The following is a 72,089-nucleotide window of genomic DNA, read 5'->3' on the forward strand; positions in this document are numbered from 1 at the left end:
AACCACTAAACTGAAAATGTGAGCCTGAGAACCACTTTAAACTAATTCAATGTCGAGTCTCTCCAGATCCATCATGATCGGATACTAGATCTCAATAGCCGCCAACACTGGTTCGCTGGACTTCTTGCTCAACGCATCAGCTACCACATTTGCTTTTCCCGGGTGATAACTGATAGTGCAGTCAAAATCTTTAATAAGTTCCAATCTTTGCCTCATATTCAGTTCCTTTTAAGTGAAAAGTACTTTAAGCTCTTGTGGTCGGAAAAGATCTCACACCGCTCGCCATACAGGTAATGCCTCCAAATCTTCAATGCCTGTACAATTGCAGCCAATTCAAGATTATGGGTAAGGTAGTTCTTCTTATACTCCTTCAACTGTCTAAAAGCATACGCCACTACCCTATCATGCTGCATCAATACACAGGAAAGTCCCTTCAAGGATGCATCACTGTAGATAGTATAACCCTCACCCCCTGACGAGATGATCAATATTGGTGTTGTGACTAACCTCTGCTTCAGTTCTTGAAAACTCTACTCACAACTGTTCCCACTTAAATTTGACATTCTTCCTAATCAGTCATGTTTGAGGTCCTGATATTGCTGAGAATCCCTCAACGAAACGACGGTAATACCCAGCTAACCCCAAGAAACTCCTAATCTCCTAGACATTCCTCGGTCTAACCCAATTCACTACCGCTTTAATCTTACTAGGATCTACATAATTCCTTCTCTAGAAATAACATGCCCCAAAAACACGACCTTCTCAAGCTAGAAATCACATTTACTAAACTTTGCGTACAACCTCTTTTCCCATAACGTCTGCAACACCTATCTCAAGTGTGTCTCATGCTCCTTATAGTTCCTCGAATAGACCAGTACATCATCAATAAAAACAATCACAAACAGATCTAAATATTGGTGAAAGACCCTATAAATTAAATCCATAAATACCGTAGGAGCATTCGTCAGATCAAACGACATAACAAGGAACTTGTAATGCCCATACCTGGTCCTAAAAGCTGTCTTTGAGACGTCTTCTGCTTTCACTTTCACTTGATGATAACCTGATCTGAGGTCAATCTTTGAATACACCTGTGTACCCTGGAGCTAATCAAACAAATCATCTATACGGAGTAGAGAATACTTGTTCTTGATCGTCACTTTATTAATCTTCCGATAATCTATGCACATCCTCATAGACCCTTCTTTCTTTTTTACAAATAGAACTGGAGCTGCCCACGAAGATACACTAGGTCGTATAAAGCCTTTATCTAGCAAATCTTGTAGATGATTCTTTAATTCTTCTAGTTTCACTGGCGCCATTTGGTAAGGTACTTTAGAAATCGGAGTTGTACCTGGAAGTAGATCAATAGGAAAATATATCTTGCGGTCATGTGGCAAGCCTAGTAACTCATCTGGGAAAATATCTGTAAACTCTTTCACTACAGGCATACTAGCAAGTTTCAATTCATTCTCTAACATTTCCTTCACAACTGCTACAAACGCCTGACAACCACTTAGCAGTAGTCTCCTAGCCGGGATAGCTGAAACTAGCTGAGGCGGGGATTGCATTCGCAATCCTACAAACTTGAATTCCGCCTTCCCTGGAGGTATGAATATCACTTCTCGTGCATGGCAATCTATGCTGGCAAAATTAACTGCTAGCCAATTCATACCAAATATGACATCAAACACGTGCATGTCCAACATTATTAAATCAGCAGACAAAGTCTTCCCCTGGATATCAACTGGACAGTTTTGGAGCATCCTACTACACCTTACCGCTGACCCGGTCGGTGTAGATACCAACAACCCCGTATCTAATAATTGTGTTTCTGCCCCACATAATCTAATGCACTCAAAGGACACAAATGAATGTGTAGCCCCAAAATAAAATAATGCAATAACTTTAAAGGAAAACATGCTAACCATACCTATCACCACATCGCCGGCTGTCTCAGTATCATCCCGCGTCAAAGTAAAAACTCTGGCTGGAGCCGTATTCCTCTGCTGGCCCCCATGTGGTGCCTGATAGCCCCCCTTGGTGTGGTCTAGGAGCTGGAGCACCATCTGGTGGTGTAGGGAAATCATGCATCAAATGCCCCTGTCTACCGCAGCGATAGCAGACAACTCGTCCCAGTCGACACTCTCCCCAGTGCCTCCTCCCACAAGTCTGACAGACAGGAGGATTCTGCACCACCTGCACCTCATAACCCCTAACCACCTGCCTCTGTCCTCTACCATAGTTTCCTCTCCTCCACTGACCCTGCCTAGGACCCTGCTGAAAGCTTGATGACGCATATCTCTTCTTCTGTCCCTACTACTTTGCGTCCATACGCTCACTAATCTCAGCCAAAGCTGCTCTATCGACCAACTCAGCAAAGTCCTGTATCTTCAGTACTACCACTTGCTTGAATATACCTCACCTCAAACTTCTCTCAAACTATCTCGCCTTCTTAATCTCATCAGGAACAATATACAGAGCGAATCGTGAGAGTTCTATAAACCACGCTGCATATTGTTGTACCGACAGTTGTCCCTATTTCAGATTCAGGAACTCTTCTACTTTAACGTCCCTGACCGTGGTTGGAAATTATCTATTGAAGAACAATTCCTTAAACCGATCCCAAGTCATGGCTATTAGCGTCGTCCTTTGCTACTCCAAAAGCCTCACTGCAGTCCACCACCTCTCAGCCTCTCCTGTCAATCTATAAGTGGCGAAGAGGACCCTCTGTTCTTTAGTACACTGCAATACGACCAGGACCTTCTCAATCTCCTGCGTCCAGTTCTCAGCGGCTGCAAGATCGATTCCTACCAAAAAGGCTTGAGGATTCATCTTCATAAACTTCTTGATAGTGCACCCATGCCTTGCAGACGGACCTCCCTGCTCTCTAGAGCTCTTAGTGATCTCATCCATAACCTGCTGAGCCACGCTGCGTAAAACTACGTCAGAATCAGCCTCGCCTGCAATCGAGGGCCCTGCTCCATCACTAGCACTCATGTGGGCACTACCTCCTCTAGGGTCCATCGTAGAAAACAATAAATATGATTTAGATACCTATTCCCCATATTTCACTCACCCTACATAGTCATCTTAATAACCCCATCCTATTCCTAAATCCAATTCTACATTCTAGGAACACAACCCGACAATAGCTTACTATGGTTTTTCTGAAATCGCCACCTCAGGAAAAACACAGAAACTACCATGGAAGTCCTGCCTCCAGACTGTAGAATAAAACCTCAAATCTTTTTCCTATACTCTGGTATTATTTTTGCTGCATTCTAAAGTCTACAGAACCTAACAAGTTAGGTTCTGATACCAAACTGTAACGACCTGCCTATTTTATCATTATATATATATATATAATAATAAAACCCAAAATAATAAATCTTGCAGATCATATCCACCTGTACCCGTGGGTACCAGGGATATATCAAAAATATAGTACAGAAGCCTAAGTAGCAGGAAAACATAAAATCATATACATAACTTAATATCACTTAATACAATACCAAAGTTTACTATATCCATAATACATATCCCAAAATAATCAAAAACCAGCCCTAGGGTCAACACCCAAAACCACCATCGAACTCTAGCAAAGGACTTACCCTTGAGAAAGGGTAGGTCAACTATATCTACCTTAGCAGAGCTTTATCCGCTCTCCTACCCGGGGATCCTGAAAAGTTCATGAAGTTTTGGGATGAGACACCTCTTAGTAAGGGAAAATAAACTAATACGAATGTGCGACAACATGAGTATTCCGTGTTATACATAAGAGTATATATAAACATGTTTAGTAAAACTGTCAATATTATTTATGGGAAAACATGTATAATCATAGCATAATCGAACATACTGAGTTTCCATAAACATAATCCGTATTTTATAATGTTAATAATATGAAAACAATTGTGGTAGGTTAGCTGGCTAATGTCATATATTACCCCCACATGACTGGATTGTGTGGCCCGAAGGCGGGACCTGACAATGGCTGGCCGACCACTGCCAAGTCAAAATAAATGTTTGTAAGTACGATGGGTCTGCCAAACTAGTCCGTACACCAGGGCGCTGACACTTCAATAACCACATCGACTATCCATCCTCAAACTACCCCGTATGACAGCGATAACACAAATATCACAATCAACGTGACCACATAGCAACGGTACCATGTCTAGTGTAAGCCTAAACCATGCCAACCAGGTTCTGATACCATATACCATATTCCAAACCGTGATACATCATTATTCCATAGTAATAATTGTTGATTCACTATCATCATATCACATTTCATATACAAAGTGAAAAATCATCGGCCCGTATGCCGCATTACATAAAAAATAAGAGACTTAGCCCGTACGCTGGCTCAATCACCTCAATAGCTCGGCCCATACGCCGGCATATTATATCAATAGCTCGGCCCGTACGCTGTCATATCATATAAAAATATTCTCAGAAAACAGTATTTCACAATAAATCTTACTCATGCCACACACAATGGGTATTAGGTATATTTAAATACATCGCCATTTATCACAGTATTTCCCAACATAAAATATACATATATATTCATTTTCCTAAAACCAAATATTGTAAGATTATACTTACATTTTCATAAAATTTCTAGTTTAGTTTATTCCTTTACCTGATTCCTGAAAAGCCCCTAAAATAATCCGACGTGCACCCGCAGGGTTCCTCGCTCAACACCCTGAAAACAATATTTTCCAGAACTAAAATTTAGTATTTCATTGTATATAGCATTTATTACAACTATAGTAAAGCCAAATACTAAGTAGAAAGCTTTACTCTGAATTTGGGATGATTTCCAACTCAGCCCCACCGACGATCCACTCCAGCAAATTTGAAGAGAATTCTCTCAGGAGTGTCGTGGTGGCTTCAGATTGTCGATTCGGCGGAAATCTGGTCCAGAAACTAAAAGATAAGAGTGGAAAACCAAAGGGAGGAGAGAGAGAGAGAGAGAGAGAGAGAGAGAGAGAGAGAGAGAGAGAGAGAGAGAGTCTGTTCGCGTGAAATTTGCCGAAAATTGGTGTTTAGTACTATTTATACTGTGGCCTTCGTCGACGAGCCATGTCACCTCGTTGACAAGGTTATGAAGACAACTCGTTGGCGAACTCTCTCCTCGTCGACGAAACTTAGAGTCACCCAAAACCCTTTCTCGGTATTTTCTGGTCGACAAGACACGTCCTTGTCGACGAGCCCAATTATAACTTCGTCGACGAATGCGAGGCCTGCTGCCCCTTTCTTTTCCCTTCCAACTTCTATTTTCCCCCTCTTTATCATCATTTATAATACCATAACTTCTTTGGGTCATTACATAAAGTTTGTAGAGTGAGGGCAAAGGATTTTTCCATAACTTGTGTGGAGATCACAGTTTCACCCTTCACCATATTTGCATTAAAAATCTTAACAAGATTTGGATACATGCCTCTAGCTTGATATATGACAAACCTTTCACAACCTAAAGCGTTGAACAAAGGCAAAATATCTAAAAAATCTTCTCTAAAAAATTCAACGTCTAGAACCTTACCGAATATGGGTTCGGTAGTGCGAATGTGTTCTTGATAGAGTTTCTTAGCATGAGGTGTCAGCAGCCATCGCTCGATATCGTTGTTGTCATCTTTCCCAGAGGTGGAACCTCGGTTCGTAGCTAGCTTGGTTCTTGGCATATTTGTGAACAAAGTAACCGGTGGAATCCTTTAAAAAAAAGAAGTGGGAATGAAAGATTGAAGGATCTTCTGAAGTTTAATCGGTTGAATCTTCGTGAAAAGGAACTGGGAGACGAAGGAGAGAGAGTTTAGGAGAGTGGAGAAAAGGAGAAAGAGTTTAGGAGAGTGGAGAAATAGGGTCAAGAGAATAAAGAGTGAAAAGTTAGCGTTTTTACGAACAGTAAATATGTATACTACTGTGGGTCAGTCGACTACACCTTAAGGAGTCAGTCGCTTGATAAGCCTGATCCTGAAAGATAGTAAGTCAAAGAGTATTCAGTCGACTAAGGACAAGTTGTCAGTTGCTTGACCTTCAGTATTTTGACTTACTTAAGTATCTAACTTAACCACTCATTAACTTCTCTTTCTTAAATTACTTCTCTACTGTATAATAGACCTAATTCTCGTCGTATAAAGATGATCCTATCCTCAGAAAAAGGTTTTGTAAAAATATCCACCCATTGTTCATCAATATTTACAAATTCAATAATGATGTCAAAACTCCCTACATTATGACCAATGTCAACTTTGCCCTGAGTCTGTTGTTCCACCTACATCACATGCCTATACATATCGTAACAATGTTGACCCAAGACAGAACTCCTCACATTTTTGCCCTGAGTCCCTAACTCCACTTAAATAATATGATTGATACTACTACAGTTTTCTGGCATTTGTTTCTCTTCCTTTTCCTGAGTATGCTGTCCCATGGCTCTATCACTAAAAGTAATGTCCTCGATCACCCCTTTTTTTGTCATAGGATCACCCAGCTTGCACCCACCTTTCTTATACCCCAAAAAAGTGTATCGTCTGAACATAACACCAAGCCTAGATCCTTTATCACTAGAATAGTGCATTAGTGGACATCCACTCACAACCGAGTAGTCTACCACAAAACCTGCCCACAATTCACTTGCAACTTTCTCATCTAGTGATACCTTTAGTGATCGGTCACACGAGAAATGCGCCATACTCACTGATTTCACCTAGAAGTACCTTACAAGCCCTGCATATAACCAGCCCTGCTCACAAAACTTCTTAAACAAAACCAGCGTACTCAGCCAATGTTTGACTTGAGAATCTCTCTCCCAGTTTATCTACTTCTTGAAGTTCAAATCAATCAACCACGCTAACAAAGTTTTTCTCAAAACATGATCTTCCCAAAATTCAGTTTTTATATGTGAATACACGCTCAAGATCAAAATCTCTTTCTAACGATAAACAAGTAAAGAGATGAGAGATTCTTGAAAAATGATAACTTGATAGATCAAACCTTAATACTGGATCAAAGTTTAGTTGGATGAATGAATGCTCTTTTGATTTCAGTAGAGATTTTCCCAAATGAAGATGGATGAAGATTGAAGTGCAGAAAAACCGGCTCTAGGGTTCAAATCTTGCAATGAGAAGTATATCTTTCTTGGTTTGTCCTTGTGCATATGTTCTAGGGTTTAGATATTTATAATATATATTATATTACCCTTAGAATTAATCTCAGCTGTTGGATCAGTAAGATACTTCGCGTGTCTTTTTAATAAAGAGCTGATTTTTAGACTTTCCCGCGAGTTCAGGCAACCGAACTCGACTTCAGGCTCCTGAAGTGTCAACTTTAGGCGCCTGAGGTTCCAAGGTCAGGCGACCAAAGAGCCTCGGCCAGGTTCTGTCTTCTCCATTTAATTCTTCAGGTGATTGAACTTAATCTTCGGGCAACCGAAGAAATTCTTCAGGCTACTGAGGTTTGAGTTTAGGCGACCGAACTACCCATTCTCTCAAATTTTTATTTCTAACTAAAAATCTGCTTGGCTTCTTTTCTTGGATCTTTCATAAAATATATTTTTCATGATTTTGAAAACATTTAAAGGTCCATGAGAGTTTCCTAATGATGTAAATGAAATGCATGAATCCTAAAACCATTCTAAGTTATAATGAGTTTCAAAATAAATCAAATGCCAATGTAAATACATAAGCTCTAAATACCCATTCTCAAGAGTTTGTTGAACTTTGCTGCTTGCATCTTGATTCTCGTAGTCTTTAAGTTCCAAAATGCTTTCCACGATTTGTAGGCTTTACTTGAAAGCATCCATAACTTGTTATCTTTCCGTGCATGGTTAATATAGGTCCTGTACACAAACTCAATGCACAGATCAAATACCAAGTGATTTGTCATTATCAAAACAGGATTGGACTGGTAGAGTCAACAATCTCCCCCTTTTTGATGATGACAAATGCACGAGCAAAAATATATAATGGGTTACGCCCAACTAAGGCTCCTCCTCAATTAATGCATCAAATATTCAATGAATGACAATATGCTCATAATAAATGTAATATGTTAGATTTCTCCCTTTGAATATCTCACCCTTTGCAAATTAGTTTTACCATCAAGACTCTTTGCTTCCATTTATTAGTTTTGCTTTTCCAGATTTTTGCCTTTTCCAGATTTTCTCCCCCTTTTGACATCAACAAAAAGGTGTAAACAAATAAAGCATGAGTAAATGCAACCTTATGTTCTTTTCCCTTTAGCGATCTTAAGGTTTTAAATGTATCCAAAAGTTGATACCAAATATTAGTAATATTAATAATATGCATGTTCAAGTGATTAAGTCGTAAGAGATGTTGCTCCCCCGAAATTATATCATTTAATCATGATTCTAAGCAACCTCTTGACTATACATGAGACCTAATTCACGTCTAATTTGTATAAATCTATCCTCTACGAGTGGTTTTGTGAATATATCGGCCCATTGTTCATCTGTGCATACAAACTCAAGTCTTACATCCCCTTTTTGTACATGGTCACGAAGAAAGTGATGTCATATTTCTATGTGCTTAGTTCGTGAATGTAATATAAGATTCTTTGAGATATTTATTGCAGTTGTATTATCACATCTTATGGGAATTGTTTCATAGCTTAATCCAAAATCCTTCAGTTGTTGCTTCATGTAAAGCGTTTGAGCACAACAACTACCTGTCGCTATGTATTCAGCTTCAACTGTGGAAAGAGCGACTGAATTTTGTTTCTTGGAAAACCAAGAGACCAAGGAGTGTCCTAAGAAGTGACAAGTATCACTAGTGCTCTTCCTATCCACTTTACTACCTGCATAATCAGCATCTGAATAACTAAGAATCTCAAATGATGTGTGCTTAGGATACCATAACCCAATGTCCACGATTCCTATCAAATATCTAAGTATACGTTTAACAGCTAGTAAGTGAGACTCTTTTGGAGCAGACTGAAATCTTGCACACAAACATATGCTAAACATTATATCTGGTCTACTGGCAGTCAGGTATAACAAGCTACCTATCATTCCACGATATAGTTTGACATCTACTGGTATACCTTGTTTATCTTTATCTAATTTCAATGAAGTGCTCATAGGTGTACCTAGTATTTTTCCATCTTCCATGTTAAATTTTTTGAGTAGGTCTCTAATATACTTTGATTGATTTATGAAAATTCCATGATTTGCTTGTTTAATCTGAAGTCCTAGAAAGAAATTTAGTTCACCCATCATGCTCATCTCAAATTTATTTTGCATTGTATTGGCAAATTCATTACACAATTTTTTATTGGTAACGCCAAAGATGATGTCATCTACATATACTTGCACTAGGAGAATATCATCTTTCTCAGGCTTTATGAATAGGGTTGTATCTATCTTTCCTCTTATAAATCCATTTTCTAACAGAAATCCGCTTAGCCTTTCATACCAAGCTCTAGGAGCTTGCTTTAAACCGTACAAGGCCTTTGTTAGTTTATAAACATGATTTGAGTTCTTATGGTTTTCAAACCCTAGGGGTTGTTCTACATACACTTCCTCATTTATGTGGCCATTTAAAAATGCGTTTTTCACGTCCATTTGATATAGCTTGAAATCCTTAAAGGCTGCGTATACTAATAACATTCGTATGGCTTCCATCCTAGCTACAAGGGCAAATGTTTCTTCAAAATCTATACCTTCTTCTTGGTTATATCCCTGAGCTACTAATCTAACCTTTTTTCTCACAACTATTCCATTTTCATCTTTCTTATTCTTATATATCCATTTGGTTCCTATGATTGACTTATCCTCTGGTCTGGGAACTAACGTCCATACTCTATTTTTTTCAAATTGATTTAACTCTTCTTGCATGGATAGCACCCAAGATTCATCCTCTATAGCTTCACTCACATTCTTAGGTTCTTCTTGTGATAAGAATGCACAATGACTCATCATGTTCCTAAGAGAGGAGCGAGTGGATACTCCACGTAATGGTTCTCCTATTATTTGATCTATGGTATGATTCATGCTTAAACATTCTTAGGTTCTTCTTAAACATTCTTCCTTAGACCCGATTCATGCTTTACATCACATATGATTCTTACAACACCATTATGCATTTTGATTTTGACATTTTCAATAACAAACATTTTGCATGAAATATCATTTTAAATTAAAATACAACAAGTATAAACTAACCGGTAGATGTCAAACCATTTTCTAGGATAAAAGCATCCGGTATCTAAGATCTAAGAATCACTCGTGAGACACTCCGAACCTGATGAAACACATAGCATATCTCTATCATTACATTATGAGTCTTCCTCCACTACACTTGAATATTTTGACGAACCCTTAGACATATATCAGCATTCCCGTTTTCACCAAACTAATGTCGAAGAATTCTTATCCATGATGTGATACAACACGTCCTTAGCCAAACAAAAACGAATGATTGCTCCCAATTTATTTCAAGTCGTTGCATCCATACTATCTGGTTGAAATTATGCATAAACCTTTCACCAAACCCTGTTGCACCAAGAGATCCTTCAATTTAGAGGCCATACAACACACTCTCTGATACCAATTATTGTGAAATAAGGGCCTCTTCCAACAATGTGCAGTGGAATAATCATTGTATAAAGAATCACACATACATACTTGCAACAATATCAAATAGTGAATACAGAATCATTCCACAACCATAATAATATAAAGAGAGTAAACATAAGAGCAATGACACTAGGAATTACGTGGTTCGCTAAAGCCTACATCCATGAGAGCAATCGGCAAGAGATTTCACTATGAAAATCAAAGATACATACTCAATGATCTTCTCTTCTTCTCTCACCCCTCTCTTACTCTCTCACATGTCAAAATATGCCGAGGAGAACATGTATAATAAGCCCTCAAAGGTTTCCCTCCGAATCCCCAACCGTCACACCATTCAAATTCAAAATTCAAATTACTTCTCGCAACTCAGGCACATTCGTTGACGAGTACAGGAGATTCATTGACGAGACAAAGAAGCCCATTAGTTGACGAATCTATCCTCTCATCGATGAGTCTTTAATTCTAAGATTTTTTGACTCTCGGTATCTACTCGTCGACGAGCACAAGGCACTCGTCGACGAGTCTTCTTCTGCCAGTACAAGAAGACTTCTCTCACATGTTTTCCTTCCTTTGTTTGTGATCCCACTAAGTATAAGAGCCACACACAAATATAACAGTTTTTAGATTAAGGAACATTACATTTAATATAATAAAAGTACGAATAAAAATCAAATAAGATCTTTAACTTTTTTCTTTCAATTTCTTTAACTTCAATGGCTTTAATCATATAAACAACTTAAGCATAAATTCATTACTATAATATAGTTTGTTATCATCAAAATTAGGTTAATGAAACCTTGGGGCAAACAATCTACCCCCTTCTTGATGATAGTAAAATATTTGCAAAAATATAAACAAATAATAAAGCATGTAAATCACACACAAGTTTTCATTTTCTATATCTCTCCCTCCATTGACACCTTCAAAACCAAGATATAAGGTTAAAGATACTAACATTAAGTACAACATTTCAATTTTACAAATAAGTTCATCATAATATATACCAATATGCAATGCATAAAACATTTTAGCATGGTCAAAATTATGACAAAAGATGGTTACCAAATTTATTGCACGGTCATATAGAAATTGATACCAATTATTTTTTATCATAAGTCAAATAAAAAAAAAATGTTGATAGCAATTAACATAAAAGCAAACATTTCATACTTGAAAAATTTTCTCCTTGTTTGTCATTATCAGAAAGAAAAGATGTGGTAAGAATTTTGCAAAATTATCCACAATTTTAATCTTCAAGCAAAAATTTCAATGTCCAATTCTCACAAAGTTCATATCATTCAGGATTTCAAAAATTTATTCACAATCAAGCACATGTTTTCAAAAAGATTATTCTTCTCATATGCTTGCTCCGCCTTAGAAAGTATAATTAAGAAAAAAAAATTTAAAAGGAAGGTCTTAAAAATGAACTCCAAAAAACCATTCACAAATATTTTTCAATATGCTCAATTTCATCATGATATTCAATGAAACTTAAATAATTATAACAAGATAATCATTTAAGCTCAATATCCACAATATGTTTAATTTCCATAACATATTTCAATAAGCTTAATAAATTATTCAATATGCTTACAATTCATCATGCTCATTTTCTTAACAACATAGTTATATTCCAAAATCATCATTTAAAATTATTAAATATCACCAATAAAAGATTCAATTATACTCAAATTACAAGATATGATATTCATTTAAGCATCATATACTCAACTTATTATACTCATATTTCAAAAAGATCGTCAATAACATATAAAGTCATGTTATTCAATTAAAGTTCAATGCTCAAAGGTCATCATTCAAATATTTTTTCAAAACATTAAATATGCTCAAAAAATGTAATAATCATATAAGCATGCTTCCCCTAAATCAATGCATACTAAAGAAATTCGAAGTCTAGAAATTCATAGAGGAAAGACAAAGAGAGAAGGAGAATTGAGAATTGAATATTCCTCGGTGTGAAGATTACACTATACAGAGGCTCCTATTTATACACATTCTCTACATAAAAATTACACCAATTTAGCCTAATCAATTACCTACAATCAAGTCAAATCAATCAATAATATCAATCTCAATAAATAAACCCTTATTTGCTTCTTTAACCAATCTCAAAAATGATTCTCTCTTATCAATCTTTAATGTCAAATCTCCCATATCCTTAACACTCCCCCTTAAGTTGGAGTGGATATTAATGACAGTCAACTTGTTCAGTAGATGGTTGAATTGAGTGGGTCCAAGAGCTTTGGTAAATAGATTTGCTGGCTGTTGACTTGTAGGTATGTGAATGGTTTGAATGACTTGGTTTTGGAGCTTCTCGAGAATGAGATGACAATTGATCTCTATGTGCTTTGTTCATTCATGGAATACCGATATCGATGCAATGTGGATAGTTGCTTTGTTATCATAGTATAACTTGACTAGTTGTGGATGTGCTATCTAGAAATCTGTCAGAAGTTGCTTCAACCAAGTAATATCACAACAGGTTGATGCCATAGATTGGTACTCTGCTTCAGCCAAGGATCGTGAAATTGTTATTTTATTTTTGGTCTTCCAAAAAATTGGCGATTTTCCAAGCAGAATACATTATCCGGTGACTGATCGCCGAGTATCTCTACATCGAGCTTAATCTGCATCACAAAATGCATGCAATCAAACATTACTGGAAGTTGATAGGAAAATTCCTTGTCTAGATGATTGTTTGAGGTATCGTAAGACTCGATGTGTTGCATCCAATTGAGATGTTCGAGGTTTGTCCATGAATTGACTCAGAATGTGTACGACATATGCTAAGTCTGGCCTAGTGTTGGTCAAATATATCAGTTTCCCAACCAATCATCGGTATGAAAATGAATCTGAAAGTGGTTCTCCATTAGTCTCACTAAGAGCCAGATTTGGTTCCATGGGAAGATTTCTTGGCCTAGCACCAAGAAATCCAGTTTCCTCAAGTATCTCCAAGGCATATTTCCTTTGTGATAAAAGGATGCCAATTTTTGAGAGGGCCATTTCTATACCCAGAGAATATTTTAGAATGCCAAGATCTTTGAGTTTAAAACATTCTACCAAGTATTTCTGGAGTGCATCAATCTGTTCCAAGTTGTTTCCTACCAACATGATGTCATCTACATATACCAAGACAATTGTAAAACTATTTTCGTAGGATCGGACGAACATGGAATAATTGGCTTTAGACTATTTATACCAACACTAATAAAAGTGGAAGAAAGCTTGGCATACCATTTCTTGGAAGCTTGTTTGAGGTCGTATAGGGATTTTTTGAGCTTGCAGATTCGGTTCTCCCTCTTTCATCTGAAACTAGGAGGAAGGTGCATGTAGATGTCTTCATCGAGGCCTCCACGTAGGAAGACATTGTTGACATCAAGTTGATGGAGATGCCAATTTTGTGCAGCAGTAAGGGCGAGAACAATGCGAATAGTACCCATTTTTGCAATAGGAGCAAAGGTTTCAGAGTAATCGATACCTTCCTTCTGATTATACCCTTTAGCAAGAAGGCAAGCCTTATAACGTTCCAAAGAGCCATCTGGATTGTGTTTGATTTTGTATACCCATTTGCAACCAATGAGTTTCTTGTAAGGTGGAAGAGGAGTCAAAGTCCAAGTATTGTTGACTTCCAAGGCATCAATCTCAACACGCATGACATCATGCCACTTAGGATCCTGCATAGCCTGTAAGAATGACTTGGGTTCTTGTACAAGGAAGATGGCAGCGGTGAAGGCACGATGTGTAGGAGAAAGAGAATCATAAGAAAGAAAATTAGAGAAAGGATAAATAGTACCTGAGGAGCGGACCGATGCTGAGTTAGATGGTGGGATAGGTTGAGACAGGAGTGCTTGTTCAACATAAAAATTTTGTAAGTAGGCAGGTGGCTGAATCTGATGTTTGGATCCCCAAACTTGGACAGGTAGGGTAGGAGAAAGGGGAACATCATTAGGTGGGGAAGTATGTAGCTGGGTAGAGGTTCAGAAAGAAGATCTAGAGGGTCAATGAGATGAGGTAAAATAGTAGAGGACGACTCTAAGGTAGTTTGGCTAGAAGTAAATTGACCCTCGTAAAAGACTACATCACGGGATACAAAAGTTTGGTGAGTTGCAAGATCATACAACTCATAACCTTTTTGGCCGTATGGATAGCTAAGGAAGACACAACAGGTTGCACGAGGATCAAATTTGGAGAGATATCGGAAGTGAGTGGAGGCATAACAAAGACATCCAAATACTTGAAGATGGTCGTATTTAGGTGGGGTACTGTAGAGCTTCTCATAGGGAGATTTCCCATCCAAAAGAGGAGTGGGTGTTTTATTAATCAAATAAGCTACAGTGAGAAGAGCATGACCCCAAAAATGTTTAGGCATGTTGGCCTGAAAAAGAAGGGCCCAAGAAACATTTAAAAGATGATGATGTTTACATTCCACAACTCCATTTTGTTGAGTGGATACGCAACTCGTTTGGCGAATGATGCCTTTTTTTTTTTTCTGAATAGAAGGAGGAAAGGTCAAATTCTGGCCCATTATCACTATGAACAATTTTGATCATAGTGTAATGTTGTTTTCAATGAGCTGAATAAAAGAAAGAAGAAGGTTTCGAGTATCTGAGATGCATTAAATATACCCAAGTACATCTAGTGTAATCATCGACAATGGTCAGAAAATATTGAGCCCTTGTGAGTGATGGGACATGGTAACCCCCCCCCCCCCCAAAAAAAAATGTCTACATGTATTAAATGAAAAGGTGTAAGAGAAGAAATTGAACTAGAAGGAAATTCAACTTGTTTTTGAGTTCTTTATATTTTAAATCAATACATTTTAAGTCATTATGCATTTCATTCAAAGCATCATATAATTCATCATATGAGGGTTTTTATCAATAAATGGTTCACTTACCTTTTCTTTGTCCATAAAAGCTATGAGGCATTAAATTGATGTTCTTTCTTCCTGTCCTTTATCTCCACTTTAAATAGTCACAATGATGAAAAAATAAGTTACCAATTTAATCATATCTATCATCATGTAGCATTTCAAGAGCATTCCAAGCATCCTTAGCCATATCATAAATAAAGATTTTACTAAAAACATTATCATCTAAAACACTGTAAAGTATGTGCATAGCTTTTGCATTTATGGCATACAAATGTCTTTCATTTATATTCCACCTATTTCTAAGTTTAGGAGTGGTCTCTCTATGTTCCACCATATTTTGAGCACTATACCCATTAGACATAACAAAATGGATACAAATTTGTTAATCTAAACTGAATCCGACCCACTTTAACCAACTTATAGTTGATCCACTTGTTAAATGAGTTGAATATGATTTTAAATTTTATATCCGCCCCTTAAATGGGTCAAGTCAGGTTTATCCGTCAACCTGCTTGCCCAAATATTTAAACAAATTAAAACCCATAAAGCCCAACCCAAAAACTAGCATGGCAAGTTAGCCCGGCCCAAGTAAAGTACAGATTTCAAGTTGCAATTTGCCAACCGAACCAACCCATATTCAATTTCAAATTCAGTCAAATTGGCCCCAAGGCCCAAAATCTAAATCGCTAAATCAGAAAAATAGCAAATAAGTTCATCTTTCATTCTTAAGGGGGTCACTTTCAATCTTTCATAGTTCACTACTTCACTTTCACTCTCCATTTCAAAGAATCAAGATCCACAACCAATTAGCCCTCGAAATTCAGCCTTAGCCCCTTCTTCACAACCCTTATGCGATAGTGCCTAGCGCCTCCCTCTGTATAACCTAATCTATAGCGCTACACCACCACCCACTTCACGTGCTCTCTTTCACACGTAATCGCGTGATTCATCGCCCCCTACACTCTTCTGCAAGATGTCGTGCGCATGACCACCACTAGCCACTAGGCCTAGCAAAGAGGATCGAGCTGGATAATCTGTGGTGGATTAGGTGGATTATCAGGTAAAAAAATCATAATCCATATTTGACTCATTTAAGTAGAGGATTGATGGTGGTTCAAGTCAAATAATTAATAGCGAATGGCAGATAATATGCCATTTACTATACATCTATTTTTTTCTTTCTTTCCTTGATATATATATATAAGTAGATTCCATCATATTCCTCTTTTCTTCCCCAATATTTTATGATATCTTAAAAATACACATAAGTAAATTTACCAATTTTGAAGTGAGTGCATCAATGAACATAAAAAATGCATGATTTAGTTCATGATCTAGTAGTCTATGTGGCACAAAATGAATGTGCCACCATCAATTTTAACACCCCTAATATTTTGAGTAGGGTTCGACATGTGTTGTTTTCGTACACTAACTTGTCTCGTGAGGAAGTGCTAAAGTGCTTTCTTGAAATAAACAATTTGCGGACCATTGCTTTCTAATTCTGAGGTGTAGGATCCATCAACTAAACTTTCCTTAACATGTGCATCTTACGATTCAAGTACCTGCAAGTGCCAAACTTGGGTGGTTCGTATTTTGATGTGTTACCAAGCTCCATCAAGAATTAAAATATTTGAGATATTTCAACCTATTGGGGAATTAAAGAATTAAGTTACTCCCCAATTCAATTTGCAACTAGGGATGGCAAAATGGGTCATGACCCGTTGGGTCACCTATGACCCGTTTATTTAGAACAAATTCGAGTTTAAATCAGCCCGTTTATAAACGGGTCAACCCGTGACTCGCCTATTTATAAACAGGTTAAACTGGGTTCGGGTCACATTTATTTGGATCCTATATATACATTATAACCCACCCACACTGAAACCCTAATCTTAATCCTTATCTGTCGCGGCTCTCCTCTGGCTGCCTTCCTCCGACTGGTGTGGCAAACAGCAAAACCCTACCTCCCTCTTCCTTTTCCTCTGCTCTAGCACTGCACGCTGCCCACCCCAGCCAAGATTTCATCTTCAATCTCCTCACTTCTCAGTTCTTCTTTCGGCAGCGGCAGTTCTGGCAGCCTAGGCACAGATCCTCATCTTCAATCTCCTCTCTTCTCGCGTCTCGCCTCTCGCCGGTCGCCGATCCCCCTCCCTCTCACTCTCCCTCACCCTCACCCTCACTTCCTCAGTCCCTCTCATGACCCAGTCACCCTCAGGCCTTAGTCTTCCCCTCCCTCTCACGATCTCTCATCTCACCCTTTGACTCCCCCTCCCTCTCACTCTCAATCTCCCTCTGCTCTCAATCTCCCCCTACTCTCAGTCTCAAACCCTCTCTCGGCTCTCTCAGTTCATCTGATTGTCTCCATATGCATTTTTTTTTTACATTTTACGTTTTTTTTAATAAATAAAATAAGAGTACTTTTCTTTTAAAATAAATTTTAAAAATTTAAATATATAATTTTTTTTTTTAAACAGGTAACCTGTGACCCATCTGTTTAATAAACACGCGAGTTTGAGTTTATATATTTGCAACCCGTTTAATATTGACGCATTTATGATCTGACTCATTTTCAACTTGTCTTAACCCTCGTGGACCTGTTTTACCACCCCTATTTGCAACATGCAAAGTTTGTAAACATTCGTACTTCATGAATGTGAGAATCTTGTAGAGTTGTTGGTAGATATTGGGAGAGTGATTAGTCTCTGAGATTTTATAGTAGCCACAAGCCAAAGGAGTTTTTCGAATAATGGGATCAGACACTTGAATTTTTTTATTTTATTTTTTGCAAATCACCCTGTTCCAGGGGATTGCCACCATGCCTCACTTATTTACGAGCATTGGTTATTATGAACAGTAAAAATGCTTAACATCTTTGTCTTTTTTGCCTTGTGGGAAAACATTGGTCATTATGAATAGTAAAAAGTCTTTGTCACTTTGCCTTATGGGAATTTGAAGTACCTAACAACCTTGGATACTTTGGTATTTTTCACTGTGAGAAACTTAAGTTGGAGGAGGATGGGCAACAAGACACTAAAGGCTTTTGCGAGCTTCCATTGTTGGTGATTGGAAGAAATCCAAAGTTGGTGGCTCTACCCAATTGGCAGCTTCTTCGGGGGGCTTCTATCAACACACTACAGATAGTTAGCAATGAAGATTTTCCCAACCTGATGGCATTGCTTGAGTGGCTTGAAAATCTATCATTGCTTCAAACACTTTACATTATTGATTGCCCTACATTGGCATCTCTGCCAAATGGGATGCGTTGTCTTACCTCCTTAAGTCTACTATACATTGACTAGTGTCCAGAATTAAGCAGAAGATGGACACCCAAAAAAAGTGAGGATTGGCCAAAGATCTCTCATATTCCCGAGATTGATATTGATAAAGTAACTATTGAATCGGGCAACCATCACATGGTCACAAATCTCCACGTCTCTTATACTAAACTCTGCTAATATCATATAAGAAGTTCGTATATAGTTGTATCTAGATTCTGTTTGCTCTATTTTTTTTTTCTTCTTTTCATAGTTTAATTATTCTTCCTATCATATTCATTTCAACTTCTTGTTATTTGGCCAGTGGATCAAAAATCGATGTGCATATCAGTTTCACTTGATGTGTCAAGTTTTAGGCAAGAAGAGTAAGGGTTTTGATCGCCCAATGTGAATTTCTCCCTTCAATCAAAATTTTGCGCCGAATCAAGAATGTGGAACAACCAAAATGATCTAGACAAATGTTATTGTGGAGTATGTTGTGTTAATTTTTTTCCTCCTCTTTCTCTCAGTCATACACATGCACACACACAACAGGCATTGTAAAGCTGCCATTGGAAATAAAGGGTTGAGGCAATCCAAAGACCTATTTAGTTTTCCTTTTTGATTTATGGCATTTGCATATCATGAACACTCTAACACAAGTGAAACTTATTAGTTATTAGTTATTAGTTATCTATACATGATTCATGCATCTGACTTGCTATTTTTTTCAAGTACTAATGGTACCCATGTTTTAAGTGAAAGGTAATTGATCTGAAGCATGTTCACTTCCGTCAAATGTAGAGCTTCCATAGAGTTCTCCAAATGCTTTTGTGAAAAGTTTGCATCTTTACCATCTGTGTTGAGGCTGCGACAAGAACATCAATTGCTCATGCTTTGTGCATGGTAAATGCTCGAATGCTTCTCACTCTTATAAGTGACTACTGACTTTTTAAAAAATAAAAAATAAAAAAATTTTGGTCATAGTTGTATTATAGACGAGCATGAGTTGGGTTTTCAATTTATTTTTGCTATCGTTTGGCTTGCATTTTTCAATTTAGGCTGTTTTTGCTCTGAACACTACAAAAAATAAGGTTATTAGTGAAAGATCAAAACTGTCACTAATAATCACAAAATCGTCACTAACGGTTTTATAGGTATTAGTAATGATTTTGAATTAGTTGCTATACCTACTGTTACTAATAACTATTAGTGACGAATTTTAGAAGCGTCATTAATAATAGAGTATTAGTGATGGATTATGACCGTCACTAAAACTCTAATACCGTCACTATAGATTTTACATTGGCTCAACTCAAAATCGTCACTAATATTAGAGTATTGGTGTGGAATTTCAAAACCGTCACTAATAGTACAGTATTAGTGAAAGTTTCAAAACTGTCACTAATAGTACAATATTAGTGACGGATTTTAAAACCGTCACTAATAACATACTATTAGTGACGAATTTAAAACCTTCACTAATACTCTGCTATTAGTGACGCTTTTAAAATTCGTCACTAATATTGTACTCTTAGTGACGATTTTGAAACCTTCACTAATACTGACAACAATTATTAGTGATGATTTTAAAATCGTCACTAATAATTTAGAATAAATAAATTTTTTAATCATTAATTCTTGTAAAAATCTGTATTTACTTTTTCGCATACATAACATTAAACCATATGTAAAACCCCGACCCTCTATGTGGGCTCGGAGTGCTACTAATCCATTCATTTACCTGATAATCTACATTCTAATATCATTTATGCAGCGGGAAACATAATTATAATCTTCCAACAAATATAATACCACAGTTTTCTACATCCATTTACATTCTAACATAAATCATACATTCACCTGTATTCACATATGTACATATCTTTAAAACATAACCCATACTTCCAGTATTCACAAACATCAGTATGTTTCACAACCATCCATTTCTCAAAAGACTTAAAACATAAAACATCACATTAACATCTCAAAATTAATATAAAAATATACCCTTTTCTTTTTCTATTTTTTCAAAAATGTTATAAAACCTCGAGCTCTCTAAGTTCGATCTCGAGGAAATCCTGAAAAAGATAAATTCATATTCAAGTGAGACACGTCTCAGTAAAGGAAGAAACAATATATTAAAATAGTGTGTGGCTAACATGAGTTTATATAACAACATAATATTTAACATTTGAAAATCGTTAACATAATTTCTGAAATCATGCTCTGAACCTAATCAATCACATGCAAAATATTTAACCCACGAGATTACCCAAGAATAGGGGTGATTACCCGCCTATACAAGTAGCACTCCTCTGCTCTGATACTTAGGCAATCCTAGGTCACAATTGAAGCATACCAGGGCACTCACCTTACTCAGTAAGCTCTCAAGTATTAAATTGATCTTGTACTCACACAATTCAAATAATTGTTTACCAGTGAAGGCCCCAAGGATAGGAAAATCTACCCGCCCATACAAGTAGGTTCCCTCTGCCCTAATACATTATGTAGCTACTGCTAGATCTGAAGTTACTAGCGCACTCGCCTTTCTCAGCAAGCCCTTAGGCGAATAGTACACCCCGTCCAATCGTAACATGTTCTACGAGCATAGATACTTCTAATATCATAATACGTTATTTTTTTTGTCATTATTCAATCATTCACCTATGTTCATGTTCATAACTTTAACATTTCATTTCATTTCACTTTAAGTGACTCTTTCCCATTTTACATTATTCACATTTCACATTTCATTTCCGGTTCATTTGTTTCCATTTTCATTTCATTTCATTACATACTCAGCATCTTTCAGTTATTTTACCCAACATCTTTCAACTGTTTTACCAAGCATTTTTTAACTGTTTTACCCAATATTTTTCAGCTATTTTACCCAACATCTTTCAGCTATTTTATCCAGTATTTTTCAGTTGTTTTACCCAACATCTTTCAACTGTTTACATGATTGCATTAACACACAAAAGCACCATAGTTCATATCATATTTCATTCTCAATGCATTACTTACTTAACATACATCCCATACATTTAACATATATTTGCACAGAATTTTCATTTACTCATGCCACACAATTTAGTAATAAAATTCATACACTATCTGTAAAATAAGTCAACCAACATTTAATATTTATATACTGAAAATACCTTTCATTTATTACATAATTATACTGAAAATATTTTCCACTTTCATCTATTCCTTTTTGCATATACGTATCTAATAAACAACCTTAAACTCAGAGCAACATAATTTAAATGGTTGACATTTTAAACCTATATCGAAACATATACACGTATATATAACACAATTTATTTTCCATCAAATTCATAAAAAAATTCTGGTTTAATATATATATTTTCCCTTACCTAGTTTCTTGAACTACACTAACAGGGACCCCAAAAAAATACCTGCGACGCTCACTCGGATCCTGAATCAAAAATCTTAATTCCATTAAATCAACCATAAATAAAATACTATTTTAATATTTCTTATGCCCATAACTTCTAAATAAATAATTATATCCTTAAATATAATCAATTTACTAAAATTTTTAAATCTCATTGTCGCTTTGGAGTGAGGCCTAAAAAACTCCAATTGGAAATTCACTTATGTCAAAATGACGACGATCACGATTAGGACCCCATAGTGGTGTCTGATCGTCGATTTAACGGCAGATTTAAGGAAAAATTGAGAAATTAGGAAAAAATTGCCTTACCCCAGGAATGGTGCCTACACCGCTCCCATGACAAATCCGCTCCAGTAGAAATGTCGGCGACGGAGTTAGGAACCCAACGATACCTTCTGTTTCCCGATCAACCAAATATCCATCAAGAAATGAGGGGAAAGAGAGATGGAAACGGAGGAGAGACGTGAAGAGAAGGAGAGAGTACAGAGAGACGAATTCAGGGGGGTCTTCTCTGCATAGGAAGCTTCAAGCTTTCTTAACTTTTTTGTTTTTTACTTACTTTAACTCAACTTATATCATATACTTATATATATATATATATATATATATATATATATAATCACCATTTTACTTAACTTAATTAATTCAAGTTAATAATGTTTAACTAATTAATTATTAATAAATAATTTTAATTTAATTTAATTTTTTTTACTATTCCCTTTATTTGTTTATTTAATACATTAATTGAATAATATTTAACTAATTAATTGATTAATAATTTTAATTAATTAATAATATTTTTTTTATTTAATAACTTTTTCCCGGCTTATTACACTATAATTACTAAAAAATTCATAAATTATTCAAAATTCTAATTCAAATTAAAATACAAATACATACATTATACAAATTCAATTAAAATACAGAAATTCTCTCTATTCAACTAACAAAAAAAATTCAAATTCAAATTTAAATACAAATACATTATACAAATTCAAATTGAAATTCAGAAATTTCATCTGTTCAGATAACAAGAAAAATACAAAAAAATAATCAAAAGCTTCATACGACTGTAGTGCATGGCATCGTGTTGATGTTGTGCTAGCCGCAAACCCTGCAAATCAAGAATTATAAATAAAAAAAAAATTAGTATATGATTTTTGAACATATATGTATATGTACTATTAAGTGTCAATGATATGATAGCAAAATAATTAGACATAGTTAAAAAATGATACAATTTTAAATAGCTGAGTTTTATCAGTTTAGAAAAATTTTGGCAGCATTTCCTTTGTAAATAGAACATTTTCCATAGAGATATGTTCTAGACCTGGTTGTTTATACTAAACATTTCACAATAATCCAACTAGTAATGAATTTTATGAGTACACAAGACCTTCATATAATCAACATTACATAATGTAATGTGTTCATGCATCCTACAAATAATCTATATTAGAATATAGTTTTATGAAAAAATAGAATATGATGTTCATGATTTACATGACTTCCTTATGGCTCAAAAAAACTATAATAATCAAATAATGCAAATGAGTCCATGATTGATAGAATTTTCACTTAACATATGCAAAAATAAATTTAGAGACTTAACATATGCAAAAATAAATTTAGAGTTGAAGTTTAAAATTCATTTGAACTTCATTCATCCTTTCAAAAATGTTTTAACATTCAGCACACTATAATCATTCTCACAAATATGGTACATGACTTTGATTATTTTTAGGAAAAATTTAATAAATTTTCGACAGCATGTCGTCTATAAATAGACAATTCCCCAAACTTGCAAATCATAAAAGTATGCAAATCACAAGACTATTGCATCATACAGATGCTCAATGTGCTCAAGACAACCTTAGGAAATATTAATATAGAAAATATACATAATATATATAAAATAAATATAATTTTTTATAATTATATTTTATAAAGAGATTTGTAATTCTCTCTTTTAATTTCATACTTTGGTGTGAAATACTATGTCTCTACAAACCCATCTAAAATATTAATACTCCAGTAGATTTATATGTGCATATAATTGGTTATTGTTTAATTTTGTATTCTAAGAATGTCATACTGCTAACATGGGTCATCATGCATGTTAAAGGAGCATATTATTCATTGTTAAATGATACTCCAACACCCATGTTACCAAAGCATTGATACATTTGACAAGATAATTCCCCATTGGCCACATAAAACCGCAAAAGGGAAAAAATTATAATATATTAGAAGATAGAAATGATGAAAGAAACAAAAGACTTCTTTGGTACAAACTTGAGCAAACAGATGGCAAGGTGGAAGGACCATCAATTTGAGATCAAAAGACTTCTTTGGTACAAACCTGAGCAAACACTCACTATTGATATACCCGCACAATTCCAAATTCATACAAAGTGAATCCAAACAATTACATTCAACAAAGTGAAAATATATATACACCAATAGTTATTCTTTGGAGGTAAATCTAGTTTTGTTCAAATTGCATTGTTCATACTTATCAATATCATATATTTCAAGCTCATATTAAAACATAAAAATGTCTCCTATTCTATTAAAAAATTCAATAGTTTACCAAATAAATCTAGTATCCCCAAAACTAGGAATAATTTTCACCCACTTTCTTATTAATAACAACTGACCGTAAACATAATAAATTTAAAACTTGCAGCAAAACTAAAATTAATAACATATTTCATAAATTTATACCTCCATTATAACAGAGTTTCTCTTGGCTATAATACCAATTGCGAAGTTGTCAAGAATATGAGTACTCTAAAACACTTTTAACATACTCATTAGGCAAACACGACACACTTGTACAAACTTGAAAATGACTTATTTAAACTCTAAAGAAGAGGTGGATTTATTCTTCTCTATCTCTTCTTAAAAAAAATAATTCTCCGTATATAAACATAAGAAAAAATGACTTAAAGCATTTTCAAATACATAATAAAATTCTTAATAAAGTTATCGATATGATAGTGAAATAATTGGGAATACCATAAAATAAAAATGAATGATGGATGATTACCTTTGGCTAAAGAAAATCCCTTCACATGGGTTTAACATATTCTATATAAGATTTAGGCATGCTTTATCCAAAAATATATGGGTCTTTTAGCTTCCCATTTGGTCCACTATACTTTGTTATCCTTCTAGCATATTTTAAATATTACCAAAGATGATGACTCGTGTTTGTCCAGCCTATTATTTTTTCACAAAAAGAGCAATTGAATTGACCTAAAATGGTAAATCCCCTAAGTAGGAAACTGACATTGTTGAATTGATTGAAAAATTTGTCTCACAATTAACCCTCACCTAGTCAACCTACTTGGAGATTTGTCCAAATCCAACATGGTTCATGGCATTTCCTAAAACCAAACCATGCTCTGCAGCTAATGTCAAAAAAAGGGAATTGTCCGGCACTGAAATCTATGGCGAGAGATGGTAACGGCGATGGTGAGGGGCTGTGACAGTGACGGGTGAGAGGCTCTGCGAATGGCAATGAGCGAGGGGTTGCAACGGTCTGCGAAAGGTGACGGGCCCTGGGCTGCGACAAACGACTATGACGAGGGGCTGGGGCTACGACGGAGAGAGGAGGATCAGGAGGGGAGGAGGGAAACAGATCAAAGAAAGGAAGGAGGGAAAGAAGGAGGATTGAGAGGGGAGGAGCGGGAAACAGATAGGGAAAGGAGGGAAATGAGGAAGATTGAGGGAAACCCAAGCAATGCAAGTAAATATATTTATGGGTATTTATGACTAATCTAAATCGTCACTAATATACTATTATTAGTGACGAATCTTCTCATTCATCACTAATATTGTTAACTAAATCATTTATATATATATATTTTTAATAAAAACACTATTAGTGACGAATTTAAACCGTTACTAATATCCTATTATTAGTGACGAATCTATCCATTCGTCATTAATAGTGTTAACTAAATTATTTTTATATTTTTTAAAATAAAAACACTATTAGTGACGATTCTAAACCATCACTAATACCCTATTATATTAGTGACGAATCTCCCTATTCGTCACTAATAGTGTTAATTAAATTATTTTTATATTTTTTTAAAATAAAAATATTATTAGTGATGAATCTAAACCGTCACTAATACCCTTATTATTAGTGACGAATCTCTTCAGCCCTCACTAATAGTGTTAACTATATTATTTTTATTTATTAATAAATATTATTAGCGACACTTACTTAATTGTCACTAATAAGTGACTTTTAGTGACAGATTGAATTCGTCACGAATAACCCTTAATTGTCGCTAATATTTTCTCAAAAGAATTTTCGCTCGAAAAATGGTTTCCCGTGATAGTTTGAGCGGAAAAATCGGTTTTTTGTGACGAAAGTATTAGTGACGATTTTAAAACCATTACTAATAGTGTTGTATTAGTGACGGTTGCTGAAATCGTCACTAATACCCACTTTTAGTGATGAAATTGAGTTTGTCACTAATAATTTCGTTACTAAAAACCTTTTTTTTTGTAGTGGAAGACTTTAGTGGTTTTATGCATACATGCTAAAGTTTGTTCTTTCAAAGTTTTAAGTCCTATAAAGATAGTTTCCATGAATGCAATGGAAATAATTTTAGTAGAAAAAAATTCTATTGACATGAAAAAAAAAAAAAAAAAAAAAAAACAAACAAACAAGCAAAACAAAACATTAAAACAAATTTTAAAAATAGAAGCATAGTGAAATGAAAAATTGAATGTAGAATATACATAGTCAAGTTATAAAGTCAATTTTATTTTATTTCTTATGTATCAAGCTCCCTTTATTTTTGAATTAAATAGAAATAAAAATAGTAAAATGAAAGGCTTACATTTAAATCAAAATCATATTTAGATTTTCATGGAAACATTAAGCATAATTTAAAGCAACATATAGATGTAGTACATGTTTGGATAATCACTATGATTAGGTGAAGTTCAATGACCGGCCACAAGTAGACCTTCTCGCTCTTTAACTTCAAAGAAAACTCTTCATGTTTGAAATCTTCCAAAATCAACGGACCATTTACCATGGATTGCCAAGAACTTGAATACTTTCATGAACATCATTTTGTTACTTTTTTTCACTCCTTAAAACAAAACAAAATGTGTACGAGGACGAGTACTCTTGAATTTCTAGTACTTTGTATACGGTTGGGGCAATCAAGAAGATTTGAAAGTTATATTTATATTTATCAATATTATGAAAATATTTTTATAATTACTAAATACCATAATTGGTTATTGTTGTTGTTGTTTTTTTTTTTTTTTTTAATGTTTGTAATCCATCTATGCTTATATTATAAAATATTTCTATTTTAAGTCATTATAACGTTACAAAATTTTAATGTCCATTAGTGTTCTAAAATTTTAAAATATTTTTATAAAGTTATGTGCTTACTATAATTAACTTGTTCTTATAAACGTATATAAATTAAAGAAGATTTTCTATGCAACAAAATATTTTACCAAGCAAATACATGCGTGACTCAGGAGTCAACATTTTCATTATCTTTGTGTTTGGAGAGGCCTTGAGTTTGAATTTGTATTGAATTTGGATAAGATATAATATAAAATCGTATTGAAATTTTTTCAAATCTACTCAAATCTAAATCTTAGTAAATTCATATTTCCAATATAAGTTTATGTATATTATTTAATTTTTAGAGCAATAAATGTTTCATGTCTTTGGAATTAGAAAAATAGTAAAGAGAAAAAAGGAATATCTGAAACAATTTAATTTTTTGAATAAATATTTTAGTCTTTGAAACTTGAAAAATAGTAAAGAGAAGAAGAAGATATGAAAGAGTTATTTTTTCATATTTAGTTATAAAAAATGAGACAAAAAATAGAACTTAAAAATAAATCAACAAACAAAAACTTAATTGTTCATGTTACTAACTTTTAGCTTTTCTAAACTTTTAATTGTATTTAAATAAATTTTTATTCTTAATAATATTTGATTGAAAGAGAGAATAGAATGATAAATAAATTTCTATCTTGTCATTTAAAAAAAAAAAAACTCACAATTATGTTTCCTTTTTCATTTTTCTTCTCTAACTTTGGAAGATGCAAATACCTAATCATATATATATATATATATATGCATGCAGCCAATAATCAAGTTTGATGTGGAAAAATGAGAATTTATTTTAGAAATTTATGAAAAAAAATATATAAATAAAGTAAAAAAAAAAATTTACAACTAAATAGGGACTTACTATATGATAAAATACAGTTTTATCCAAAATTTTAGCTGAATCACGTCAAATCGAGATTTAGTCGAATGCCAAAATTCAGCTTAGCCTTAATTTATTTTTTTCATCCATATGGTAGGTCAAAATAAAACTTAATTCTCTTTACATGTACCATAAATTAATCTTTCAACCACTTTAAAATTGTTATCATTCGTACTAACTAAAGAAAACTATTATAAATATCGTAAAAGTCACCAATTTTAACATAAAATCTCCTAATTAATTCTATGGAATTTGATGTCAATTTGGTCACATGTGCAGAAAAGGATTTTTTGTTTTGAGATCCACATATAAGAAATATATATATATATATATATATATAAATGTATATTTATTTATCTATTTATGGAAATAATGAATGAGAAGAAAGCAACAACACGTGGATTTGGACCGGAGAAAGAACTTTAATGGCTTTCAAATTCATATGGTTGAATGGTTTGGAGGGGTCTTTGTTTGATGATCCACAATGATATTATTTAAATATGTGTTAAATCAATTTATTGGACCAATATGAAAAAAATATGTAATATGTCAAAAAACGAATAAAAATTTGATTATACATATCATTATTTTGTAATTTTTAATTTTTAAATATTTAATTAAAAATATAATTTAAAATTAATTTTCTAAAAACAAAATCTTTATCAAAACATAATATTAATTTCTACGAATGGAAAAAAAGGAAAAGTTTGATAAACAATGATATTAATTAATATATATTCACTATATACCAAAAGAAGAAAAAGGAAAAGTTGGATTTTTTTTTTCCATGCACTAATGCTAGGCAAAATTATATTGGGTGTGAAATTTTTTTTAAAAGAGTGAAGAGAAGTGGTCTACATAATTATCAAATAGTACAAAAAATAAATTATGAATATTTATCTTGTCTAATTGAAAAATTTTAAAATATTAGGGATAGAAAATAAAAACCGAAGCAAATCAAAATTTTCATATTTGTGTTGGTTGTCAAAAAAGTAAGAAAAATATAATACGTGAAAAATAATGAATAAAAATTTAATTTTGCACATTATTAATTTCTTTAATTTTTATATATTTAAATAAAAATATAATAAAATTGGTTTTTTAAACAAAACTTTTAATGTAAATGTAATCTTAATTTCTACATTTTTTTTAAAAAAAGTTGGTCTACCAATTATAAAAAAAATAACTTGGATGAGAGCATACCAAAAATAGATATTAGATAGATGAGAAGAGACTAGAAACTACTAACCACTAATATCTTTTTCTCCCACTTAATTAATTGTATCGTCACTTTTGTAGCTCATTAGATATATAAAAAGTGCATATGCCTCCCTCACTTCCCCAAAAGACAAACCCCATTTTACATATATGATTTTTGGGCTACCACCATTTTGACATTGATAAGTGAGCAACAACCGATCTAGCAAAATGGATACAAATTTGTTAATCCGATTTGAAATCGACTTATAATCAAATCATTTGTTAACTGAGTTGAATATGATTTTAAATTTTATAAGTGCTGCCTAAATAGGTTGTGTTGAGTTTTTCTAAAGAATATTTTTTAATATAGGCTACGAAAAATAGAAAAAAATCTATTAATTTGAACGAATCGAACTCACTTTAATTTTATTAAATGAATCGAATATGATTTTTCGTTTTATATCCGCCTTCTTAATGGTCGGGTCAATAATATCCGCCAACCAGAAGCCCATTAATGATTAACCCATAAAGCCCAACACCCTCAACCCACATACCCACGACCAACCCGCTGCCCAGTGCCCAAGCGCACGCGGCCAGACGGTCCACACACCTCGGCCCAGATTCTCAGCACGGGCCACAGACAGCACACAGCACTCACGTGACCTCGTCTCACTCATCTGAATCTTCTGATTCTTCTCTCATTCTCTGCGTTCTCACTTCCCAGTTCCCAGTTCCCAGTTCCCATTCACTTTCATTTAGGGTTTCATACTTTCATTTTTCGTCACCGTTTGCCGACTACCGCCCATCGCTCGCTCGCGGAGCCTTGTGAGTCTGTGACAACCCTCGCCTCGCTGCTTCAGCTTCACGAACCACGGAACCAGGTTCAAATCTCTGTCTTTTGGGGAAATTTGTCTTCTGAGTTCTGACTTCTGAGTCGTTTGTTAATTTCTGATTTTTTAATTTTGGTTTCGTTTCTGTAATTTTTGACAATAATACCAATCAGCCCATAAATTTTTTTTGCCTTAAATTGTATTTGAGGTAGTTGATTTCGAGCTTTGTACTTAGATGGTATTCAATATAATTTCACACTAAAAATATTAATCTGACATCCAAACTTTATGGTTCCAAACATGTGTTTAGAGTGAAGTTATTGTAAAAAAAAAAAGAAAGTAAAATTATGTTTTGAAATTGGAAAATATTTGGACAAAAAAAGGAAAAGTGAAAAGATTTTACATTTTTTATGTTTGGTTATGAAAGTGTGTAGAAGAGGAATAAAATGTATAGTATGGTTCTATTTTGAACTAGGAAAAAAATTTTAAAAATGAAAGAAAATATGAAAGATTCTACTTATTGTATTTAATCACGGAGAAATTTGAGGAACATACAATAAAATTTTGAACAAATTTCTCATTTTAAATTTCTTTAAATTTTGATCTATCTTAGTTTTTAATCTTATTTGAGTAATCTTTATTTTTTAATAGTATTAATATAGAGAGAAAATACAATGAAAAAAGAAAAAAAAATTTCTTATTATTTTATTTTCTTTTCATAGTATCCATCTGCTATTTCAATTATTATTATTTAATATATTGAACATAACAATATTTTCAATTGGTACAACTCTTTTAAGTCACTCATAACTCGTCTTTCTTCCATTACTATTGAGCCTTGCCCGGAGAGTTAAAAAAAAAAAAAATCACATTCTACAGCTTATTTGAAAAAAAGCACATATGTTGGGAGAACATTCAATTGTGTTTAAGAGTATGAGTTTTGAACTTATGATTTTAATTGTTGTGAATTTGAAAAAAAAAAAAAAAAGTCGGTGCAATTTGAGATATGTAATTTGAGCATTGCTTGGCTACGTTGTTGGTAGAGCAAGAGATAATGAGATAGTTTTTAAGAATTAAGGTTACCTTTTATTCAAGCAATGTCTATTTTAAGGATATAGAATCATAATATAAGAATTTGATAGTTTAAAAAAATTAAAAGATGTTATCATAGTAATGTAAATAATAATGCATCATAACATTGAATAGAGAATGATAATATCCTATTTTTAATATGGAAAATTGGGAATGTCTATTTTGAGAGATTCACACAATTTGAAAATAGTTGTGTTTAAAGAAACTCGCATGTTTTAAGAATGGTAATGATGTTTAGATTTTAGAGAGAGACACGATTTGAGTTTCGATTTTGATTTGGATTGAGACTAATTTGTTATATTTTAATGCTTACAGTTTTACTTGTGTGAATAAGGAGTTGTTAATTAGTAGAAACGGTTGAATGGAACTATGCACAGTGAATCTGTTTAACTTTTATTGTATGTTGACCTGTCCTATAGTTTTTTTTTTAATTTCATTTATTTCTTTGTCCTAGTAGAAAGGGTTAATGATATCTAACATCATATATAGGTCATATGGAGGTTACTAATGAAGAACACATTGACTATGATTTGAGCGAGCCAACTATGGGTGAGAAACTTGAAAGCTTAAATTTACTGAATCATGGTAACAGCACAAGCCATGAGAAACAAGATTCTTCTCCTCACACAAAGCTTCCAAGTGCCGACTCTATTCATATTCTGCTTAAGCAAGCCCTACATGCTGATGATCGTGCACTTTTGTTAGATTGCCTTTACACACAAGATGACAAGGTTCCTTTTTTACCCTGCAGATCTAATGAATTAGGAAAAATGAAATATTCTATACTGATTTTTTTGTTGTGTCATACAGTCTTATCTTAGATGGTATAATCTATGCTTGTAGGTTATCTCAAATTCCACTTCACAATTAAATTTGCCTGATGTCCTCAAGCTTTTAGACTCCCTCTTATCTATTATACAATCGAGGTAAGAGGCTGGATGTTTGATTGGTTTTATATGTTGAAGTGGGTTGCCATAATTTCTGTGAATAGTTTGCTTAAAATTTCATAATATTATTGTACTCCTGGCTGCTATTTTGCTGTAAAATCTTAATCTGAATAGCACATGTTTGGATTTTTTTTTTTTTTCAATTATAACTTATAAATAGCAGAATGCTCATAAATCCTGGTTATGTAGCAAAGCCCACCTCTTTGTTTGCAAAAAATTATCAACTATAGGATGCTACAACTTGAATCTATGTTTATATGTTGAGATATATATATTTTGAAATTCTATTATATTTAGAACAACAAAAAGAAATATAAATGTCAGATATTTTGTGCAAGATCTTTTTTTTAGTTACTTTGGAATTATTAGTACAATTAGTTTGATGTATCTTGACGTCTTGAATGGAGAATGATACTGTGGAGAACTTTATCGGGGCTGAAGTGGGACTTCATGTAATGTATGGGAAGTACAATTGTCACTTTGCTTTGGTTAATTTGGTTTATCTTTCAATTAAACTGAATTTTTTGGTTAATATTTTGTTATCTGGATGAAATGTAGATGCATAATCGAACTGTTACTGACTTTCCTGTTTTTAGGTTGATTTAGCTAGCAAGCTGTCATTGTCAATCTAAAAGTTTATCTTGGGTTTTTGCTTCTCACTGCTAGCTGATTAGCAGCCTGGAGCTTCTTTCCCATCACCATGACTCCTGAACTCATCCTTTCCCAAATCTCCTTTACGCACAAACTTATTGACCAAAAAATAAACCCAACCATTTAAGGTCCATGTGTTTTGAAACACTATGAAGCAACATAATTGAAGCAATTAGATCTTAATGCCTGCATATAAAAATAAAAAAATTTTCAGACTCGAAAGACTCAAACATTCAAGGCACTGCCTTACTGCAAACCCTATCTTTGTGAAGAAATGTTGGTCCAATGGCAATAAAAGTTGGGGAGTGAATTAGAATTCTTTTCTCAAGATGTTGGAAATTGTACTTGTGGGAGTTCTCACATGTTTGACAAGAGAGTGAAAAGGAAAAGTGGCTTATTAGTGTATGGGCTTAAGCTTTTAGGTTACGTTAGTGCTCACTCATTTATGTCAAGCTCGTGCATATTAACTCTCTGAAGTCCCACAAGTGGTGTTGGAACTGATGGTTTTCATGACTCTAGGCGAGTGAGAATTCGAGGAATAACAACTAATTCTCTTTATATGCTGTTAATTGGAATATAGGTGTCTCTGAGGCCAATAAGGATCATTGAGGCTGGGTTTGACGAATTAGGGTCAACGTAAGGGAAGTAGGGCTGACTCAAAAGGCATGTGAATGCAATACGAGGCGCTTAAATTGTGATGGTAAGTCCCACTTGAGCAATTATTGGATAATATGACGTTCTCCCACGAGAGAGATGACTTTTGCTTAAGGTTGAGTGCTAGATATTACAAGTGAGCGGGGTGGACTATTAGAAATTCTACTTGTAAGAATTTTCTCTCTTCGGGCAAGAGAATGGAGGAGTGGGTTATGTATGCATGGATGGCTGAGTCTTTAATTGCTCTGCGTAAGCTTTTGAGTTACATTGGTGCTTACCATGTGGATTCCGTGTGCATGGAATCTTCCTAGCCTAACACAAGACTTAAACTCCATCAATATTGTCAAATAATTAAGTAAACTGCACAGAAAGACAAATATAAAAAATGTAAATAAAGGACAAAAAATTTCTATAGTGTTTTGACCTATTCACTATGGCTATCATGGTTTTAAATAAAGGTCGTGACCGTTACGTAATGCCGTTATGTAACAGTTTTTTGGGTTCCCGATACCGTTACACATTGTGAAATTGGTGGGAAGAATAATCACGACTATAGTGGCCGTTACGGACTGCGACCGTTACGTAAAGGCCGCTATGGCCGTTACATGACCGCTATAGGACTGTTACACCAAAAAAATTATTTTATTTTTTACTGTTTCTTCTCACTTTTTCCCTCTCTTTCATAAATCATATATCATGTGGCAAGGGGGAAAAGATTATAATTAGGATAACAATGATACAAAATTTACTATTTCTTTAAATACTCATAAGAGATGCATTAATTAATAAATTGAAAATACTAACTTGTTAGGAAAATATTTTATTTTGATAATATTAGTAATGTGATATTTATGTTACGTATTTTTCAACTTCAACCTTCTTTCTTTTCTAGTTATTTTATATTTGTATTATTCGTATGTCTTATGTGTTTAATAGATTAATGGAGTGTATAATGTATTTTGTTTTATTAATTAATTTAGCACACATGATTTTATCAAAGATAAGAACAATGAGAAGTATAAATACGCGCACACACGTAATTTTTCTATGAATGGTGGTTTAAAACAAATGTAAACTTGTTGCTCTTACCAAATAACTTAGTTACTCAAACTAAAAGATCCAAAATACACTAAAACTCTTTCTAAGAAGGCCTAAAAGTTTAAAACATGCAAGTATGCTAATATGCACAAGGTTGTGTGTGCTTCAAAAAAAATTCACGGCCGTTAAACCCACTTCCTATTATGTAACATCCACTACTCTTGCTTCCCATTATACCTGTAACCATTACGTTACGCTACCCGCTACCGCGATTTAAAACCAAGATGGCTATGTTCACTTCCTAAGGTTCTCTCGAGTATCTCATTACCCCCTTCTTTCTTTCCAGGTGAAGATTAAGCCTTTTTACAGTAGTTCAGGCTTCATTCTATGCCCTGGATTTCAGGCCTATGTAGCTTCAGGAATGTTAGTTCTTCAATGTCTCACATACTCTTCGATAAAAAAAAAAAGGGTGCCTCACACACCCTTAACAGTAGGACAATCACAATCAATGAAGATACTTCAAGTCTTAGTCTCTATTCTTGTTCAAGTTTGCAGCAATTTGAGTGTATTTGCTTGAAACACTAGCTATTGTTGCCCCTTTTTTGACCTTCTAATGTATCCATTGGGTTGATCTTTGCATGAAATCTTTGCAAATGAAGCTCTGATTTTCATTCCAGAACTGAATCTTCATGTTATTATTTCTTTGGCAACCTTGGAGTCTGGATTGATAAAAAACTTAAGTAATGGGATGTTCTTTCCATTTTTACAGCATATAAAATGAATCTTCGAGAAGTTTCTCCTATTGTAATATTTGGATGAAGGTTTGCTTTATTTGAAATTTAGATCTTTAGTCCATACTCCATTAATTTCTTAGTCGTTTTACCGTGGGCTTCGTCGAATAAAGCTTCGATCATTCAATGTCACGCAAAATATGATAGCATGATCTGGAAGCTTGATCACCACATGATTTTTGAGTAAATATTTTGACAATCAATCAAAACCTTTCTGATAATCAATTGAATTTCAAATGAGTCTTCTTGACTTGATTGTTATTTAAAATAACACAAATCAAAGAATCATTGCTCAATAAAATTTCTTAAAAGCCCCAATTGAGTCAATTCTAATTAATTTTGAATTCAAACCAGTTGCCAGTACAGCTCACAGGTGTTTGAGTTGACTCTGTTTCATTTCATTTTATTCAAATTATAGGTTTAAGTCTCGTGCTGATCCCCATGAGTTGTCTCGAACTTGAGAGGGTTGACTCTATTTCGCTTCCTACATGAATTTGAGTTGACTCAACCCAATAAGTTTTCATTTGAATTTCCAGGTTTTTATTTATGACTTCCAGTGAGTTTTGTTACTTTTAAAAGCAAGTCATGGTCTTAAAAAAAAATAATTTCGAACAGAAAACAACCAGAATGCTCACTAAACCCAAGAAGTTAGAAGTCCTTTTTCTGTCTTCAAAGTTGATAATTTGTTCTGTCAACCACCCTGCCCCTAGTGCATTGGCTTCAATGCAAGGTCAACAGTAATAGATTCAGCAACAATAGCGAGATTACATCCAAGCTTATGATTCAGGGGTTCTGATTTAGCTTGGGGTTGGGGTCTTGTACAGTGTTGGTGCTGCCTTTGCCAAAGTGTTGCAGGGTCAAGCCCAGGTGTATAGACAGAATGTGTGTTGCTGGTAGGGGCGTTGGAGGCAGGGGGATATGTGGAGGGAGGAAGGCAGAGAGGCAAGTGAGAAAATGTTCTGGACTAAAATAATTGATGATTCACTGATTTCTCAGCTAATTTCATTCAACGTTATTAAATAGAAAAAACGTATAGGCTTCTATACGTGCAATGCCAATTGGTTAATTTGGTTCATGACCAAATCAAAAGCTGAAAGCTGTTTTTTGAACCAAACTGATTTAGCCAAACAGCCAAGCCATTAGCTGGTTTTTGTTTTGTTAAATCTATTTTCACCAAATGGCATTTTGACCTTAATTTCACTACTATTTTTGTCTTTATATTTTTTATGGAATTTCTGTGAATTTTCATTTTATGGTTAATTGCAAGAATTATAAATGTAGCTGTAGAGTTGAGTTAGATGACAACATTTCACAAAATAAAAATGGTTAATGAAGATCATGGAATCTTGAGACCTGAATTTAGAAAATATTGTAAACTAATGCTTCAAGCTAAAACTAAGGTGTAGGTTCTGTCAGAAGAAAGGACACACTTTGTTCAAGTGTTCTTTATATATTTTATTTATGTTAAACATCCTAGCCTGGGAGTATGTAGTCCAAAGGGGGGGGGGGGGTGGGGTGAATGGACTCTTTTTGAGTATAAACAATTTTCTCTGCAAAACAAAAGTCTTGGCAAGATGCAAACAATTATATCACAATATATGAAATTTAAATCATGCACGAGACAAATAGTAAAGAGTATAGGAAGAGAAAATCAATACCAGTATTTTTATGTGGTTTAGCACCAAGACTACGTCCACGCCTTAGTACCAAGTTAAGGATTCCACAATCCACTAAAATACTTCTTCACTGGCGTAGCAAGCCTTAGAACTCGGGAACAAATTCCTACCATGATCACCAAGAGCCTTCACCAAGCGGTTCACCAAGAACCTTCACAATGGTTCACAAAGAACCTTACAAGAAGAAGAAAGATTTCAATGAAAATGCACCTTGATTGAGCAAATATCAAATACAAAGCAAACCTTACACTTAATTTCTCAAGGAATGAATCATATAGGATAAATGAGCAAGAGAGATGAGCACTTGTGAATATGAACTAAATGCGAAGTGTTAGGTTTTGGATTCAAAGATGTTTTTCACTAAATTCTTATAATAATAATCAAAACCATGTCTAAACAAGCCTAATAGCTTGTATTTATAGCCAAAACACTCAACTAGCTGTTATTGGACCGTTGGGAGCAATTCCCAAACAAAACTAACCGTTTTTGCCCGTTAGCGTCATTCTGCCCGTTGGGCTTGTCGACTAGTCCTCTGCACTCGTCGACTAGTGAGACATTGCGACTTGTCAACTAGTGCCTTGCACTCGTCGATGAGTGTCTTGAATAAGAAAAAGTCATCAACATGAAAGTTGTGAGATTTTTTCTTAGCTTTCTAAGGACACCAAAATCGTCCTTTTTGGACTTTTCTAGCAAAAGTTATGCCCCAAATAATTGAAGGGTGTTCAAGACTCAAGACTGCATTATATTAGTCGACGATTGCTCTGTTTTTCTTTGTCAAAAAGTCTTTTAATGACTTAAAACATTCTTGGACAAAAGTATATAAAATATATTAAGTTTAATAAAGTTTAATACTTGTCCAAGTGAGTTTTCCCATGAATATAAGATATCTTGTTAATAAAAACACATTTGAAAAACCATTTTGATATCTTATATACTCGTATGTTCTTTATTGAAAATATAATTTACTTTCTTTGAACCCTTAGGACATAAGACTCGTTTTGACATAACCGGGACTAAGTATAAAAATGTTTTTAAAGTTAGGATGTTAAAAACTTGTCCCTTTGAAAACATATTTTAAATTTAGGATTCTTTTGACAAACTGTTTAATTTTAACTTTGAAAATTATTAAAGTTGAGTTTGTGACTAGGTGAAAACCTATGAACTCAAGTGTGCTAGTATGCATGTGCGTTTGCTCAACTCTTGCTCAGAAATCATGCATGAAACTAAATGCAAGAGTTACAACATAAACTACCTCAAACACACCCTATTACAAATAATTTAAACAGTAAGCTTCCTTGGGTGCTCGAGTCCTTTTGAGTGAGTGTCCTTTTTATCTTTCTTGCTTGACGTCTACTCGGTCTGATCTTTGCCTTTGTTCCAACTTCATGTAATTGCCACTTGAACTTGTACTAAACATGATCTGCAAAGATAGGAAATATTAGGAACAACAAATAGGTTAATATCACCAAAACATATAAACCATGATAGTGTAGCCGACAAGGCTAACAAGTTATTTACTCCATTGTTTATGAAGATCAATAATAACGTGAGAATAAATTCGTCTTGGGACGGATGAAACATTGTTATAATTGTTTTTTTTCCCACTTATGTTTCAATTTTAATGGAGGTTTTGGGTGTTGAATTGGTGTTGGCCTAAATCATTCTAGAAAAAAAAAAAAAAAAATGTCACCTGCATGGTGGTCGCATTATGTTGCATCCACAATTGGTTACATTATACTCAAGTAATGATGGTTATTGTTGGTATTTGAAAATCAGATTTTTAAATCTTACAATTCTTGAGGTTTGAGTTTTAGGATTATGGACATTGATGTGTTTTTTTTTGTTGAATATTAACAACAGGGGTGCAATCTTGGTATGTGCCCTGCCATGGCTGAGAAGTTTACTTCTACAACATTCAAGCCGAATAATGTCCCAAGAATCTTCTTTAAACGCTCTCAACTCTTTATATCAGGTCAGAACTTTGTCCATGTTTGTGATTGTGGAGTTCTATGTAAGTTTGGCCAAGAGTATCTCTTTTTCTTTCTTTTTCTAGCTGGAAATTGGAAAATAATATCACATTTTAATACTCTCCTGCTTGCATGTGCTTTAGTTGGAGTTTGGACCTCATGAAAATGGTGTCCATGTTTTTGATAGTATTTGAAATAATTCTATTTTGATCTTTGTATAAGCTATTTGATCTTTGGAAGTTAATGTCCATAATATAATATTTGCTTTTTTACATGATTAAATTTGTTTACTGATTCCATGGTTTAGGGCAATTCCAATTTTTTCTAGGGACTGCATTTAATTCTAATGAGTAATGACTGAAATTTAACTCGTCAATTGTGCTACCAAATGCATTAGAAAAGCCAAATGCCCAAAATATAGTGTCGTCGTAATTAACTCACACTCACCCTATGCTTGGATAGACTTTGGATTTGAAATTGTATTAGATTTTGATAAAATGCAATATAAAATTGTATTAAATTTGTCTAAATCTATCCAAATCTAAATCTGAAGTATGAAATCTATGCTCCCAAACACAGTTTCATTATTTCAAAATAATGTTTTTTATCTGCTGTGTATCAGGGATTAGAAGGATTTTGTGTTATCTGTGTTAACTGTGTAAGGTATCTTATGCAGGTCATTGAATCAAGAGTTTCAACATTCCAGCCTGCTCTTCAGCTCTCAAGTTGCTTAGACTTACTTTATGCCGGGGTAAATGTGCTTCCAAAATTTTGCTTTGGTAGTCCTATTGGTGTCTGGTTCCCCTATTATTGTTCTTCCTTAACAGGTGGTCCTTGACGAGGTAGACGAGAATGATACAATAACACCAATTATATTTGAAGACAAAGATGAGAGTGATGAGGAATCTGAAGATGCCATGGAAACTGATCAAGAGAGTGAAGAAGAAAGAGACGACAAATTAAATGGGTCCAGTGATATTAAAGGGGGTGATGACATCAGTGACTAACAGCAGATAAGTTAAAAACTGCTGCTGTGTGTTCCTCCTCTTGTTCTTCATTTTCGTTTTTGTTTTTTTTTTTTTCAAATGTTTGGCTAGCTTAAGATTAAGTTTTTGAATGACCAAACAAGGCCAAAATTTGGATGTATTTTTGTAGGCTCTCCATTGTTCTAATTAAAAATTTTATGAATTTTTAAACTTGATTCAATGTGTTATTGAACATTTTATGATGTTCATCTCAAATATTTTCCTTTCTAGTAAACACTTGCGTGAGTTGAAGTACTGAGAGGCGTAGAGGCACCACGTAGGCACCAGCATAACAGTGGGATTGGAACCTTCTACAGCCCAATCTAGTTCTTCATTGAAGTCTGAAACTTGTCTTTTTGGTGTTAGTTTTTGTTATAAAGCGAGCTATTCGAAGTTGTGAATCCATTGGGTTTTTGTTTTATATATCTATCTGCAAATTTTTATTAAAACAAAATTTGTGATAGTTTGAATATTTATTGCGACAAATATAATTCTACATTTGGTTAGCGGAATGCCTATTTTTAGGAATAGAATAATTATAATATATTACACTTAGTTATATTAGTAATTATGTTGATATCATAAATTAAATAATAATGTGATATCATAGATTAATTATGTTGATATCATAAATTAAATAATAATGTGAAATTTTCATGAGCTCATCAAGAAATAACTTTTTTAATTTTACCTTATAGGAATGCCTATTTTTTTGTTACATATTTCATGAACCAAATGAGTCTTGAATGTCTGATGCTGTAGAAATTTGGCAGTTCAATAATGAGAAATTCCAACTATGGTCTTGGCCTTCAAAGAAAGTTCCATAAAGCAAAAACTAGAATCAGCCATCCTATGGTTAAGCTAGTATGGATGTCAAAAAACTGGGCTCAATTGCTTTTAGGATTGGATCTCATATTTTGTATATAAAAAACTTTTGATTTTGGTACGTCTTCTGTTCCTTTGTAAATAGAAATAATGCTCGACGGTATAATTCGAACTCTTAAATTTAGAGTTTCTTTTAACATTCTTCCAACATGACTACCATATCTTTAACTGGGAAGGCCTCCTGAGTAAGTCAATTTGTCTTGTTTCCTTAGTTATTGAATTGAGGTTATTTAGAATTTTTTCTTTGCCTAACTTGTATCCTTATTAGTATATCTTTATGCATGTTATATTATAAGAAGGATATAATTATATAAATTAGTAAAAAGGAAAAAAAAAAGGTTTTTAGAGAGCCATTAGATTATACAGTAGTCTTACCATGTGACACTTTGGTTGGTATGTTTTCATTAAATGAAAGAGTTTAGTAGGAGTGGGTTTTTTTTTTTTTTTGGTAAAACGGACAAGTGATGTTTAATACCAATTTTATAGGAATACTTAAATAAAATAAAATAAAATAAAAGAATAGTATATAGCCACATTGTTTGTCTAAGAAAATTTTGGATCCCACAATATGTCGTGTCAAGCGTCAGGCCGAAGTGACCTATATTAATCAGCTGCTAGATAGCATAGCTAGCTGCCACCCAACCCACGTTCATCGTCCCCCGGGTGGCCGGCCCCTTTCCACTACTAACAAAAGAAGAGAAACACAATCTCTAGGCTCTTGCTAGCTAGTCTGTGTGTCAGGGCAGAAAATGGCAGCAACATCTGAAGCTCATAAAAAACAGAGCAGCGTGAAATCATTGTTGGCGGAGTCACCAGGTCTCGCCTCCATCCCTCACGCCTACGTCTGCTCCACCACCACCACCGCCCACAACGACGACGACGACCACCACCAAGATGATGATGATGAAAAGGATTCATCATTAATCCCCACCATTGATTTCTCCTTACTCACCTCCGGCACACCCCATCAGCGGTCCAGAGTCATTCAAGACCTCCGCCAAACCTGTCAGGACTGGGGCTTCTTCACGGTATAAGCTGGTTAATTAATTATGTCAATTGTCACTTTCACACACGCACTGGCACACCCATATGTATGGCAATTGAAGTACATGCATGAGCGTGTATATAATATATGTGAACTCTGTCAGGTGGTAAATCACGGGGTTCCAGAGGAGGTGATGAAGGGGATGATGAGGGTGTGCGAGGAGTTTTTCGATCTGAGGGAGGAGGAGAAGATGGAGTACTACTGCGACGGGAAGCATGTGATGGACCCCATCAGGTGCGGCACCAGCTTTAATCCTTCTGTTGACAAGGTGCTGTGTTGGAGAGATTATCTGAAAGTGTTTGTGCACCCCAAGTTCCACTCCCCAACCCAACCCCACGATTTCAGGTACTTTATTCCTATCATCCATCTATATATGAGCTGACAAACCAAGTTGGAGAATTTACAAATGATCATTATGTTGTCAAAATTAGATATATAACCTTTGTCTTAGTCAAGTAAACTAGATATATTACCCAGGAAACTACATTCATGTAACTTGTTTTCTTTAGGAAATAATGCTTTCTTCTTTGCCTTTTGTTACCTTGGTGGACATCATGCAGTGAGGTTTCGTTAGACTACTGCAGAAGGACTAGAGTAGTGGCAATGGAATTACTGAGAGGGATTTCAGAAAGCTTGGGATTGGAGGAATGTTATATGGAGAAGGCTTTAAATTTGGCATCAGATGGTTTCCAAATCCTAGCTGCAAACCTGTATCCACCTTGTCCACAGCCAGAACTTGCAATGGGCATTCATCCTCACTCAGATCATGGCCTCCTCACCCTTCTCATTCAGAACGGAATTGGGGGCCTTCAAGTGCAGCACAATGGCAAGTGGGTTCCTGTCAATGCTAATCCCACTTCCTTCCTAGTTAACACTGGCGACCACATGGAGGTGCACATTCTTTTATCTGCTATTCTGAATTTCTTTCCCTCTTTCTTTCTTTTAAAATAGAAAAATCAATATCCAAATCATTACAAGGCCATATGTATATATAAAACATACTGATCTTTATTAAGGTCCTAAATTTTTAAGAATTTCATTTACTCCCATGAACATTTGAGTTTTAGATATTTTGAACCCCTGCTTTAACTTAATTTCAAGTCAATGAAGGGATTGAGCATATTTAAATGTCTCGAAAATCAAATGCTTGAGGAAATTTACAAGTCTAAATTTTTTTTTTGGCAAAATGAAGCTTAGAGGAAGTAGGGAGATATTTTTCGATTTCCGCTTAAATTATTCAAGAAATTACAAAAGTGTTTTTAATCAAATAAATTTTTTTTCAACATTAGAACTTCGGGAGTATGAATTTTGGTAGATTCAGTCAATACAATCTTAAATCCAACCAAAAAGATACTTCCTAAGCATAGGATCAAAGAATTCTCCAAGTTTTCTACTTGTTGGTTAGATTCTCAGATTTAACTGGCATCATATTATTTTTAACCTTTAATCTATATATATGTACGTATATTTTACATAATTTCATATGGTTGGGAAGATATTGAGCAATGGGAAGTACAAGAGTGTGTTGCACCGAGCCATTGTGAACTCCAAAGCAACAAGAATATCAGTGGCCTTGGCACATGGTCCGTCCTTGGATGCAATTGTGAGCCCAGCACAACAGCTCACAGACGGTGAAAGCAACCCACCGGCTTACATTCCCATGAAGTATAAAGACTATCTGGAGCTTCAACAAAGCAATCAGCTCAACCACAAATCCTGCTTGGATCGAGTTAGGGTTCCAATTCTCTAACTAAAGTTGCTCTTTCATTTGTGTACTCTTTCCTCTTTAACTTACAATTAATTCTCATTAGAATACCGTGTGTTCCTCTACCCAAACTTTTAATTACTTGTCTAAATATTGTATCACATCCTTTTCGATTGATCCATTGTGATCCGCTCCTTTAGTGGGTCTCGCATATGTGGGAGCTTTGTGCATTGGGTTTTTTATTTTTTTAATACCCTTTTTACTATTTATTAATTAGTATTATATATATATATGCCTATACACATAATAAACATATATAATCCGGTGTTTTCTTTTGTCCCTATTAAGGTGGTGAAACTAGTTAATAGTCTGAAACATTTAGGTCCCGTTTGGAATTTTAAAAATATTAAGAAAAAAATAAAAGAATCTTCATTTTTATTTTTGATTATAAACAAAAATAATAAAAATAAAAAATATATAAAATTTGTAAAAGAAAATTTCATTTTACACTTGATTAATATTTTATTTTTTATTTTTAGTGATGTTAAAGTAAACTTAAATTTTTGAAAAGAGGAAAATATAAGATAAAATGAGTTTTTTATTTTATTTTATTTTCTTTTCTCATGTAAAATTCTTATCCAAGCGGACTATTAATGGATGAGATTTTAATTTAAGTTAACCCGTTTATAAATGAGGATATGAAACATAAATTTGATCTTGCTTAATTAATTATTATGTCATAAATGGGTAACATTAACAAAATTATAATATTTTTATTTTAAAATTTTCTCTAATATTCCATCAGTGATGTTCTATTTGTCTCTCCAACAACGTTTCTTGAGGGATTTTTTTGGGGGGCTTAGTAGGTCCCTACTAATATAGGTAAAATAAGTTAACAGTTTCGAACATTTAATCGATGATATTTGATTTCAATTGACCTAATTATAACATAAATCCGAACTTAATTAGTTAATATACAATCATGGGTATCGATTAATAAAATTATAACATTTTTATTTCAAAATTTTCTCTAATATTTCTGCTAATAGGATTAAAATTTTAATAAACAATACTTATTTTGACCGTTTACCATTTTTAATGGGAACCATAAAGTAATCAATTAAAATGTTAAATAAATGAGTTGAATTATGAATGGGCACCATTATAAATAATGATTCTATGAATTCTTAAGAATTAATAATCCAAAATTTGTATAATTATTTTAAAAATAAAAAAGTAATAATTTACAATTACTTACCAAGAAAATATCATTAATAACGTGACATTTCATTATTTGTTTATATAAAGATAATACATAGTACATGCATGTAGTAGAACGTAAATAAATATATAATATTTAGAAAGTAAATATTATAGCATTTCTATCGTATTAACTGATTTTCTCTATATAGATTTCAATAAATCATGTAAAATCATATCAATGAATCTTTTTTTTTAATATAAAAAAGAGCTGAATGACGCAGACACGCAGTGCATGATAACCGGGGCGGTGGGACCGCCTGAGCTAGCCCCATTGTTTAGAGCCACGCATACAGCCGGCGATGATATTAGCTGGGGTAGTAGTTGCAGCCACACATTCATCTTCATCTTCATCTTCATCTTCATCTTCATCCTTCTCTTTTTCTTTATCAATTACAGTAGATATTAAGAACGGTCACATCGAATTAAATTAATCTTACCTCCCATGCTGAAATCGAACTGAATATCAGAGTTGAGAAGTTAGTATTATTGATCAACTAGAGGAAATGGAAATATTCCACTTATTTTTTCGATTACTCTTATGTATTGGTGTAAATCAAAATGGCGGCGACTGCAGAGCTTCAGCAGCATCACCAGAACCAGAGCAAGTGAGGAGGAGCGTGAAAGCACTGTCGTCGGAATCGCCACGTCTCTCCTCCATCCCTCCCGCCTAAATCTACACCACCACCGCCACCAAGATGACGATGAAAACCATTCAATCCCAACCATCGATTTCTCCCTTACTCACCTCTTGTACACCCCATCAGCGGTCCAGAGTCATCCAAGTCCTCCGGCGAGCATGTCAGGGACTGAGGCTTCTTCACGTTAATTAATTTATTACGTCAATTTTCAAGGCGGGTGCATAAAAATTTTGAGACTATATAAAGGATACAAAGTTCATTTCAACTGGGCAATAACTTTGAAGGAAGGCCTAAAAACGTTTTTTAGGTTTTCTTTTTCTGCAGATCACACAGACACTAGGGGGAAACTCCATCAAGGATCGACTTCCATAATATTATTGTTTTGAGGAGTAATACTCTTTTGCAGTGCAATACAATTGTCAAAAACCCTAACGTTGTGTTAATAAATATTGTTTTTAGAAAATTAATATTTTTTTTAAACTCCCGTTAAACAACTACGTAAGGCCTTTTTAGGTTCACAATTGTTTTTATAGTCGAACGCTTAGTGCATACTAAGGAGTACAGGAGGGACATACGGTGCATCTCTTAGTCGAGATTTCTCAATTTGATTCTTCGATTCTTCAAATATAATTATTGCGCAAATTAAACCTACCAACAAAATTAAATTTTCTAATATAATGCGCTCGTATGATTATTATTACGAATTTAAATACCCAAAAGTCCCCGCAACACCAAGGAAATATCCATTACTCTACATTTTTATAACCAAAGCAGACCCAAGGCAATTAAAAAAACAACAGGTTTTTCAGAAACCCAAACGCGCCCTTCACTCCTCGGACTTGGTAGTTTTCTCTTGGGCCTGGCCCAGCCCCAAAGTAGTCTTGACTGCGCCGGTAGCACCTTGGGCCATGCTCGTCACCTGGTTCCCAGTCCGCTCCAGTACGCCATCTGTCTTCTCCTTCCCAGGCTGGGCCGTCCCCGACGTCTTCTCCTTGGCCGGCCCGCCGCCTCTCGCTCCCTGGGCCATCTCAGAGACCTTCTCCTTCGCCGCTTGGGCCATCTCAGAGGCCTTCTGTTGGCCCGCTTGGGCCTTCTCCTTCACTGTTCCCACCATTGACTCCGACTTTATCTGAGTACACATATAAAATAAAAATAAACATTATTATTATTATTATTATTGAAAAATGAGACTTAATTGGAAGCCTAATACGGTAAATTATTAAATTATTAAAAAAATCTGTCTCTTAAGTGTTTGAAAAATTGTTTGGTCATCTTGTACATATAAAAATTGTCCAAAAGTTAATTTTGATTTAAAAAAAATTACCTGGGCAGCACCTTTGTTCTGATCTTCAGAAGCCATAGCTGTACTGAATTTGCTTCCTGCTGATACAGTTCTTCAAGAACAAATCAGAAACTACATGTAATATGAAAGGAAAGGAAATGAAAAAAAATGGTTTTGCGGGTTTCGAATTGCTGAGAACGCAGGTCACACTGAGCATGTAATCAACAACTGTTTGCATGCATTATTTATAAGCACGGAAGTGGTCGCTCTGCAACCAACAGCTGTCTTGCTTTCTTGACACGTGTACGCCACGTGTCCTGCTCCAGTTAGCGCCGCGTCGGGCTGCGCCCTCCAGATAAAATTTTTTAGGATAAGTGTATATTAAATTTGCAAAAATTAAAATAAATTTTAGTCAATAGTGAAATCATTAACTTATCATTTTACTTTATAATTGGTAGAAACAATTGGTCAACTTTATGTGCCGGTGTTGAAGATTGAAGGAAGCTGATTAATCTGCCAGCTTGTAGTCCCCAACGGCTCAGCCTTAGATTCCATCCCTTTTCTTGTTTTTTTTTTTTTTTTAATTTAATTTTATTATTCTTCTTCTTGTTTCTGTTTTTGTTAGGAATACCAGATTTTTATTTCCGTTCCTGTAGTTAGCAACTGATTGCCTCCTTGATTCTCTCTCCGGCTCACATACATATACAGCTCTTGTACAGCTTTTTTTTTTTTGATACAGAAAAATAATAGAAAAGTGCCTCTTCATCTTTTATTTGTTCTCTGTTCTTTGTTCTGGCCTACCTTTCTCTGTCTTGCTGTGCAGCTCACACCCACAGCAAGTGTAGGTACATTCTTATATGGTATCAGAGCCAATTATGGATGAATCCTTCAATACTAGCCAAACCACCCCTCCAAACCCACCGCCAAACATCATTCCTGCACAACCCAACACCAATCCTTCAGGAGCTGTTCCTCACGACCCAACACAGCCCACCAGTCCTTATTACATTGGCAGCAGCGATGGCTCAGGTGCCATGCTTGTCACGCACACCTTGGACTCCAGCAACTATTATTCTTGGGCCAGATCTATGAAAAGGGCTTTGCGGATCAAGAACAAGCTCGGGTTCATTGATGGTACCATCTGTGAGCCTTCTGAGCCCAATGATCCTCTAATGGAACATTGGCTGAGGTGCAATGACATTATGATCACATGGATGCAGAACACAATGGCAGTGGACATCAAGTCTAGCACTACATATGCAGAGACTGCACATCAGCTTTGGCTGGAGCTGGAGCAAAGTTTTGCTCAGCAAAATGCTCCAAGGATTTTTGAGGTAAAACAAGGCATCACAGACTTAAAGCAAAACCAAGACCCAGTAAGTGTTTATTTCTCTAAACTTAAAACTCTGCTTGATGAATTGCTCAATTATGAGTCAATCCCTAATTGTACCTGTGGAGGATTAAAGGTTATTGTTCACAACCAGCAAAGGGACTGTGTGATGAAATTTTTAATGGGGCTCAATGATACTTATAAGGCCATTAAGGCACAGATTTTGCTGATCAAACCTTTTCCCAGTCTAAATGAGGTCTACTCCATTATTCAGCAAGAAGAGAAAAGAAGAGAAATCTCCATAACCAGCCTAAGGAGTGATTCTATGGCTATGGTGAGCAAAGAGAACTTTAACAAACAATCCATTGGGCAAAAAATAAGGGAAAGGTATTACTGCACCTTCTGTAAAATTCCAGGACATTCTCTGGAGAGATGATTCAAAGCAAATCCAAACAAGCCCACATGTACTCACTGCCAAATGCTGGGCCACACAGCAGACAGATGCTTCAAACTCCATGGATACCCAGTAGGATATAAGGGAGAAGGGAGGAACAAACCAACCATGAACCTGGAAAATGCAAATGCAGTAGTTGGCTTAGAGCAGGAGGTTCTGAAAGACAAATCTCAAATGTCGCTGACTCAAGAGTAGTATAATCAGCTTCTGGCCCTCCTGAAACCTGTCTCTAGCAACCAAGTCTTCACCCCCTCGGCCAATCATGTCCATGCCATGCTTACGCCTTCATCCTTAGATGCAAATACTCACAAAATCTCTGGTATATCACTGTGTCTCTCTGCTTTTACTCCCAAATCCAGCAATATTTCAGAAACTCCTTGGATTCTTGACACTGGAGCAACAGACCACATGATCTGCTCCAAGTCTTTATTCCATTCTATCCAAAGAACTATTTCCTCCTCTGTAGCCTTGCCGAATGGTGAGATTGTGCCTGTTACTCATATAGGAACAGTCAGGGTCACCAATAATCTTACACTGCATATTTTCCTTTGCGTTCCCAGTTTCTCTTTTAATCTGATTTCAGTAAAAAAAATGACTCAAGAACTAAATTGTTGTCTTGTTTTCTTCTTTGATTGCTGTTATATTCAGGACCTTCTGACTTGGACAACGATTGACATGGGTGAAGTAAGGTGAGGACTCTATCATATGTTGCAAAAGGAAGTCTCTCCTTCAGCTTTATCTGATGATTTATCCAAATACAAACTCAAAAACAGCTTTTCAGCCTCTGTCAGCAACAACAATGAATTTTTTGATCTCTGGCACTATAGATTAGGCCACTCCTCTTACTCTCAATTTGACACAGATAGCAAAGTCAGCACACCAAAACCCTCTGATGATCACCCATGTCTCATTTGTCCTCTAGCTAAACAACACAAGCTACCATTTCCTGCTAGCCAGCATAATCCAAGAAATGTTTTGAGCTGATACATTGTGATATATGGGGACCATGTAATGAAGTCAGTCATGATGGCTGCAAATACTTTCTGACTATTGTGGATGATTTCAGTAGGTGTACTTAGACTTATACACTGAAATTGAAATCAGAAGCTAGCATCAATTTACAAAACTTTTGTGCAATGGTAGAAACTCAATTTGAAACAAAAGTGAAAACCATTCGGAGTGATAATGGAGGTGAGTTTGACATGAAAGAATTTTATCTAAAATAGGGGATTTTGCACCAAAGAACATGCGTGGAGACACCTCAACAAAATGCTACTGTTGAAAGGAAACATCAACATATTTTAAATGTTGCAAGAGCATTAAAATTTCAAAGTAGCATTTCATTGAAGTATTGGAACCACTGTATTCTTACGGCTGTATATCTCATTAATAGAACTTCATCTCCATTATTAAATCATAAAAGCCCCTTTGAAATTTTGTTCAAAAAGAAACCCAGCTATGCTCATTTAAAGGTTTTTGGGTGCCTGGCTTTTGCTACCACCTTGGCTAATGGAAGACATAAGTTTGATCTAAGGGCTAGAAAGTCTGTATTTATTGGCTACCCTTTTGGTGTCAAAGGGTATAGACTTCTGGACCTAGATACTCAAAAGATTTTCATATCTCGAAATGTTGTGTTTTATGAAAGTGTGTTTCCATTCAAAACAGACAAAGATAGTCTTCTTAACAGAAATCTTAGCAGCACTAATTCGCTGCCAAACCCAAACAAACTGAGTTTTGCTCAGAACCCTGTTATTTCCATTCCCACTCCTATTTTTAGCCACTCTGAAGACACTGTCAACCCCAATATCATTTCAGAAGTAGAGCCAATGCCTGCTGTATCACTTGACTCTCAAAACAACCAACTGACCAATTATCAAAATAATTCCAGACCAAAAACAAAAATTCGTGATAACCTCCATACACACTTACCCCAAAGATCAACCAGGATAAGGAGAGCTCCTACCCATTTGCAAAATTACATATGTCAGCAGTCAAGCTTTCTTCTCCCATCTCAGGCTTTGGACAAGCAGAAAAATCAAATCTTACCAAGTAAGCCCTCTCCCCTAAGTGCCAGCATATCTTATGATAAGTTATCTACACCACATAGAACCTTTGTGACCTCCATAACCTCACACACTAAACCTAAAACTTACCCAGAAGCCAGCACATCATCCAGCTAGGTCGAGGCCATGAAAACTAAAATTGTTGCTCTTGAAGTCAATGACACTTGGGTTATTTTGGATTTACCTCCTGACAAAGAACCAATAGGCTGTAAATGGGTTTACAAAATCAAATTTCTTGCTGATGGTAGCATAGAAAGATACAAGGCCAGGCTTGTTGCCAAGGGGTACACGCAGCAAGAGGGGCTGGATTATCATGAGACTTTCTCTCCCGTGGCAAAAATGGTTACTGTAAGAACCTTGTTAGCCATTGCAGCAATAAAAGGGTGGTCTTTGCAGCAGTTTGATGTCAACAATGCCTTCCTGCATGGGGATTTAGAGGAGGAGGTGTACATGGAGTTGTCTCCGGGGTATCCTAATGAAAATGGGAGAAAAGTATGCAAGTTAAACAAAAGCTTGTATGGTCTTAAACAGGCTTCACGTCAATGGTACTCAAAGCTCTCAAATTTCATCATTCACCAAGGGTCCAGTCCAAGGCAGATTACAGCTTGTTCACAAAGATAACTGAAAGTTCCTTCACGGCTATTTTAGTATATGTGGATGATATAATTGTTGCTAGAAATGATATGGATGCACTTAATCAATTGAAGAGATCTCTTGATGACCAATTCAAAATTAAAGACCTTGGCAAGTTGAAGTATTTTCTGGGTATTGAAGTAGCCAGGACAGCAAAGGGAATTTTTTTATGCCAACGCAAATATGCTTTGGATATCTTAGGAGACTCGGGTACCATTGGGTCTACTCTATCAAAGATTCCTTTAGATCAAAATGTGAGAATGTCCAAAGAAGAAGGAGAATTACTTTCTGAGCCTGCTCTGTACAGAAGGTTGATCGGCAGATTGCTGTACCTAACCATAACCAGGCCTGATCTAGCTTACTCAGTACAAATGCTAAGTCAATTCATGAACAACCCAAGAGTGCCACACCTGCAGGCAGCTCACAAGGTGCTGCGGTTCATCAAGAGGTCACCAGGACAAGGTTTGTTCTATCCAGTGGATTCAGAAATTCAACTAAGAGGTTTTAGTGATTCAGATTGGGGGGCTTGTCCAGACACTAGGAGGTCCGTGATAGGGTATTGTGTGTTCCTTGGGAAATCCTTGGTATCTTGGAAGTCAAAGAAACAAAGTGTGGTCTCTAGGTCTTCTGCAGAGGCAGAGTACCGAGCTATGGCAAATGTCAGTTGTGAATTGACTTGGCTGAGGTACCTACTTAAAGACTTTCAAATTGCTCATTCACAAGCCTCCTTCTTGTACCGTGACAGCAAATCAGCTATACACATTGCCACCAATCCCATATTCCACGAGAGAACAAAGCATATAGAAATAAACTGCCACTTGATTAAAGACAAGATTCAAGAGGGTTGCATCTCAACGAAGCATGTGACAAGTAAGCTGCAAGTGGCAGACATCCTCACAAAGAGCTTAGGCTCACAGGTTTTTTATTCGTGTTTATCCAAGATGGGAGTAGAAGACATCTACTCTCCATCTTGTGGGGGGCTGTTGAAGATTGAAGGAAGCTGATTAATCTGCTAGCTGTACTTCCCAACGGCTCAGCCTCAGATTCCTTCCCTTTTCTTGTTTTTATTTTATTTTATTTTATTATTCTTCTTCTTGTTTCTGTTTTTGTTAGGAATACCAGATTTTTATTCCCTTTCCTGCAGTTAGCAACTAACTGCCTCCTTGATTCTCTCTTCGGCTCACATACATATACAACTCCTGTACAGCTTTTTTTTTTTTGTATACAGAAAAATAATAGAAAAGTGCCTCTTCGTCTTTTATTTGTTCTCTGTTCTGGCCTACCTTTCTCTGTCTTGCTGTGCAGCTCACACCCACAGCAAGTGTAGGCACATTCTTATAGCCGGCCAAGTCATTAAGAGGGCGAAAATATCAGAGAAGCCAAGTGTACTCGTGGCAGCCACGGTACGGTGAAAGGAGCAATCAGTTGTTCTTGCAGTAGACGCAGCGGATGACGTAGGACATCCTGTGGTTGAGAGTAGAAATAAGCATAATTCGGGAAAATCTAAATTAATCGAATTAACTGATTGAAATTAGTCGATTTGATTAAGAGCACAAGATTGATCGATTCGATTATAATTTTATAAAGTTTGATTAATCGGTTAACGATTCGATTAAGAGGAATGTTAATTCGGTTAACTGAAATAACCGATTTAATAATTAATTAAAATTTAAATATAAATTAGTATATGTTAATTTATTAATATGTTAATATGTTAATTAGAATATGTTAATTTTTTAATATATTAATTAGTATTTAGTAAAAAACTTTACAATTATATTATGTTTTATTAATTAATTTTAAATTAATTCGATTATATTCTATTAACCGAATTATCTGAAAATATAATTTGATCGGGTTCGGTTTGGTAAAGCCGCTCTATTCGGTCGGTTCAGTTAACAGTTTTTATTAATAAAAAATTTAAGTTAATTTAATTAATTAACCGAATTTGATCGAACCGATTGTTTGCTTACTTCTAATAAAGAGGATATATTTTTGAGTTCTAAACGCGTCCAACTATCAAAATAGGGAGTATGTCAATTATTTTATTTTATATTTTTATTATACCCGCTAGCCGACAGAGATTCAGAGAATGATGTCACCTTTCGCTGGGCCCCACGTCTCACCACTACACTGTCACGTCGAGTTGTGTCACCCACCTGTCACCTCCCACGAACTAAAGGCCATTAAAAGCCAGCGGCGCCGACAGCTTACGTAAAAGCTCCGCACGCTCAAGTGGACCATTTTGCACCACACATTTTTATTTTTTATTTTTTGATTTCTTTTTACCCTTTTTTTCCCACCAAAATAAAGGTAAATGCCCACGCCTTACCTGCTCAGACTACTAATTTATTTATTTTTTTAAAAAAATTGTGCAGATTTCGCTAGAGTTTTTGTACCTTGTTTACTAAAATTTTGTTAGTACAAAATTAATGTTAATTTTTGTATTTACGAATCTAGTTGAACTTTTTAATTTTATTATTTTTATATTATATATATGTCATATAATATACATTTTATAAATGTTTTTAATATTATATGCACATTATCTCTATATATAAATATATATATATATATATATAAATATAAAATATTAATTTATAATCGATTCAAGCTTAATTGGGTTGAGTTTGAATTTTCTATCTTTGGATTAGTTGGTTCATTTGGAGTAAGGGTATATTAGTTGAGTCGAGTTAGCATAATAAAATACTCGAACTTAACTTGACGCAAAAATGTACAAAGAAACATGCAAACATATTACAAGTATGCATACAATGACACACAAAATCCATATAAATCAAACACGAAAGGTATGTACCTAAATAAAAAAATTTAATAGAATTACCATCGAGTAAGCAAAAAGTGATTCTGTTATATTCTTCACTTTTCAAGGGATGATTAAGAACTACATAATCCCATTTTTTTTTTATGTTGCATGGCATATGATTAAAATAACTCTATAAATATCTCCCCAAGTCTTGGAACTGCTTTTGTGCGCCTATATATAGCCCTGTCTCTTTATAAATAAAACATCCTAAATTCAGTTGTTTCATCATATTCTTTGTTGTAATATGTGACTTATATATTGAGTGAAACACATGTACAAAGAAAAAATGGTGGAAAAATAGAGAAGCTGACTTGTAGGAAGAAATCGGCGACGATTTGCCTGATTTCGTTCAAGTGAAGAGGAAACAGTTGACAACTTTACTGAGTTATATCGACAATTTGGTCTCAGGACTAAATCGTCTACAGTTTGTTTGAAACCGTCGACGATTTGCTCGGTTACTTAGTGTCATTTTTCGAATCTTGAATTGGGAAGTTGAATAGGTTGGGTTTTAGGGGAAAAACCTCCAAAGGTTGAAGAGGGTTAGCATATATACGTTATTGTATGTTGTAACTCTATGTCTTTTGACACAAGATAGTGAAAATTCACAACCGTTTGCTCTCGTGGATGTAGGCATTTTCGAACCACGTAATTTTTCGTGTCATTATTTCATTGCTTTCATATAATTTGTGTGATTGTGTTTTATGTATATTTCATCGTTGATTGCTGCATTGTATGATTTGGTTTTTCGCTAAGCATTGATTTGTATAACAAATTGGTATTAGAGCGATTGGTTACAATGACTTCTGGGATTTCTTCTACAAAGTTCGATGTTGTCAATTTTCGAGACACTACAAAAATTAAGGTTATTAGTGAAGGATCAAAACTGTCATTAATAATCACAAAATCGTCACTAATAGTATTAGTGATAGTTTTATAAGTATTAGTGACAATTTTGAATTAGTTTCCATAACTGCGGTTACAAATAATTATTAATGATAAATTTTACAAATCGTCACTAATAATAGAGTATTAGTGATGGATTATAACCGTGACTAAAACCCTAATACCGTCACTATAAATTCTACATTAGTTTGGCTCAAAATCGTCACTAATATTAGTGATGAATTTCAAAACCGTCAGTAGTAATATACTATTAGTGACGAATTTAAAATTGTCATTAATACTTTGAAATTTATCACTAATATTTTACTATTAGTAATGATTTTGAAACTTTTACTAATACTTAAAACCGTCACTAATAATATACTATTAGGGACAAATTTAAAACCGTCACTAATACTTTGAAATTCATTACTAATACTCTACTATTAGTGACAGTTTTGAAACCTTCACTAATACTTAAAAAATGGACAATTATTAGTGACAGTTTTAAAACAGTCACTAATAATTTAAAATTAATAATTTTTTAAATCATTAATTCCTGTAAAAATCTGTAATTATATTTTCGCATACATAAAATTAAACGATAATTATTAAAAAATTCATTAATTATTCAAAATTCCATTCAAGAGCAAATACAATTACAAATACATTATACAAATTCAATTAAAATACAGAAATTACATCTATTCAGATAACAAAAAAATACAAAAAAATTCAAAATTCAAATACAAATACGTTATACAAATTCAAATTAAAATACATAAATTCCATTTGTTTAGATAACAAAAAAAAAAAAAAAAAAAATACAAAAAAATAATCAAAAGCTGCATCCAACTGTAGTGCATGACATCGTGCTTATGTTGTGACAACCGCAAACCCTACAAATTAAGTATTATAAAAAAAATTAGTATAAGATTTTTGAACATATATGTATACATACTGTAATACCCCAACCCCGAAGGATCTGAGATATTTACTTTTTACCATTGATTTACAGTGGAAGTAAATAAACTCAATTATTATTAAACCAGAGCGCTAATTAACTGTATTACAATCATTTATTCCAAAAGAAGAAAAATTACACAATGCATAGTCATCTGACATCATTCTGATATTTTTAATAAATCTTTATTTTTCTATCCTCACCCGCATGCTTGTTATGCCCGATTTCTGATATGCTTTTCAGAGTTATTTGAAATGTAAAATATGATTGGTGTGAGACGATGCTCAATGAGTAAATAAGATTATTATTAGTGTGTGACCAAAATGAGCTTTTAAAATTTTGTAAAATAATATTTAATACTATAACTTCAAAATTGCTTCTAAAATAAATATAAATTTAAAAATTTTTGCATAAAACTTTTACCATCAACTAAAACAATAAAATTTAATAACCATATACTGTGACTGTTAAATTAAACTTTAACTTTAAAACTGTAAAAATATTTAATTATATATATATATATATATATATATATATATATATATATACTTTTCCTTATACGTATTCTTAGATCATCATTTAGGCACAATAATTATGCTTTTCATATAAACATATACTTTTCCTTCAAATCATCTATAACTCTGTACACATAATTAAATATGTATAAATGTATATTTTAAAAAAACCCTTAGGTCTGTTAGCCATAAGTCATGTTTACCCCCATGACTGGGCTGTGCGGTCCGAAGACTGGACTTACTTGACTGTCTGACCAAACTAAATCAACGTACATAATCATTAAGTGAGATTTTCCTTATTAAGTCATAGTCTGGAACCAGGTGTGTACTCAGGAGAAATTCACTAACATATAAAACCATTCTGTAAACAGTGTGAGTGCACTTTGATCCGTTTAAACTTTAAGTTACGATACCGAACATCTGTAACTTTGAATATCTTTTGCCATAAGGGGTTTTAAAACCATCTTACTATAATTTATGCAATTTAAAATAATATTGTGAAAATCTCATCTTTACTCATATTTTCATGAAACATGCAACGTAAAAATAAACTCATGCCATACAATTTTTGAGTTATATATATATTTAATAGAAAGAAATGATGAAAATTACCCGAGTGGATTAAAAGATTTCTTAACCAATAAATAAATGTAAGAATATTAAAAATTAAAACTCGTATAATTAAATATGCGTAAAAATAAACTCAGGAGAATTTTATGAAACTGAATAACATAATCGAAATTTACTTACAAATAAATTTGGGTATAAGTTTTAAATGAAAATATAACATAATCAAATTTACTTATCTTTTCCTTTACCTTGAATACAACGAATATCTCTAAAAAATGAGATCTGAAAGAGTGGGTGAGTGAGAATTTAATTATAACCAAAATTCTCACTCAACCACTAATCCTTTTACTCACTAATTCTTCTCTTCCTTGAACATTTTTTGTGAAAAATGAAGGTTGAGAGCTTCCTATTTATAGGAAAATTTTGGAGAAGAAATGAAATTTGTAAAAGTGTGGGGATATAAGTGAAATTATAGTTTTTTTAAAATTAATGAATGGACATGGGATGAGCTAGGTATGAGCTAAGTATGAGATGGGAATGAAAATTATGTGGGAGAAATGAGAGTGTTTGCTGACACTCTCATTTAATTAATTTACTTAATTAATTTTTTAAATATTCTTTTATTTTTTTAAAAAATCATTATTATTATCATTGTTATTATTTTTAAGTTATGCTTTAGTATTTATTTATTTATTCATTTTTTGAAAATGAGGGGGAGAGGAACATGACTTTCCGCCCCCTCGCCCTAGTTTCTTATCTTTTTCTTTTTTTTTTTTTCTATTTTTTTTTATTTATTATACTAAATAATAATAATAATAATTATAAAAATAATTTTTTTTATATTGCGTTTGGGTAAAAATGAGGTGTTTACATCGTGCTCTCATCACAACTAGTTTTCAGGATTCTTAAACTATATAATGCAATTTAAGTACTAAAACTGTAATAAAATTCTCATTTTAGTATTTCAGTATAACTGTCAAATCAAACCCGACACTTAGTCGTCATATTAAACGCGGTTCTCAGCTATCATATAAAACTCGGCTCTCACCTGTTATATCAAGTCTGACTCTCAGCCGTCATATGTTATTTCACAAAATCCATCACATTTCCAGTATTTCCATCAAATAGTCCAAATTACATTTTTACGATAATACCAAAAAAATACTCAAATTCAATTATGCAGTAAAATATAATTAAATATAATGCCACAAGATTTATTCAATAATTGTAATTATATAAACTACCGGAAAACATATCATTTTATACCCAATATCTGTTTTACCGAAAATACCGGTTTAATTATCTCCACCATTTATTTAACTCAAAATATGTATTTAAAAGAAAAACGGAAATAACAAACCCTACTCACTTTAATTTTTTTCAAAATATGTATAATAAATCAAACTAATAATTTTAACTGGTCAAATCATTCGAAAAATCTACTATAATACTCCAGAAGTCAAATACTTTAATTCAATTGCTTCAACTTTAAAATAAAAATTATTATAAAATCCATAGGCTCACAAACACTAATTTAATTAACTCATAATAATAATAATAATAATAATAATAATAATAATAATAATAATAATCCAAAATTCAATTTCTATATGTCGGAATATTCAGAAAAATGAGTATATAATTCCTGTAATCTCATATTACAATTTAATCGGTTAAATTATAAAATTCCTCACATAATTTTTTCCCCTTAACTCACCCCACCCCAGGAGTAGTGCCTATGACGTCCCAACTACGAATCCATTCTGATTAAAATGTTGGTAGCCGAGATCGGAACCAAGGGAAATTTTCCGTTCTTCAATCGACAGAGAATGAGAGAAGAAATTGAAGAGAGAGAGTGAGAGCTTGAGGAGAGAGAGAGAGAGGAAAGAGTTGGAGAGAGAGAGACAGAGAGAAGAAGCATTCAGTTTCTTCCTTAATCTTGAAGGAATGAATTTCCTTCTGGTTAGATTCATATATATATATATATATATATATATATAAAATATTATATTAATATATTACTATATTATATTACTAAATTAATATTAATTAACTAATATTTAAATTTAAATTTTAAATTTTAAAATTTTTTTGAATCACTACAAGTTACCCCCTATTTTGTTTGCTCACACTTTCTGCACTGCTTGTGACCATGTGTGCGTGTGCTTCGTGTGTAATGATGATTGTGGTACAAGTGCTGGCTTATGATTTTTGTGATTCTAATGCTATTAATCTGGTGGCTTTAGGGTTTCTGGAACAGGGTTCAGGGACTGGTTGAGTCGTCCAAACCTGCTACTAAGTTCTTACTGAGTTGACTAACACGAGTCAACCCCTGAGTTCTTATGGGCTCGGATGGATTCCAGATGGGCGTAGTCTCTTAGGATGTATTGGGCTTGGGTCTTTTTGAAATGCATGTGGCCCGATCTTTTAAAAACACATGTGGGTCTAGGTCCTTTAAAATGTGGTTGGGCTCGGTCTTTTTAAAATGCAAGTGGGCTTAGTCTTTTTTTAAACACAAATGGGCCTAGTCTTTTTAAAACACAAGTGGATTTAGGATTGCTGCTACTTTGTGGTTTTTAGTGATGATAGTATTATTTACAGTTCCAATTTCGTCACTAAATGTGGCTTATTAGTGATGGTAGTCAAATTCGTCACTAATATTTACATTAGTAGTGTCGGTTTTTAAAAACCGTCACTAATAAGACACTTTTAGTAACGAAATTGAAACCGTCATTAATATTTTCGTCACTAAAAATCAGTTTTTTTGTAGTGGCTTATGGATTTAATTGGAACATGACCAGATGATTAAATCAACTCTTGCCTTATCAAGATGAATACTAGTTCAGGAAAGGATATAAAGAACTAAGAACCCAGTGTGAATGAATAAACCCACACTTAATCACGAATTGAACTAATTTGACCTTGGACCCTTACTTGTTCAAAATGGGTGAGTTGATTTCATATTTTTCCAAGATTAGGGAAATTTGGTAAAAATTAGGGTGTCTACAGTGCATGCATAAACTATTCTTTAGAAGTTATTTTTTACGAAAACAAAATTTGGATAACAAAATATATATTTTTCCAATTTTTCTCCAATTTTCATAATTTTTGTAATTTTCCCATATTTTTTCAAAATTTTGAGTAATTAAGTAAAATAATATATATATATATATAATTTATTTCAACAAGAATGTTTGAACAAATCTTTTTTTAGAAAATTATTTTCATATTCTTTTATGGACAAATTATATGAAGGGCAAAATCTAACAAGTGCCCCCTGAGTTTTCTGAATATGATACTCCACCACCTTAATTTATAAATAAAAAAAAACCCTTGACATTTGAAATTTATTGATAAAAAGAATCATTTGTTAGCTGACCGTTAGTCAACCGATAATAATATATGAAAAAACAACAAATCTTACCCCTAATAATATAATATTTTAAAAAGAAATTAGTTTACTAAATTAAATTTAAAACAATTGGCCAATATAATATCTTGGAAATTCAATAAGCGAATTGGAGACCTAGTTGGGTCTAGAATTTTACGGTCTGAGTAATCCAATGACTTTGCATCAACCAATCGACATCAAGAAAACAAAGTAATTCTATTATAACTTTAATTTTTTTGAAATATGCATTAGGGAAAGAAAAATATTAGGAATAAATCATAAAAAAATAGTTGTCATTATTTTTTTCATGAATTTTAATGACTAAATATATCATAAACAAATAAAATACAGTTCAGTATTTTTTTAATACAAATAACCAGTGAAGCATAGTGTTAAAAACAAAGAACACAAATTAAACTTTCAAATTCACATTTCATAAATTAAAATTATAAATTTTGATAATTGTTTTTTGAATACAACATGGATAATTAGATAATCTTAAAAATCTCTAAAAAAAATCAAAATACTATGGAGAATTTGGATTTGAAACTCTGAATTTTCCAATCATATTATACTATACACAACTAAATAAAACTTTAAATTTCAAATGCACACCTTGTATTCAAAATTTGATTTATATGCGAGGCCAAATGTCGCTTTTCCAGCCGTCTGAACTTCAATACACAAACCAACGCAAAAACAAATCTCCCCACCTTCAGGAATCACTTCTGTGTGCCTATATATACCCCTCTCTCTTTATAAATCAAACATCCTAAATTCAATTGCTTTGTCATATTCTTCAAGAAAGACACAGGATTCACGATCGTAGATGGCGTCGGTTTCATGGGAGCGGCCGTCGGGTGGGTGGGTGAAGTTGAACACCGACGGCTGCGCGAGAGGCAGTCCGGGCGCTGCTGGTGGTGGAGGTGTTATCCGTGATGAGAAGGGACGCTGGCTTATGGGTTTCACCAGAAACCTTGGCTGCTGCACTAGCATTGTTGCCGAATTGCTCGCGGCACGAGATGGACTGAGGTTGGCCTGGGACTGCGGTTTTAGGAAGGTTATTTGTGAAGTCGATGCTGCAGCAGTGTTGACGATGATAAACACTCAGGATCCCGATTTGAGCACCATCACCGGGCGCTTGACTGCTGAGTGTCGCGAGCTCATTTTGCGGAACTGGAAATGCACCATGACTCACACCGTTAGAGAAGGCAACTGCTGCGCTGATGCCTTATCAAAACTCGGTCCTCATGTTGCCGTACCCGGAGTGCTCGTTTTTGTATCCCCTCCTCCTACTGTCTTTGCTCATTTTTGCAGAGATTACTTAGGGGTACCGATGCTCAGAGAGAAGAGGGTCGTCCTTTAATTAGTGAGGGGCTAGCTAATATTGTGTTTGTGGATCTCCATGTGGATATAGATATATGATCTTGTACGTATATTTTCAGAAAATGTATATACAGTATGATCTTTATATTGGATAATTGAAGTATATATAAGTTTCTCAAGGCAAGAATATTAAGTCATGGATGAGTTGTACTGGTTTTTAGTATTGAGATTGAAATCCCTTTATGGTAAAATTTCTAACATATTTATTGCATACTCCGCATAAAAGGGGTCATTCCCGTTGTTAGCACCATCGCATTCTAGGGTTTGAAGGCACGTGATTTTTTTCTTATTTTATTTTGTTTTAGTGTTTGATGTTTTCAAAGTTCCTATCTTATTTTATTGGCTTCATTTACTTTTTTGGTCATCCCCAATGAAAATATAAGTAAAATTATCTTTTAGAGATGAGGTAAAAATTAAAATCTATTTTAATTTTATTATGTTCATCCTATTTCATTTACTATTTAATTACATTTAAGAACTCAATAACGTCACAGGATAGCTCTAAAATTTCCCCCAAAAAAATTTTCAAAAAGTTATTTTTCGAATGGCTCATTCAAGAGGCTTATTTACTTATTTTCACTTATTACTCATCTTCATTGAGGATGGTTAATCACACATTGGGACTCGGATGTATACCTTATTGAATTCAGGGAGCTCATTCAAAATTTAAAAATTTATTTGGTTGTGTGATATATAATGTGGTTTCACAATTTAGAATTTTAAGTTGTGTATGTCGCGGCATCCCGAGAGCAAGAGTGCCTCGGGGAGGCGAATAAAAAATGATAAGTTTGAATTTTCAGGAAAGATTGGAAGTTGGAGTTGCCACTAACCAATTTTTTTTTTTTGGTATTGTTAGAACATCTTATTACTATTCAATTAAGAGTAGTATCGGTCTGCGTATACCAGGATCAGGAATAGGAGTTCAATTATGTGAGGGAAAGGTACTAGCACCCCTTACACACTCGTTCTATAAACGGTACCTAATTAATTAAAAAATATCCCAAATTAAATTTCAATAACCTTTTATTTTACTCCCTTTCAAATGAACAAGTTGGCTAAGTATATACAATTAAGTAAGCAAACAAATCTGTACATTTTATAGAATATAATTAAAATAGGCCGTCCCTCACAGCTAATATATGTGAGGTTTAAAAACCCCATTGCCCTTTTGAAATCATAGGGATATCGTTTTAAAAATCAAGAAAATATTTTAGAAAAATAGCTCCCAGATTTATAGAGTTTTTCTAAATATTTTATGATATTTTCAAACTTTTGGGAGGTTTTTGGAGCTCTTTTGTTCAATTTTCCAAGTAAAAAGTGCATTAAAATAATATCATGACCTTAAAAACATTTTTAAAAAAATTTTTCAAACATTTTCTAATTTATCTTGATTTCTTTTTGTGATTTTTCACTATTTTTCAAAATTTTTAAATCCAATAAATAATATGATAAGAAAAAAATTAAGAAAATAGAGAAACCGGTTTGAACTGATTCAACTGGTTTAGGGCAACGGGGTTGGGTCAACGAACCGGGCCACGGGTTAGCTTTGAGTGGAGACATGTGGCCCATGCATTTATACATATCACTACTAATTTACAAGTAGGAGGTGACGCCAGAGCGACATCATTTATACATATCAATACTCATTGTTTCTTGCCATTTTTTCATTTCATTTCACTCTCTTCTTTCATAAAATTCTCTCTCTCTCTCTCTCTCTCTCTCTCTCTCTCTCTCTCTCTCTATTCTTATGAGCATTCTCTAAAAACCCTAGCCCTCTCTTCTTTCTCACTCCCTAGATCTCTCTATTCTCTTTTACTCTCTACTCTCTTGAATACCTAAAACCCTAATTAAGTCCTTATTTGTTTTTCTCTTTGAAACCTTTTCACACCCTAGCTCTCTCTATTGAAAACCCTAACTCTCCTTCTCACTTTTCTGTTTGCAAAAGCCCACCTAAAACACTAACTTATGTTTCGAAACTCTCTCAGTCCTTTTTCCTCACCCTTGGAGCCCTATGTCTACTTCTCAGATCTCTAAAACCCTAACCTCATTTCCCCTCAACTGTTGCGAGCTACTGAACACCCATGAGTGTTCTTATCATGATGAGGCTCATTTTGAAACCTATGAGGAGGCTTGATCTAGTTTTTTAGGTGGGGTACCCCTCTTTGAGGGGTTCGTGCGTGATGCAGTAGATAAGTAATGTAGCACCCCGAACGCAGTGGGGCCCGGAGTGCTAATATTCCATAAACAACCCTCTGAAAACTCAGATACCACAATATCAACATACATAATTAACATAATCATACAGCCAACAGAAGCAAAATATGGTTATACAATTGTACATACCATAGTACTACTCTCAACCAGTTATACTAAAATTTCCCAAAAAATTATACAACCCAGAATGTTCGAAAACAACTAAACATAACAGAATAGTATCCTACCAAGCCCACTCTAGGCTAAATCGTCTAGGTCTCGCCCTGAAGCTCCTAAACTCGGTTTCTTAAAGGTCCTAAAAAAATTGTATATTTAATGGGATAAGACACTTCACAGTAAGACGAAATAAATTATTTCAGTGTACGACTAACATGAGTCTTAATGAAATCAAACACCTCATTTAATTTACTTTAACTGGTAAATATGACATTTGTGTAATATAACTCACGCCTATACAGTTGGAAATACACAATTTCTTCGCAATATATTTTGTTCAGCAAATAATAACATTTACATAAATTTACATACATGCTAGAAGAAACCCTTTTTTGGACAAACAACATCATCGCGTGTAAACCCCTATGATCGGATTGTGTGATCTGAAGACTTGACCTAGCCTTGCTTGGCCTTCCACCTGACTAGGTCAAACCTCATGTCTGTACATCTGATTTGCCTACGCAACCTGGTCTAGACTCTAGGGGGTACACAACCCTTCTATGGTCAAATCAACTTTTGACTACCAACACTTCTATCCAGAACAGTGTGATTGTACTATCTCAAATACTAGTCGGGGTACCGTACTTTCATCACAACTAGTCCTTTGGGTTTTTAAACCATATAATGCAATTTAAGTAATAAAACTGTAATGAAATTCTCATTTTGGTATTTTAGTATAACTATTAAATTAAACTCGGCACTCAGCCGTCATATCAAACCTGGCTCTCAGCCATCATATCTCATTTCACAAAATCCACCACATTTCCAGTATTTCCATCAAATAGTTCAAATCACATAAACACAATAATACCACAAAAATACTCATATTAAATTATGCAGTAAAGTATAGTTAAATCTCATGCCACACGATTTATTCAATAATTATAATTATATAAACAACTGGAAAACAGATCATTTTGTACCCAATATCTGTTTTACCAAAAATACCGATTTAATTATTTCCACCATTTATTTAACTCAAAATATGTTTTTAAAAGAAAAAAGGATGTCGCACCTGGGGCGGCGAAATAAAAATAATTTTAGTATTTTCGGGAAAAATGGTGTACTTGGAATGTCAGAGTCACCACTAACCTTTTAGTGTGGTTAGAATACATGATTACAACCCCGTTAAGGGTAGAGTGGGTCTACGTTACTAGAGCTAGGGTAGGGAGTTCGGTTACGCGAGGGGAAGGTACGAGCACCCCTACGCGCTTGTTCTTACGAACGGTACCTAACTAATTTGAAATTATCCCTAAGTAAATTTAAAAAGTCTTTCACATTACTCCTCAATTAGTGGATTTACAAATATACATGTAATATAAATAAATAAATAAATAAATCAATAAATAAATAAGCAAATCATACAAAAATATATGTACTATATATATTCCCACAGAACTAGGGTACGTAATGCTCGAAAGCTTATACCCTTGCATTAAAATCTTAGGGATAAAAAATCGAGAAAATAGTGAAGAAAATACACTCCCAAATTTTGGAAATCTCATAGGTTTTTCTTATAGGAAAATACTAATATGAGAGGTTTTAATATATGGTAATAAGGTAATAAGTAACACATACCTATTAAAATATTACGAATGTCAAAATAAGTAATAAAATAACATAATATTATAAAACTAAATACTAGATCTAACCGATAACATAATAAGCATAACAATAAAGTATATAACCACCACAACACCATACTAAATACAAGATATAACATGTAATACTGTTAGAATCGGTGTATTCCCAAGAGGGGGGGTGAATTGGAATTTTCAAGTTTATCACCTAGGTTAAATAAAATGCTCGTATAAAACAACTTAGGGTTGGTCTATATAATTCCAAATGCGCAGATATAAAAGATATGTGGAAATTTAAGTTAAGCGCATCATTCACATAATAACATACGCGTGCGGTAAATGTAAAGTGCAGAAATGTAAATAAACACACGATATGTTATCGAGGCTCGGCCAACAGTGCCTACATCCCCGTCTCAAACTCGCAAGCTAGAGGATTCCACTAATAGCTCACTTAAGGGTGGAGCGGCACCGTTTACAACTAGGTCAAATTAACACAGGGCTGACCTCAACCTTAACCAGGTCAATTAGCGGGGCTGACCTCAACCTACACGCCTTAACAAGACGACGCACCTAGCTTTCCTAACCGGGTCTAAGCCAATCCAGGACTATTCCAGGGCTAGTCTCCCTCTTCAGGCCCGTGCCTGGAAATACAAACGAATGTGTATTATACTGAAATGGTACAGTGATTGTGCTTTCAAGTAAAGCAGATATGTACCCAAATTCGCGCAATAATATACACCACAGTATGATTCAATATGTAAGCTCAATGTGGTCTAAATATGTCAACTCTCAAATAAATTTACTATCGTTGTAATGAGTGCGTGAGAGTGCAAACCTAAACGATCTTTGTATCACAGGATATTCAATCTAAGTGCTCAAACAAAGATATTAATCAAACTTCATATATTTCAATCAACAAGTTTTCTCAATACATATATGTATATGAAGCTCTAGCAACGTATAGGTTTGGTTTGCAAAAAGGATATTCAATCTTTGTATTCAGCAAGGGATATATGAGTTAACGAACATTGCAACAAAGATTTTATCACACTAGCAAATATCTCATCAAATATTTTCAAGATAAAAATACTGTAGATATTTGAAAATGTTTTTGCAACCAAAATGCAAATACTAACTTCTTAAGAAATTGCAATGACTATGTAATACTCAGAAGTTTTATATAAGTCTTCTTAGGAGAGACTTACTAACAAAGTCCCCTAAGAATACTTAAGGTTTGGCTCTCAAAAATAATTCGACAATCCAGAGATGGGAGAACAAACCAATTACAACAAGCACTCAAAGTCAACTTACAAATGATGTAGGCAATATGAGAAGGTAAGATTGAGTATGTGGAGCTTGGAAATGAGTATTATAGGGTTTTGGATTTTCAAAGAATTTTCCCTAATCAAAGTGGCTAATCCTCTTTTAATCTTTGCAAATGTACCCATATATATAGCCATGGAAGGAAATATGACCGTTGGGGACCTATAGGGTATTATTAGAAAAGTTTAATGACGTTTAAGGCATTTTAACCCTGTTTAGAAAAATATTAACCACGGTAAAAATTGGAACAACCCGAGAGGTCCGGTCGACCAAAAGTGGTTCGGTCGACCAGGACTCAAGTGGCTCGGTCGACCAGGGGGATTTTTAACTGAGTAGTCGGTCGACTGGGCATGGGCCATTTTCAAAAACTCCGAGGTTCGGTCGACCGGGGCCTTTTTGAACTGTATGGCTCGGTCGACCAGACCGTTGGGAATCCTCTCAAGACCCCTCGGTCGACCAGGCAGTTGGAGTACAAATCTGGTCGGTCGACCGGGAGGTCAAACTGTTGACTCTCAGGAGGTTCGGTCGACCGAGGTCAAATGACCTGTAAGGGCTCGGTCGACCGGGCCTGGGTCAAATAGTTGACCCGGACCGGTTTCGGTCGACCGGGCCAATTTGAACTGAATTGGCCGGTCGACCGAAAGTGCACCAAGTGTGCATTTCGGTCCCGTATCTACCCAAACAATTCCTATTCAAGTGCCTAACAAATATATGTGAATATGTGTGTGTCCTAAGGTCACTTTGGGGTCCAATTTGAGATCACCGAAAAAGTCCGGTGTCGGTCGAAGGTTCACCCTAAGGTCTTTCTACGGTTCGGTTTGAGCTTGCAAATTAAATCATGTTGTGATGTGTGTGCTTATTACAAACCGAAGAACCCTAATTACTATTACAGACAATTTTACTGAAAATTATTACAATTAATAGTTATGAAATTGTCTTCAAGCCTTTCTTACTTTGTGCACATCTTGATCTTATCAATCTAGATTCCTGCCACAAATCTCAACAACTCATTAGATACAATGAGTATTTGTCATAATCAAAACCGGGCGTGACCAATAAGGTCAACAATCTCCCCCTTTTTGATGATGACAAATACGACAAACAAAAATATAGAGTTAAGCCTAAGAAGGCTCCCCCTCACAATATGCATCTAATGTATTTAAATAAAATCATTAAGCCTTTATTTTTGCCCTTTCCATCTCCCCCTTTGGCAACAGCAAAAAGGGCTATTTGAATTGAAAATCCTAGGCAATGGGTGACTAGTATACTTATGCATGATGAATTTTGGAAAGATGTTGGAAAAATTTCGGCAGAGTGCCGTTTGTAATTGGACTTTCCAAAAGATATCCTGTATAAGTATGACCTGTTTGATTTTAAATTTTCTAACAATTAATCCACAACTACTCAAACAGTTCAGTGTGGTCCAATTTTAGTAAGTGAAATATTAAACATGAATTGGACAGGTTGTGCAATGAAGGTATAAAGTGTGCGCACAATCAATATGACTGGTGATTCCAAGATGTAGATGATATTGCAAACATAATTACACCAGAAATATACAAAAACCATTTAGCAATAAAGCATATCATAAGACCCGTTGAAAAATTTGAGTTAAAGGCACACGACATATGATCCCAAAAGAAGGTTTGAGCATAAACATAGTTCAACTAGTTCACATGCACTTCACATATTATCAATAAACCAGTTATATAGCGCAACACCCTTAAGATATGTCATGACATAAGATTTAAATTCATAGAAAACACAAGTCATGAAGTCAAGTAGCACGCTAGCAAGACATACAACATATCCATTATGAGTCCACTTCTTGCTTTCATAAATAGATATATATATTCCCTTTAATATGTGCAAAGGTACTTAGAAGTTGCTTGATGAAAAAGAGAACTTCAATTTTAAGATAATCAAGCAACATTTTTCTAGGTTGTCAATTATGCACATGCTAAATCATAACCAGAAAAATCATAACCATGATGATCCCAAGAGTTCAACAATCGCATGCAAGAATCATATGGGAAGTACAAACAGTTGTGACAATATAAACATGCTTCAGGTTATGAATTTCAATAAAATTGTTTCATTCAAGTGCATGTCACAATGAGTTCATTCAAGATCTAAGCTAAACATATGGGTAAGCAAAACAGGATAGTAATTTAATTTTAGATGCTCCCCCTATCAATTTGAATATATGCTTAGATTCTTTAACTACTTATACTTAACCAAAGATTAATTTCCTTATGCTTGGTAGTATAAGCCATCAATCCACATCTTTAAAAATCAACTATACTAAGTATTTGTCAATTGCATTTTTCACTTGATTAGTATAGTTGTCCCTATAGACCATAGATGCATCAAAGAATATATATTAAGGCATGCAATATAGTTCAAGATCCACAAACATTCCATATCAAAATATAAGCCTTTTAAGTACAAGATATAATGTTCAGGGATTTAGAAGAGCCTTAATATTTCAATAGACAAAAGTGACGCATATAAGTCATTTATGTGCTTCCTATAGGGATGGAGTTGAGCTCTCATAAGTATGTAATGATTATGTAAGGATGAAAAATGTGATATTTCTATTTAAGTTTTCACTCATCCTTTCAAAACATTTTAATATTTTCATTATCATAATCATCCTTAACACAAGGTTTTGGTTTGAGAAAAATCCTGTTGAAATTTCGGTAAAGTGCCGTCTGTAAATCGGACATTTCCCAAATTTTCAAGTACCAAAACTTGATAGATTTAAGCAATCAATTCAAAATATTTTAGTTTAAGCATGCGAGAACCTATATATGCTACCAGCATGCGATACACAACATACTGCATCAACCATGCAGTTGGCGTTCCATACAAGCATGCAAGTAAATAAGTTTCTACAACAGCCTTGCAGATGGCGTTCCATACAATCCATTATTATCAAACAACATATTCAATAACAGTTCACAATACTAGATAATCACAAATCACTATCCATCAATATATATAGTATAAACAATATACAACAGTGGATAGTTATGAGTTTATTATAATATGGTTATTCATTAAGGCACAAAGACATAATGATCACAAGAGCATTTAATATAAATGGTCATAAAATAGAAATGCTCCCCCTGAGTTTATTCATTTTATGCTTTTTCTTAATTTCTAATTACTTAGCCAAGTGTTTTAGATTTTTCATGATTATATGCTTGGCTTTGGATGAATAGGCTTAGAGGACCAAACAGTCACAATAGATATTTCTTTAAGTGAGCTAAGCCAATATTGCCTCTATTGATATGAATTTCAATACGTGTGAGAGGCACTAGTTAGAATGACTTTCAATTTAAAAGTACACATGCATAGGTCTACTTAAATTTTATGCATTCATCTAGATTGAGACCTAGGCAATCATATTAGCCATTCAACTCATGTCACAGTATATTAAAGCTCTAAAGGATATGACTTAATAATTTGAGAGCTTGTGAAGTGAAAATAAGTAAATACTCTTGACGATCAAATTATCATTTAGTTCAGAAGGAGTATTTGGAGTGAGTGGACATTTTCAAAAATGTGTTCGTGCTTAGTAGTCATGTCCATGCTTGGTGTTAAAGAGCATATAAGATATGTTAATGTTGTGAACAATGCTCTTTGGTGAGCGGAAAGTATCCTTCAATATTATCACAATTTAGAATAAGGATACAAACCAAGGAAATGATGAATCTATACCTAATATGATCGTGGATTGGTAAAGATTTCCTATGGAGTGATTAAACCAAAATTAAAGGATTTTCAATTTAAACTCAAAGGGACCAATCCCCTAGTAGATACCTTTAATTTGGTTGTAGCTAAGAGAAGCACTTAATATAAATTAGTCATTTATGATCAATAGTGCTTTAACCCTAAAGTGATGACTTGTTTTGCTTTAGGCTTTTCATATCCAAAAGTGAGTTTTAGGGTGTAGTGATATATGACATAAGATAGAACCCTAACACTCAATTTTGTGCAATGGACAACAGTTGCTTAACTTTGTGATTTTCATGTTAGCATGGGTTAGGCATTTAGAATTAAGTACTAGGCATAAATGCCATGTCCATTTGGAAGTGGATTAAGGGTCTTAGTATAACAAGATAGTTTTGTGTATTCTAAGATTTTCATTTTAAGCATCAATCACTTCCCAAACCTACAGTCATCATAACCCTCTAAACCTAAGCCTAAGATCTAAAGAAAAATAACTAATTTGATAATCTTAATTTAAATCCGTTTTTCCTTAGGGTCCAACGGGATTTGCTTTGCTGATTATCCATTTCATTTCCTTTTCTAAGCCTCTAGCACTTCTAAGTGAGTCAATTAAACCATATGTGCCACATATTTTTGCAAAATAAGCAGATATTGAATATATGTAAAAGATTATGCTTATTTATTCTGTTTTTGCTCAATGAGGCGTGAAAGTTGGATTTAAAAGATGAACCCTTCTTGAAAATGTTTTTCTTTTTAACTCTTAAGGGTTTATTATGATTATTCTTTTCGTTTTTAATTTCGAATGAAGCTCTAGAATAACATCCATTTCTTCTCTAAGCAGATAATTTTCAATATTTCTCAATC

At 34.2% G+C, this 72,089-nt stretch overlaps 4 protein-coding genes across 4 annotated transcripts; 3 read left to right on the forward strand and 1 right to left on the reverse strand.

Annotated features, from left to right (window-relative positions):
• Window positions 1-30,310: 30,310 nt before the first annotated feature.
• On the forward strand, window positions 30,311-40,521 carry LOC131158218 (uncharacterized). Its single transcript, XM_058112922.1, has 6 exons — window positions 30,311-30,531; window positions 32,062-32,303; window positions 32,416-32,498; window positions 39,190-39,301; window positions 39,973-40,047; window positions 40,124-40,521. The coding sequence occupies exons 2-6, from the start codon at window positions 32,067-32,069 to the stop codon at window positions 40,301-40,303; spliced, it is 687 nt and encodes a 228-aa protein (XP_057968905.1). The 5' UTR covers window positions 30,311-30,531; window positions 32,062-32,066; the 3' UTR covers window positions 40,304-40,521.
• Window positions 40,522-41,767: 1,246 nt separating this feature from the next.
• LOC131157519 (2-oxoglutarate-dependent dioxygenase 19-like) lies at window positions 41,768-44,169 on the forward strand. The gene is made up of 4 exons (XM_058111739.1): window positions 41,768-42,234; window positions 42,355-42,596; window positions 42,812-43,142; window positions 43,747-44,169. Exons 1-4 carry the CDS (start codon window positions 41,956-41,958, stop codon window positions 43,999-44,001), a joined length of 1,107 nt encoding a protein of 368 aa, XP_057967722.1. The 5' UTR covers window positions 41,768-41,955; the 3' UTR covers window positions 44,002-44,169.
• A 2,353-nt stretch (window positions 44,170-46,522) lies between these two features.
• On the reverse strand, window positions 46,523-47,368 carry LOC131157177 (late embryogenesis abundant protein D-7). Its single transcript, XM_058111136.1, has 2 exons — window positions 47,182-47,368; window positions 46,523-46,986 (listed from the first exon to the last, which is right to left on the reverse strand). Exons 1-2 carry the CDS (start codon window positions 47,215-47,217, stop codon window positions 46,684-46,686), a joined length of 339 nt encoding a protein of 112 aa, XP_057967119.1. The 5' UTR covers window positions 47,218-47,368; the 3' UTR covers window positions 46,523-46,683.
• Window positions 47,369-47,996: 628 nt separating this feature from the next.
• Window positions 47,997-48,905, forward strand: LOC131158501 (uncharacterized). Its single transcript, XM_058113371.1, has one exon. It carries the CDS (start codon window positions 47,997-47,999, stop codon window positions 48,903-48,905), a length of 909 nt encoding a protein of 302 aa, XP_057969354.1.
• Window positions 48,906-72,089: the final 23,184 nt, after the last annotated feature.

This window comes from Malania oleifera, chromosome 6 (assembly GCF_029873635.1).
Source record: "Malania oleifera isolate guangnan ecotype guangnan chromosome 6, ASM2987363v1, whole genome shotgun sequence".
Classification (NCBI taxonomy): Eukaryota; Viridiplantae; Streptophyta; class Magnoliopsida; order Santalales; family Ximeniaceae; genus Malania; species Malania oleifera.

What these genes read in the sequence shown, in the direction of transcription:
- LOC131158218 (XM_058112922.1), top strand. Translation starts at nt 32,067, where the DNA reads ATGGAGGTTACTAATGAAGAACACATTGACTATGATTTGAGCGAGCCA. An exon ending in TTATCTATTATACAATCGAG is followed by an intron (nt 32,499 to 39,189) that starts GTAAGAGGCTGG and finishes TATTAACAACAG; the next exon opens with GGGTGCAATCTTGGTATGTG. An exon ending in CTCTCAACTCTTTATATCAG is followed by an intron (nt 39,302 to 39,972) that starts GTCAGAACTTTG and finishes TATCTTATGCAG; the next exon opens with GTCATTGAATCAAGAGTTTC.
- LOC131157519 (XM_058111739.1), top strand. Translation starts at nt 41,956, where the DNA reads ATGGCAGCAACATCTGAAGCTCATAAAAAACAGAGCAGCGTGAAATCA. An exon ending in ACCCAACCCCACGATTTCAG is followed by an intron (nt 42,597 to 42,811) that starts GTACTTTATTCC and finishes GACATCATGCAG; the next exon opens with TGAGGTTTCGTTAGACTACT. An exon ending in ACACTGGCGACCACATGGAG is followed by an intron (nt 43,143 to 43,746) that starts GTGCACATTCTT and finishes ATGGTTGGGAAG; the next exon opens with ATATTGAGCAATGGGAAGTA.
- LOC131157177 (XM_058111136.1), bottom strand. Translation starts at nt 47,217, where the DNA reads ATGGCTTCTGAAGATCAGAACAAAGGTGCTGCCCAG. An exon ending in AGAACAAAGGTGCTGCCCAG is followed by an intron (nt 46,987 to 47,181) that starts GTAATTTTTTTT and finishes ATGTGTACTCAG; the next exon opens with ATAAAGTCGGAGTCAATGGT.
- LOC131158501 (XM_058113371.1), top strand. Translation starts at nt 47,997, where the DNA reads ATGGTATCAGAGCCAATTATGGATGAATCCTTCAATACTAGCCAAACC.